Source organism: Amphiprion ocellaris, chromosome 11 (genome assembly GCF_022539595.1).
Source record: "Amphiprion ocellaris isolate individual 3 ecotype Okinawa chromosome 11, ASM2253959v1, whole genome shotgun sequence".
In the NCBI taxonomy this organism is placed as follows: Eukaryota; Metazoa; Chordata; class Actinopteri; family Pomacentridae; genus Amphiprion; species Amphiprion ocellaris.
In genome coordinates, this window is record NC_072776.1 from 36,004,761 (window position 1) to 36,065,708 (window position 60,948).

At 42.1% G+C, this 60,948-nt stretch overlaps 3 protein-coding genes across 4 annotated transcripts; all 3 read right to left on the minus strand.

The window, feature by feature from the left end:
* Nucleotides 1-3,458: 3,458 nt before the first annotated feature.
* Nucleotides 3,459-35,876, minus strand: lats2 (large tumor suppressor kinase 2). The gene is made up of 9 exons (XM_023268711.3): nucleotides 35,699-35,876; nucleotides 23,599-24,229; nucleotides 11,220-11,352; nucleotides 9,572-11,121; nucleotides 8,597-8,824; nucleotides 7,842-8,196; nucleotides 7,489-7,671; nucleotides 6,874-6,980; nucleotides 3,459-6,518 (listed from the first exon to the last, which is right to left on the minus strand). Exons 2-9 carry the CDS (start codon nucleotides 23,953-23,955, stop codon nucleotides 5,976-5,978), a joined length of 3,456 nt encoding a protein of 1,151 aa, XP_023124479.1. The 5' UTR covers nucleotides 23,956-24,229; nucleotides 35,699-35,876; the 3' UTR covers nucleotides 3,459-5,975.
* Nucleotides 35,877-36,145: 269 nt separating this feature from the next.
* Nucleotides 36,146-49,064, minus strand: LOC111567533 (uncharacterized). Its single transcript, XM_023268715.3, has 2 exons — nucleotides 48,811-49,064; nucleotides 36,146-41,711 (listed from the first exon to the last, which is right to left on the minus strand). The coding sequence occupies exons 1-2, from the start codon at nucleotides 48,986-48,988 to the stop codon at nucleotides 40,402-40,404; spliced, it is 1,488 nt and encodes a 495-aa protein (XP_023124483.1). The 5' UTR covers nucleotides 48,989-49,064; the 3' UTR covers nucleotides 36,146-40,401.
* A 742-nt stretch (nucleotides 49,065-49,806) lies between these two features.
* ska3 (spindle and kinetochore associated complex subunit 3) lies at nucleotides 49,807-60,601 on the minus strand. Of its 2 annotated transcripts, none has more exons than XM_023268716.3 (11): nucleotides 60,288-60,601; nucleotides 57,756-57,817; nucleotides 56,484-56,637; nucleotides 55,984-56,401; nucleotides 55,845-55,906; nucleotides 54,940-55,136; nucleotides 53,333-53,524; nucleotides 52,683-52,856; nucleotides 52,506-52,582; nucleotides 52,012-52,139; nucleotides 49,807-50,380 (listed from the first exon to the last, which is right to left on the minus strand). In XM_023268716.3, exons 1-11 carry the CDS (start codon nucleotides 60,400-60,402, stop codon nucleotides 50,223-50,225), a joined length of 1,737 nt encoding a protein of 578 aa, XP_023124484.1. In that variant the 5' UTR covers nucleotides 60,403-60,601; the 3' UTR covers nucleotides 49,807-50,222. The 2 variants fall into 2 exon arrangements, with proteins under 2 accessions (XP_023124484.1, XP_054871418.1); XM_055015443.1 differs by lacking the exon at nucleotides 60,288-60,601 and adding an exon at nucleotides 58,624-58,997.
* Nucleotides 60,602-60,948: the final 347 nt, after the last annotated feature.

Consider the following 60,948-nt stretch of genomic DNA (forward strand, 5'->3'; position numbering starts at 1 on the left):
CTGTCATGCTGATTATATGATCAGTAAATGTTACCATCAATTATAATGTCCACATTGATCAGGAAAAACAAACTATCAGTTCATTCAGAAACTGTGGGGTTAAACCTAAAAACACAGACCTCAACAGTAGTTTGTTCCAAAGCAGAACACCAGCTGGTTTTCACTAAAGAAGCTTTCAGAGCAACAATTAAATGACAGTTTTGTTCTCATTAAGTTCACAGAGTCAGAATCAGCCAAAATAATGTTTACACACATCAGGAAAAGAAAAACTTTTATAAATATTTCATTTGTATCAGTACTTCTATACATATAGATACCTCTTTCTAAGTTTGATCAAATCATGATAACTCTGTGTCCTGTTGTACGATGTTTTCCCAACAGATGGCGCTACCCTCATGAATGGAGCATCAAGAAGTGATGTCTACAACACAACAGAAATGTCTGGAAGCCAGTGGCCTCCACTTTGAGCACCTCTTGTAATTGTAGAGGCCAAAGATAACTTTTATTAATCTCATGACGTCTGAATAAATTTGGTATTGAAATATTTATGCAAGTTTTTCTTTTCCTGATGTGTGTAAACATTATTTTTGGCTGACTGTATGATGGGTTTCTGACAGGTCACCAGGCAACATCTTTTTATAATAATGACAAACATACCTGCATTCTACAGGAGTGATTTTCCTCATGTGCAGGTAAAGATGTGGGAGGAGCTTAGAGATGACAGGAGCAGGAGTCATCCTCACTAATTCAGCTTCCACCTAGAAACAGAAAGACCACAAACAAACACACTGATAGACTCTCAAACGTTCAACCTCACAGCCTCAAAATATCTGTTTAGGAAGTGTTGTGTTTCTAAATTCTGCTGAAAGCATTGACAGACATTCTCTTACAAGGTTGTGTAAAAAGCAGCCAGTCCTCTGAGCTACTGAGAAATCTTCCTGAACAAAGTTTCTACGTGTAAATCAGCTCAACAAAAACTAAAGCCTCAGTCAGAGATAACAGGTATCACAGATTATAAACAACTTTCTTTGTTAACTCAGACTTTCTGCTTCAACCTCACATAAAAAGGGGAGTTTAACTCGTCAGGTGACTGAAAATGAACAGCTTGTGCAGTTCTAGATCCAAAAGTAGGATGTTTCAACTCATGTTTTACTACAAATACATGCAATAATAAATAAATACAATGGCTGGTTGTTAGTTTATTCACTATTAATGTCACTTTATATACTAGATTGAACTTGAGCAGTGGAAGAGAAGGAATTTAATGAAATTATGGAGATTCAGGGAGGTGATGTACAATGTTAAGTGCTGTTTAATTCAAAGCAGCTGAATGTTAAACTTCAGTGCAGCTGAACAGGTTTCAGTTAACCTTAAAGTAAAATAACTTTTTCAAAAGCTAAAATACACAGTAGAGAAATACAGGTTGAGAAGTTCCTTCTAATAATGAGGACAGCTGCGGCAGCAACTAACACAGGTGTTCAGTGGTAAGTTAGCCACCTGTGTTAATTAGCCCGCTAGCTAACTTAGCCGCTTAGCTAGCTAACTTAGCCGCTTAGCTAGCTAACTTAGCCGCTTAGCTAGCTAACGTGTCCGGACCAACTGCTCAAACACGACAGAACACAACTCTTCACAAGTCGCTGACTTAACGTACTACAAAACAACGCTACAGGTTAGAAGTATTTATCTTCTTACCGTGTTTTACTCCAAAAACAAGGTCAACAGCAGCCAGAGATGCTACCAGACGAGCCGACCATAGATATACATAGACTAGATCTGCTAGCACGCTGTCTTCTATATTATCTATGGTCTGACCAATCACTGCTCTCTGGCTCCGCCCTCTGAGAATCTTCTTGCCGTTTGGCTCCACACTTACTGATGACCACTTCCGGTCTCAGAAAATGAAAAACTGACCTTTTTTCGTTTCTGTCTCTTACTGATTTTATTTTTTTTGTTATTCTAAATATAAAATGAAAATCAAAGCATTTCTAAAATTTCGTATATCCCTTTTTGATCATGAAAAGGAAAAATGCCTTGTATTTCAATTTTAATTTTTGTATTTTAAAATGAAAATCAAATAACCACTCGTTTTTTTGTTTTTCAATACCCGTTTCAGAACGGAAAATCCAATTGCCAAAATATACACGGACCTACGTAGTGCCAGTGCACATAATAAAGTCTTTCTCAAGCATTACCAACATTTGCTCCACTGTGTATCTTCTTGATGAAGACTTGTGCCTCATCAGGTGTATAGAACAACTTCTCCACTCCATCATATGTTATGCGCAGACGAGCCGGGTGTATCAGTCCATATCTCATGCCTTCCATCCCTCGTAGCTGACGTCATATATCGTTGAACATAGCTCATGCCCGCGCTTTCTTTACAGTATGGTCTGGGAAGATGGAGATAGCCATATTCCTGATGTTGATCTTACCGTGTTCTCTCGCTCGCTGCAGAATGTCAATACAATCAGAGTGATAATGAAGTCGTACTACGATAGCGCGAGGTCGGTCACTGGCTCTCAGTTTGGACTGGAGGGTCCTGTGGCACCTGTCCAGCAGTGGTTCCTTGTCTCGGCTGAGAGCTTCTTTAGGAAATGCCTCTACAAATACAGTAGAGATATTACCTCCTTCCTCAGGCACCCCCATAATCCTAATGTTGTTGCGGTGCGATCTAGCCTCCAGATCCTCGCATTTATTCTCTAATTTGGTCATGTCAGCAAATAGGGCTGCAATGTTATCTTGAATTACAACAATGTCGTCATTACAAGTCGATAAACTCAGCTCAATTTCCTCCACTGTACCTTTCAACTTCCCCAACTCAACGTCCGTTGCTGCTCAGTCGGAGGTTAACTGCGTCTTTACTGCTTGTAGCTCAGATGTGATTGTAGATAAATCCTCACGAGAGCAGCACGTAGTTCGGTTTTGAAGATATCCGCTATTTCCTTGCGCATCTCCCCAAGGAGCTCAAGTTCCAGGGCTGAGGTATCAGCAGGCGTATAAGGCCGGGCGGAGGTGAACTCTGAGGGAGGAGGAGCATCACATGGGGACGAGACCGCAGACTGGGGACAAGACCAGAGTAGAGTCTGAGTTGCCTGACGTCCACGTTTGTTTCTATTTGCTATACTTAAATTTAACCAGGAAATAAGATTGTAACTTTACATGTTTTCTGGTCCAAAACCAGTTTGACGCGCAAAAGATGCAAATAAAACAGTATTTAAGGCGAAATCTGTGGGAGCCTCCATACCGCCGTCCTACTCCATGCCTAGCTCAACCGCACCATAAACTGACTTACTCTGGAAACAACAGTTAACAGATATAAACTTCATTTATATATAAACCAGTTTTAGCTCATGAGCTCCGTGTTATTCAATACGTTAAATGCAGCTAAAAAGCTAAGCTAATTTAAAGCATCATTAATATGGACAGAGCTGCTGTTTGACACAATAAAAGCACCAGAATCAGGAGTTGGTTAATTTAATTTATACAAACATTTTACACTCGAGGACAGGAAAAGCATTTTTACAAATTCTCAGTTCATACATGAATGTAAAAAAAAGAAAATTCCAAAGACATCTATAATACTGCAGAGTTCTTAACATGAGCACGAGAAAACTGGAAAAAGAAAAGATACAAAAAATATGTAGATCTGTATAAATATAAATTCATTAACAGACATGAGGAGACAAGAAGCGAATCCTCCATAAAAATACAAAATTAGAGAAAATACACGTCAGGAAACATCAGTCAGATTGTCAGTCATCAGCCTGGAAACCTCTGGAAAACCTCCAGGAGACCTCCAGGAAACATTCAAGAAATTTCCAGGAAACTTCTAGAAAGCCTCCAAGAAATTTCAAAGAAATTTTCAGGAAACCTCCAGGGAACCTTCAAGAAATTTCCAGGAAACTTCTAGGAAACTTTCAGGAAACTTCCGGGAAATTTCTAGGAAACCTCCAGGAAACCTTCAAGAAACTTCCAGGAAACTTCTAGGAAACCTCCAGGAAGCTACCAGGAAACCTCCAAGAAACTACTATTAAACTTCCGAGAAAGTTACAGGAAACTTCCAAGAAACTTCCAGGAAACTTCTAAGAAATTTCTAGGAAACTTCTAGGAAAGTTCCAGGAAACTTCCAGGAAACCTCCAGAAAACTTTCAGGAAATGTCTAGGAAACTTCCAGGAAACCCTCTGAGCAGCTCTGAGTTTAAAGCTAATGTTCAGGTTCATCCTGTTGAGAACCTCAATGACTTTTGAAACATCTGAAAACACATGAAGTTGTTTCAGATCTGAGTTCATCTCCGACTGTGTTCACATGAAGGAACCTAAACTGGTTTCAGTCCAGTTTAACCATCAAACACCTTCAGAACAACATAAACAGCTTCTTTCACTTTGTGTCGACAAATTCAGTTTCTGACGTGAAACTTTAAATCTGAGAAATCTCTGATAGAATCAGCTTCATCAGTGAAACTGAACCTGAGCAGAACCAGATCTGTCCAGAAGAACCTGAGCAGAACCATCTCTGTCCAGAAGAACCTGAAACATCCCAGTACCACCAGAACAATCTGAGTTTAACAGAACATCGCTCTATTGTTCTGCTTTATCATTTGACCAAAACCAGGACCAGGACCAGAACCAGGACCAGGACCAGGACCAGAACCAGGACCAGGCTGACCACATGTGAACACAGTCAGGAGGTTCCAGAACATGGACAGACGTCTGTAGATCAAAGGTAAAATATGAATTCAAAGGCACATTTAGAGAAACGTGAAAACAAACTTGTGTCAGCTGTAGTTCTGACGTCTGAGTCGGTCAGAGGAACACTGCTGGACAGAACTTTACTGATTATCGAGGAGAAACTCTGTTCTGGATCCGAGAGCCCCAGAGCTGCAGAACCGAGTCAGAACACTTTGGATAAATACTAGAACATGTACCAAACAAACACGAGTCTTTAGGGTTGGAGAACAAAATGTTCTTCAGTCTTTATTTCATTCCTGAAGACGAACCGGATTCACTTTTCTTTCATCTCCGTCACTTCCTGGACCAGAACCTTCAGAACCTCCTGCAGCAGAACCAGCCTGACCACAGGAGGAGGAGGAGTTTCTGCTTCATCATCATCATTCTCACCACCACCATCATCATCATCCTCACCTCGTTCCTGTCAGACTGAAGCTTGTTCTCGTAATCAACCAGAATAATAAGAAGTAATAATGTGAACGTCCTTAATAAGCAGCATGTTGGACTGACAGGAAGTAGATTAAACTGACATATCTGAACACAACTAGAGCTATGAAGTGTTTAGAAGACTAGAAATGTCCACTTTATTTTATTGCACATAGTCCAAGTGTTCGGCTGCTTCAGCTCTGACTGGGTTCTTCTGTTTCTTTAGACGATTTATTAAAAGTTTTGATTCCTCTGAATTCTGTTTGTTGTTTTTTTCTCCTGTTGATCTAAAAATAAACAACCAGACGCTTTCACTCTTTAGTCTGATCAGTTCTGTTCTGGTGCTGAGAAGATCAACGCTGCAGAGGTTCCATCAGGAATCAGATCTTTAGAATTTTGTGGGATTATTTGGAGGCGACTTGAGGACATGAAGCAGCAGAAGATCTTTAGAACATGGACCTGTGGAGACAAAGCTGCAGGAGATAAACTCTGGTTCATTTGTCTTTTTGAAACTGAACACAGAAACAGAAAATGTGAAACTAAATTCTGCTGAACGGAGACAGACTGGAGGGGGGTTGTTGTCGCTGTTGTTGTTGATGAGCTGAAGCTGATAACTGAGTGGATGTTTGAAGCTTATGAAGCAGCAGCAGAGAGGAACCTGGATCCTGATCTAAGGAGACTAAAGCAGCTTCAGGTGGACCAGAACCTCTGAAGACCAGAAGAGGAACCAGGAGAACATCTGGAAGCTGCTCAGAGCTTCTGTTGTTGGTCCACCAGGTGGCGCCGTTCCTCCATCTGCAGCTTCAGCAGACCTGACTGATCTAAACATAAACCGGTTCACATCCCTCCCCCTGCTCTGCCTCCTCCTCCTCATCTTCATCTTCCTCCTCCTCCTCAGGGTCCACCCCGGTGGTTCCGGTGGTCCCGGTTTGGCCCGGCGGCCCGTCGTAGGCCTCGGGTGGTTTGGGGTATCTGAAGGGGCATCCGTTGTCGTCGAAGAAGCGTCTGAAAGTGAACTCGTAGAAGGCGTGCTCCGGATGCTTCCCGTGCGGTGAGCAGAGCAGGTCCAGGGCCCGGCTGCCATCGCCACTGTCGCTCCAGCCGGCGCCGCCCTCCTCCTCCACCGGGTCGAAGTTGGACGTGTCCATCGGGTGGGCGATCTTGGGCCGGTACGGCGCCGGCTGCTGCCGCAGGTTGCTGGAGAAGTCGGTCTGGGAGAAGAAGGGATGAGCCTTGATCTCTCCGGCGCCATTGGAGCCCAGACGGTCCTCAGCGGAGCAGCAGAGCCGGCCGATGATGTCGACGGCTTCCGGACTGAGCTTCACCTGAGCCGGGACCTGCAGGGTGCTCTCCCAGTTTATCACCTGAGGAACCACAGGAAGCATCAACCACATGACCTCAACAGCACAAAGGATCGTCTGATTTATGACTAAAAGGACAAATCGTCTTCAACAACCAAAAGTTCATCAGAATCACTTCATCGTACATCTCATTAAGAATCCAGAACATATTAAAGCAGATTCTGTCAAAACAAACATTCTGACCAACAGTCTAAACTCCAGGACCTTCAGCTGAACTGCAGACGAGGATGGAACTGATTTAAAACATTCAACATCTTCAGTATCTGCAGCCCAACAGTCTGTTCAGTGTTTCTACCACCTGGAGACTTTTTTACATTTTAATTAAATAAGAGATGTTGAAGGAAAGGTTCTCGCTGACCTTGATCTGAGTCTCTGTGGGCGTCGGAGCGAGGAAGGGAGGCTGACCGACCAGCATCTCAAACAGGATCACCCCAACGCTCCACCAGTCGCACAGCTGAGTGTAGCCTGCAGACACACAGGAAGTGACCCCACGTTACACTGAGACACACAGGAAGTCACGCTACACATAGACTTTCATATTAGTGGTTCTGATAGTTTCTGATCTTCTCTCTGGTCTCCAGAACATTCAGTCTGTGAAGTTAAACTTCATGTTTGATGAATGTGTTCATAAGTTCAACATCTCAGTTCAGCTTCACTTCCTGTTCAGAGTTGAGAAACGATGGCTAACAGACTTTGACTGATCTGATCTGATCTTAAGGACTCAGAGCTCACACTCATCTTGTTCTGGAGAACTAAAGGTATAGAATCATATTTCTGACTGAAGCTTCCACCTTGTTTTCTTTGATATTCCAAATCTGCTGAACAGTCTGAGACTCTGGTTCCTCATCCAGGGAACCTGTGAATAACCCCATGGATCCTTCTGGTCTGATCTAAACTTCTACTGATCTAATGAGGAATGTAACCAGGTGAAGGTCTGGGGTTCTGTCTATCTGGTTCTGGTTTTACTTCCCACCTTTACGCAGCAGCACCTCTGGAGCGATGTAGTTGGGCGTTCCCACCAGAGAGTGAGCGAGGCAGCGCTGATGCTGCCGATTGGCTCGTTGCTCCAGAGTCATCAGCCGGTCGCCACAGCGACAGTTAGAGACGTCGTCCCAGAAATCACTGGGCTCCATACTATCTTGTCTGATGTGGCTGCCTGCACACACAGTAACACAATAACACACAATGATACACAATAACACAACAGAGCCTGGATCAACTGAAACTCAACAGTTTCCTCATTGAATGTGTCATCCATCCATCCATCCATCCATCCATCCATCCATCCATCCATCACCCACTGAACCTGGTCCAGACCTGACCCACCTTTCTGGTAGTACTTGGAGTTGTGGGTCCAGCGGAAGCCAGTACAGAGACCGAAGTCCGTCAGCTTGATGTGTCCGTCCAGGTCAATGAGGATGTTGTCGGGTTTGATGTCACGGTGGATGAAGCCCATCTTGTGGACACTCTCGATGGCCAACGTCAGCTCGGCCACGTAGAACCGAGCCAGGGGTTCTGGGAAGACGCCCATCCGGATCAGCAGGCTCATCATGTCCCCTCCAGGGATGTAGTCCATGACGAAGTAGAGGCTGTCCCGGTCCTGGAACGAGTAGTAAAGACGGACCACCCACTCGTTGTCGGCCTCCGCCAGGATGTCCCGCTCTGCTTTGACATGGGCCACCTGAGGTCACATGACAGCATCTTCATCATCATCCTCACCACCATCATCATCATCATCGTCATCTTACACACAGAAACAATATTTATTTGAGTCTAACTTCATTATCACATCAGTCAGGTTGATCTCCATCAGTAAAACTCTGTCTCATTAACATTAACTATATAGTTGTACTAAGTAATATTTGATTTATTTATTTATCATTTAATCCCTAATAAGTCAGTTCTAATAATGAGCTTCATTACCACTGGAAAGTCTGACCTGCAGTGTTTAGTCTTGATTGGTTACTATGGTTCCAACCAGTCACAGTGCTGCTCACTGGACGGTGCAGCAGCTGTTGTCTCAGGTGTTCATAGATATAACAGTATATACTGCTGTTGAATGTTTCAAGCTACTATCTGACCTGGTTACGGTTGAGGACGTCTTTCTTTCGGAGCGTTTTCATGGCGTACAGAGCTCCGGTGTCGACTTTACGCGTCAGACAAACTTCACCGAAAGCTCCGATGCCCAGAGTCTTGATCTTAACGAACATCGATTTGTCCATTTTGGCTCGTCGGAGTCGGTTGTAGTTGGATTCCTTCTGGTTCAACATCTTCCTCATCTGCTCCTGCTCAGCCTCCGACAGGCCGGCCTGAAGATCAGGAGAAAAGGACAACACGACACTTTAAAAAACAGCTTAGAACACATTCAACCGCCGTCATAAACGGCCAGGAATCATCTGAACCCGTAGATCTGGCACCTACAAACACCTTCAGACACTTTAAAGGAAACGGTCAAAGTCAGGATTCAGGTTAGTTTGAACTCAGAGATTCTCTGAATAACGACCTTCAGGATCGTTCTGACCGAGAGAAACTAAACTTAAGCAGCAGATTTTCAGGAAATTTAAAAACTGTCTTCAAAAAAACGTCTTAATGAGAATCTTTAAAGACCCAAAGAACATTAGTTAGCATCTTCTTCACAGAGAATTATTTCCTCTTATTGTAGGTTTGTTTGTTCTGGTGAAAATACCACATAATCCTGTAAGTATGGATAATTTTATTAAAATTTAAAACGGTGCTGCTAGAACTAACAAATCACAACTACAATGAAACTCCAACACACCATGTGTCTTTATTAATCCTATAATAAGTTTATTATATAGCAGCTGTGTGAAACCTCTAAGACTAGAACACTAGAACACTAAAACTAAAACACTAGAACATGAAACATCACAGCTGAATTCTACTGAATCATGTTTAAAGACGTTCCCAGGCTGTTTTCAATTGTTTAACGTTACTTTAAACCTGTTCATGAGTTTGTTCTGGTTGTGTTTGTCTTTATATTCTGGAGGTCAACCCCCGTGGTCTGGTTGTGTCTGAACGGACTGAAGCTGTCTGACCTTGGACATCTCCTGCTCCAGCTGCAGCCGGCGGTTCAGTTTCTGCTGGTAGGTCTTCATCACGTTCTCGATGTGCTGCTCCATGTAGAACTTGAAGGCGAACGGTGAGTAGGTTTTGATCCGAGACTCCCTCTTTTCTTCGTCTCGTCCGTTCTTCCTCACAGGAACCGGAGACGTCTGGATCTGCTTCTTGTCCTTCACCGCTTTCTCTCCTTTTCCCATCTTCGTCTTCTCCTTCACCTGCTGGTTCTCCTTGTTCTTCCCGCCTCCAGGTGAGCTTCTGGCCGTGGAGCTGTTCAGGTCTGGAGCTCCACACATGGCTCCATCCAGGGCTCCTGGCTCGGCTGCCCCAGACAGCAGCAGGTTCTTGGGGTACGGAGGCGGAGGGCAGCGGGGCTCCTGAGCTGGTTCCAGAGAGAAGGTCTCCTCCGGCATGAAGCCCAGAGGTTCTGCTGCTTCCTGAGCCATCCAGCCTGGATGACACGGACCCACCGCGGTCTTTGGTTCTGGTCTCATCACCCGGATGCTCTTCACCGGCTGCTGGATGGGTGGAGATGTTACAGCCGTGATGGTGTTCGGGGGGCCCAGCGCCGGATCCTGTTTCCCGGCTGGAGGCTGCGCCGCCAGCGCAGGCCGGACGCCGTTTGGACCGGAAGACCGACTGTTGAAGGAGTTGGTTCTGCTGGGGACCCGGACCTCCCCCCTGAAGGGACCCTGGGGCTGGGGCTGCCGGGCCGGAGGGGCTCCTTCTGGGCCTGGAGGTCCGGCCCAGTGGTGCTCATACAGGTCCAGGTTCAGGCTGGCTCTGGATGGAGTCATCAGGCCCTGAGGCAGGTCCGAGAAGTCCGGTCCGATGGTCGCCACCCCGCCAGGGGACCGAGACATCAGGTGGACCTGGTGGGAGGTGGGGCTGGCCTGTCGGGGGTGGGAGTGGGGGGGCAGGTACAGGTTGGCGGGGTACCCTCCTCCTCCTGGTCCGGGTCCGTTCTGACCCAGACCGGCTTTACCCTGCAGGCTGACGTAGTTGTCTGGTGGCGCCATGGGGGGCGGCGCCATCTTGTTCTGGAAGGAGGGGGTCCGCTTCACTCCGTAACCCGCCGGCTCCATCAGGTGAGGCCTGGCGTGGCCGTAGTCGTAGTGCGAACTGGCACCACCTGGAGGCTGAGGCTGGAGCTGCAAAGGCTGACCCGGGACGTTGTAGCTCATCATGGGCCCGTGCTGTTCCATGGTGCCAGGGTAGGCCTTCTGTTGGGCCCCTGGGGGGAACAGGGTGCTGGCCGGGCTGCCCTGGGGCATCACTGGGGGGTAGGAGCCAATGCTGGGGGGGCGGCCCATCGGAGGACCCTGAGCAGCTCCAGACGGAGGCATCATGTAGTTCATCACAGGCGGAGCGCTCAAGTAGGTTCTGGACATCTCACCTTCAGGACCGTAACCTGCTGCCCCCTCATACAAGGGCGCCCCCATCTGGTGGTACGGAGCCAGAGCAGCCACCTCACCTGAAGCCTCCAACGGGGGCCGGTGGTCCAGAGAGTTCGGGAGACCAGATTTACCTACAAGAAAAAGACAGTTAGAGCAGACAAATCCAACATGCTGCCAGTAAAAGTATCTGCATCCAGAGAGGAAACCACAACGACAGGTGGAACTTCACCTGGTGAGGTCTGCTTGATGACACGGACGATGAGCTCATTGCGAGGATCCAGGTAACTCATCTTACTGATGTACTCTAGAGCTGCTTCGATGTTCCTACTTCCTGTCTGCTTCAGAGCTCGGACCGCCATCTCCTGCAACACAAAGAGGACAAACCAACTTTAGTCCTGGTTCAACAACAACAACAATGATGACGACGATGACAACGACAACAACAAAGACAATAACAACAATGACGACAGCGACAACAAGAACAACGACGACGAGTACGACAACAACGACGACGACAACAACAATGACAACGACGACAACAACAAAGACAACAACAACGACGACAGTGACAACAACGACGACAGCGACAACAAGGACAACAACGACGAGTACAACAACGACGACGACAATAACGACCTCCCAACACCCAACTACAACTGAAAGTCAGACATTTTTCTGTGTTTCTGTGTATTTTCTATTCTAATTAAAGTTCTCGTCTCTCGTGACCAAAACTTTTCCACCAAAGTTGCCTCCTTCATTTAGCTTCGCCCACAAGGACTGTGATTGGTTCTGACCAACACCATGAAAATGGTAGAATTATTCCGGATGCTGCAGAATGTTCTAACAGCACTGATCGGAGTATTTAAACCTCCGGCCTTTCATCTCATTTCTGTTTTTTCTGCACCGTGCTGAGATTCCAGCTGGAATATTACTTTTCACAATGACTCAAAATGTCCAAAATGACAGAAAATCATCCAAAACGTCTTCAAATTTGTCAAAAAAAGAACCAAAAGTGTACAAAATCAGTCTAGAATTAATATAAATGTGTCCAGAACAACAAAACCTTAACAGAAATTACTCAGAACCATCCAAAGTTGTTTAAATCAATCCAACTGGACTTTAAGAAAGTTCCTTGAAGACGTTTCACCTCTCATCCAAGAGGCTTCTTCAGTTCTGGTAGTGGTTGATGTTGCCTCAGCTTATAACCTCTGTGAGGTGTGGTCAGTGTTATTCACATTCCGATGACCATTGCCAAGGCCCATCTGGCTCCTCAACGATGGTCGTTGGGAGCCAGGGAGTGACAAAGGGGGTCGTTGAAATGCGAGTTTCACCGAGTCCTCGAATGGTGGTCATTAGCATGAGCCACTTCACAAGAGTCATTCTGCTGAGTAGTTCTTTTGGGGAGTTTTGAAAGGACCTGATTGTAAATTGGTGAAAGATGATGTCGCAGACCACCCCCCCATTCAGAGATGGCTTCTCCGCTTTGACATTGATGGCTTAGATGTCTGTGTAGTTTCTCATTCATCCAGGTCATGGTATGGAATGACATCTCTCATTTTGTTCTATACTGGTCTTTGTGTAGTTATCTATACAGTATTTAGTATTTTTATTTAACTGTTTGCTTCATTAAAAGCTGCTGCTGCTTTAAAAACACATTATCAGTAAAACAACAGAAATAAAAGTTACATCAGTTATCAGTCAGAAACTATAAAAACACAGAACAAATCGTCATGTTTTATGTTCCAACGGTCCTTGAACATATCACACAGAACACTGAGTTCTGTTTTCCTGCAGGCAGTGTAAATATCTGCAGAAAGAGGAGCTTTAATTCTAGATTTCAGTGAATAATCGTGAGGAAAAACTCCCAGAAGCTGCTGGTGATAAACACTTAATCATTTCTAAACTTTTATTTCCTGGTAGAAACTGTCCACAGAGGACATTAAAGGACTCAGAATAAAACAAAACACAACTAGAACAGTCCTCAGAGAGTAGAACTCCTCCAAGGCTGATAAGTCCTTGTATCGTTTACGACGGAATAAATCTTTAACAAATCCGTGGATCCAGACTATAAGCTGCATCACTGCCAAAATCTAATCACCTGGTCCTTGTGTCATTTCTGACCTTCCCTGGAAATTTCATCCAAATCCGTTAGTCTGTTTTTGAGTAAAGTTGATAACAGACGGACGGACAGATGGACAGACGAACGGACGGACGGACGGACAGATAACTCCGCCTCTCCTTAGCTTAGTAAAAATGTCTTCAAAGCAACAAAACGTGTTTGAAAAGTTCAAAGAATAAAAGAAGGAGAACGAAAAACTGATAATCTGGAACCAGGAAATACCAACAACACACTGGTACTGTGTGTTACTGTGTGTGTTACTGTGTGTATTACTGTGTGTGTGTTACTATGTGTGTTACTGTGTGTGTTCCTGTGTGTGCTACTGTGTGTTACTGTGTGTGTTACTGTGTGTATTACTGTGTGTGTTACTGTGTGTGTTACTGTGTGTATGTTACTGTGTGTTACTGTGTGTGTTACTGTGTGTGTGTTACTGTGTGTGTGTTATTGTGTGTGTTACTATATGTGTGTTACTGTGTGTGTGTGTGTTACTGTGTGTGTTACTGTGTGTGTTACTGTGTGTTACTGTGTGTTTGTGTGTGTGTTACTGTGTGTATGTTACTGTGTGTTACTGTGTGTGTTACTGTGTGTGTGTTATTGTGTGTGTTACTATATGTGTGTTACTGTGTGTGTGTTACTGTGTGTGTTACTGTGTGTGTGTGTTACTGTGTGTTTGTGTGTGTGTTACTGTGTGTGTTACTGTGTGTGTGTGTGTGTGTGTGTGTTACTGTGTGCATAAACATCTAAATACACATTTTCTCGTCTCCTCCCATCTGAATGTTCAAACACCTTTAACTTTGTTGCTGAAACACACAGTAACACACACACACACACACAGTAACACACACAGTAACACACGACTGTTTATACTGTGTTTCCTGTGTGCGTGTGCATGTGTATTCAGTGTGTGTTACATTCTTGTGGAGTCGTCCTCTAACATCACATTTAGTTCCTCTCTGTCCACATCAGTTCCTCTGGTTCCTGTCAGATGTCATGTTTAAATAAAGTTTAATCCAGTATGAGGAGGTAACAGGAAGTCAGAGAGTAAAGTTACTCTGAGTGGTCAGGACTGGATGCTAGCCTGCTAGAAAATCACAATAACCTCAGCTAACCTCTCAGAGTTAGCATTAGCTTAGTACCATTAGCAGCTGTTTCCACCTACAGAGTTAGGATTAGCTTAGCATCATTAGCAGCTGTTTCCACCTACAGAGTTAGCATTAGCCTAGCATAGTCAGCAGAACCAGTCCCAGCTGTTTCCACCTACAGAGTTAGCATTAGCTTAGCATCATTAGCAGCTGTTTCCACCTACAGAGCTGCAGGTCTTCCTGTGGTGTTTATTAAAGCTAATGTGCTCCTCTGTCTCTCTGTGTAAACAACAGCTGTAGCAGCCAGTCAGATCGATCTGTGGGCAGGGCTAAGACCACAGAGTGACAGTTGTCTGTGTGTGTGTGTGTGTGTGTGTGTGTGTGTGTGTGTGTGTATGTGTGTGTATGTGTGTGTGTGCGTATATGTGTGTGTGTGTGTGTGTGTGTGTGTGTGTGTGGAGGCAGTGACCCGGCTGTCATGGAGACAGATGTTCTCAAATTCCTCAGTTCAGGAAGCTGGAATTCAAGATATTTACTGTGTCTGTCTGTCTGTCTGTCATATTCATACCAGATTTTCTCTCGTCTTGATGTTTTTGGCCTCCAGCTCCAGAATTTCTCTCAAACACATAATCATCACAACAACAACAACACCAACACTATTACCTCTGGGCTAGATTCCTTTCTGTCGTCACCCAGAGCGTCTTTTATATTTTATCTTTCTGACCCACATCTGAGCCACATTCCAGAACAGAACCAGTAAATCTGAACCACATGGAGCTCCGAGTTCTCCTCCTCCGTCCTGCTGGAGGCCCCAGGACCAGAGGATGGGAACACAACATACAACACACAACATACAACATAACACACACAACACACAACACACAACATACAACCCGTCTAATGCTGTGACACATTCATCAGCAGCAGCTCTGATTGGCTGTCGGCTGAGTGGATAAATAAAAGCTTCCTTCCCTCCAGGAATGCAGCTCCCCCCTCCTCCCCCCCTCCTCCTCCCCTCCCCTCCTTCCTACCCCTTCCTCCTCCTCCCCTCCTCCTCCTTCCTCCCCCTTCCTCCTCCACACAAACATTTCCGCCTTAAAACACAATTATGTAACAGCAGCTCTGATCTGCAGCTGGAGGAACGACACGAGAAGAACAACTCTGAGAGGAAGAGAAGTTCAGCTCAGGCTGCTGGAGGGCCAGAAGATCAACCAGAAGATAAACCAGAAGATCAACCAGGCCAACCTGGAGTTAGTCTAGAAACAGCTACTGAGGATTCATGAGTCGACCTCTGATTCTACATGTTCACTACATGGAAATGTTCCTCTGTACCCCTATGGAGATATTCCATTAAAAATCAGCTGTTTCCAGCTACAATAGTCATTTACCACATTAAAAATGTCTATACTGGATTCATCATTCATTTAATGTTTACATTGAAAAATAAAGATTTTGTCTGTTCTTTTAGAATTCCTTGGTTTCCAGACTGTTTATGTGAAGAAATAAAAACTAAAACCCTTGAATCTGGATCAGCTGTGATGTAAATCAGCTGATCTTTGCTTGTTTCAGTTTCAGAGGAAATAAATCAAACCATGAGAAAAGACGAACCTCCTTAAACCTACAGAGTAATTCAACTTGGAGCTGGAACGTACATCCAGATCTGTGTGGAATCTGGCAGAAATCTGAGTAGAAAATCTGAGTAAAAATTTTATCCAAAGCTGAAAATATCCCATTTCTACAGCAGGATTAGCTTTAATGACTTCATCTTTTTTTTTTTTGAACTTGTTTTATTTATAATCTTTAGTGCAGGTCACATCATACAATTACAGAAACGTTTCCAGAAATGTAACAGGTACAATGTAGATATACTGACTATGGTACTCCTTGTGTTCATGAAATAAAAGACATACAGTAGCCAGGATCACAATAAAAAGAAAAGCTCAATCAGGTGTAAATGAACAAACCAAAAGTCTGTCTTGAAATATAGTCTTGAATTGAAGACCATTTGTCCATAAACAAGTCTGTTTTCATTTGCAGTCTTGCAGTTATTTGCTCCATAAGACACACCTCTTTCAGTTTGCTCTTCCATTGAGCAACAGTGGGGGGCTGAGGCCTAAGCTAGGAGACCATGATCATCTTCTTAGCGATTAACAGTAATATTTTTAATTGGGTGATATTACACTTTGATCTTAAGTTGTCAGGAAGAATTCCCAGGATTATGAATTTTGGTTCCAGTGGAATTTCCAGACCTAAACATTTTTTTTATTTCATCTTGTATATCTTTCCAATAGTTTGTTAATTTTGGACAATCCCAAAATACATGAGTGTGGTCTCCCACAAGACCACAGCCCCTCCAACATTGGTCCGAAGTTCTGCCAAACTTGGATGTAGCGAAGGGAGTTCTAAAAAATCTAATTTTAGTTTTCCATTCAAACTCTCTGAGTACCGGACTCTTTGTTATTTTGTGTCCATCCCGTAATGTCTGCTCCCAGTCTTCATTCTCGATTATTATATTCATTTCTAATTCCCATTTTCCCTTAATATCCTGTGTGTTCTCTGTACTTTCTTCTTGTAATATTTTGTAGAGATGGGATATGTATCTACTATTAATTGTTCTTTTATTTACTGAAATAAAGAAAAGCTCTATATTGGAGGGTGGGGCCTGTAAGGGAATCAAATAGTTATGTTTATGTAAATAATGTCTCAATTGTAAATATTTATAAAAGTCTTGGCTTGTAAGATCATATTTTTGTTGTAGTTGCTGAAAGGACAACAGATTCCCGTTTTCAACCATTTGACCCAACATAATAAGGCCATTTTCGGCCCAGTTTTTAAAACCAGGAGCAGGAAAAAACTCTGGATTATGATGGATTTTCATTAGTCTGCAGATAGAGCTAGGGAGATTTAGTAGCTTTCTGATATTTGACCATATAGACAGAGTAGTTATGACCCATTCATTTGTAATTTTTTTCTTTGTTTTCGACCATGCATCCAGACTTATAAATGGAACTGTATCAAGAAATATATCTGGACAATCACCTTGTTCCATCCTACACCACATTGTGTCTTCCTCTTGACAGACCCATGCCATCATTGACCTGAGTTGAGCAGCATAATAATAATTTCTTAAATTTGGTAGATTCAGTCCTCCAAGTTCTTTAGGACACATGAGGGTTTTAAGTTTAATCCTTGGACGTTTATTCTGCCAAATAAATTTTGAGAGCCATTTATTAAGTGTAGTGAATGTAGACATTGGGATTTTTATAGGCAATGATTGAAATAGAAAAAGCAGCCTTGGTAGTATGTTCATTCGAATTGTTTCCATCCTCCCCACAAGTGAGAGAGGTAAAATTTCCCACCTTGTAAGGTCTTTTTTAAGTTCATCCATTAATCTACCATAATTGGCTTTAAACAATTGTGATATTTGAGGGGTAATTATAATTCCAAGATATCTAAATCCTTGGTTAGATATTCGAAAATAAAATTTACTTGTTAGGTTTGTGGGCCATTGACCTTTCAACATCACTGCTTCTGATTTTGATTTATTTATTTGATAGCCAGAAAGCTTGCCATAGTCTTCTAAAGTTTTCATAAGTGGGGTTATAGATGTGGCTGGGTCACTGATATATGTTAAAATATCATCAGCAAGGAGGGAAATCTTATGTTCTTTCTTATTCCTGTCCTCAATGCCCTTAATATTTTCATTCATCCTGATTGATGCTGCAAGCGGCTCAATATTGATTGCAAATAACAGGGGACTAAGACAGTCTCCCTGACGAACTCCTCTTTCCAAGCTGAAAAAAATCAGAGCAGCATCCATTTACCCTGACTCGTGATTTAGGGTCTGTGTATATTATCTTTATCCATTCCACAAACTGTGGGTGAAAGCCCATAACTGACAAAGTTTTATAGAGAAACTGCCAATTAACCGTGTCGAATGCTTTTTGCGCATCAAAACTGATTAACATTGAGTTTTGATTATTGTTTTTGGCCTGTGTTATGACATTTAAAGTTCTTCTTATGTTATTGGCAATATGTCGACTTGGTATAAAACCCGTTTGATCCGGGTGGATAAGTTTTTTGATGTGTTTTTGTATCCTTTTAGCTAAAATACTAGTCAGCAACTTTAAATCATTGCATAGTAAACTAATTGGTCTATATCCATCACAATGTGCTGCATCTTTTCCTTCTTTATGAATGACTGAAATTATGGCCTCAGACCATGAGGTAGGCATATCACTGTTCTTAAGTGTGTAATTGAAGACCTTTGTCAGCAGTGGTAGTAGAACATCAATAAAACATTTGTAAAATTCTCCAGGAAGCCCATCAGTTCCTGGAGATTTATTGTTTTTTAACTTTTTAACTGCCTCTCGAATTTCACCCTCCGTTATGTCTGAGACCATGCCGAATGCTTCTTCTCTGGATAGTACGGGAAGATCTAAGCTGTTAAGAAAAATGTCACAGTCATCTCTTAATACATCGTTTCTTAGGTCTGGTTCTTCATAGAGCTTTTTATAATAGGATGCAAATGCGTTAGTTATTTCTTTCCGCCTATATACTTTTATTTTAAGTGTAGGATCAACTATATTATTTACCATTCTATCTGTTTGTGCTTTGCGAATTTGGAAACCTAGCAGGCGGCTAGCTCTGTTTCCCATCTCATAATATTTTTGTCTAGAGAATCTCAGAGCCCCCTCTGCTTTGTATGTGAGAATTTTATCTAATTCTTTCCTAGCTTCTTTTAGTTTTATCAATATGTTGTTAGCTCCTGAATTTTTGTGTTCAATTTCTAATAACTTTATTTTATTTTCAAGATTAGTTTGTTCCTCCAAACGCTGTTTCTTTAATCTAGAGGATATTTGGATCATTTTCCCTCTTATCACTGCTTTAGCTCCGCTCCACAGAGTAGGTGGACTGACCTCTCCATTGTCATTTATCTCCAAATAATCTATCAGACTTTGTTTTAGCTCTTGAACTACTGTTGTATTGGTGAGTAGTGAAACATTTAATCTCCAATATTTAAAGACATTCTCCTTACCCAGGTCAAGGTGCAAAGTCACAGGTGCATGGTCGCTCAACGTTATAGTTTCTATCTGGCAGTCAGTTACTTTGTACATATGTTGTTTGGAAATACAAAAAAAGTCTGTCCTTGAATAACTATTATGGACATTAGACGAGAGCCCTCCGTGTAGTAGCAACCATTCGACAGCAAAAGGCTGCACTCATGGTTACGCTCACATAAATCTAATAAAGAAATAAAAAATGAAAAACAAAAATGTATCCTACCACCCCTTCAGCGGGGGAAGGGCCCTTATAGTGATAAACATTTATGCTAACTAGCCTTATGTGTGTATAAAGTTAACAATTTTAATCATCTGCACATTTCTATTGTAGCTGTCTACTTTCAGTCTTTTATACCTTGGCGCCTTGTACAAACGCTTGCAGATCCACGGTGCTTAACGCTGCGTCTCCAGTGGTTTCTTTGGATACAGTGGCCCAGGTGTTATGCAACAGTTCGTCTCGGATGCCCTCTCGTTCATCCACCTTGATGCGTATTCCCATCTCTTTGAGGGCTGGCGCTGCCTCTGTAAGCGTAGAAAACGTCTTCGGTCCGTTGTCCAAATCCACCTTCAGTTGGGCAGGAAATGGGGACACAGCTTTTATCGTCTTCTCTTTAAGTTGTTTGATAACATCGCGCACTTGTTTACGTTTCTTCTGTATATCCGCAGTGTAGTCCTGGTCAAAAAATATTTTCTGGCCCTGGTACATAACTCCACGACTTTTCCATGCCATTTGGAGCACGTTATCCTTCACTCTGTAATCCAAAAATCTGATAATAACTGATCTAGGCGGTGCCGATTCTCTTGGTTTCGCCGTCAGGGACCGGTGCGCCCTCTCAATGCCAAGGTCCATGTCCTCCGGCAGTGTCAATGAAGTGCGAATCACTCCGGTTATGAAGGGAATCATGTTGTTTTTCTCCTCACCCTCTTTAATCCCATAAATGCGCAAATTGTTGCGCCTGGCTCTTGATTCAAGCTCCTCACATTTAGCAGATAATTTGGCATCTCGGTGTAGCAAATGCCGAATGGCTCTCTCGTGACGCTGTAGTTGATCCTCATTATCGCTCACTCTGCTTTGTGTCTGTCATTTGCTGTTCAAGCATGTCCATACGGTCGACCACATCTTTTAAGAGTTGTTTCGACCCTAGTCAAGGCAGCTTTGGTATCTTTAGAAGCATCCGTATGTTCTTTTCTAAAGTTTCTCAACTCCTCAAGCATGGGCGTCATGTTGTCTTCCGGCTCGCTCAAGTCCAAGGGCTCCTCATCGTTACGGTCGCGTCTGGCTTCTTTTTAGCGCTCTTAATTTTCTTTTCGGTGTCTCTTCTAGTTGTAGACATTTTTGGTGTTTTTTACCTCAATTTTGTAGCAAGAAAAGTGCGTTATTTTGGCTAGTTTTTGGGTCCTTCCCCGGAGCTGAAGAATCAGGCTGTTTCTTCACTCATGACGTCACCGGAAGTCTTTTTATCTTCATCTTTTTATTCTGAATGTGCATTTAAACAGACTGTAGCTGGTTTATGAGCAGACGCAGGTTAAACTGTTTTACTAACTACAAGTCTGTAGGTTCTGAGCATCAAATAAAATACAATAAAACAGCTCGAATCTTCAGAACAGTTCGTACTGTAAGGAACCTTTCACACTCTAATGTCTCCAGGGTGGTAAAACATAAATCTGACCTCACAGTGAATAATTTTTTTCAGGTAAATATTAAATCTGGAGAAGGAGCCAAAGAATCTGAAGAAATACAATCATTTAATGTGGAATGTAGATGAATATCATTTTAAAAACACATCAAATGGAAACGAGAAGCAGCAGCTCCAGCTGTAGTTGAGGAAAAAGATCCGAAATTAACGTTAGCATTCAGCTCACATTTAATCAGGATGTTTTCATGTTAGACCAGAGGTCAGTCAGCGATAAAGTCAGAATAAAAGACAACGGCTGCAGGAGATCAGCTTAGAAACATTCTGAAGTTTAACAGTCAGATCCATGATGTTCCTCATTAATGAACAATCAGAGAACCACCAGAAACATCAGCAGCGTTTCTAGATCTCAGAAGATCTAGAAGAACCAACCAGAACCCGAGCTGGTAGCCTACAGGCTGGTCTGGATTTCAGATCTTCCTCTGAGTCTGACTAAATAAAACTTGAAGATCAACAGGATTAGTTTATCATACATGATTTACTGTGTTCTGCTGTAACGCTGTCAGACAGTAGAAATATGAATCTATCACATCAACTAAAGTCTCCACTGACCAGCTGAAGAAAACTAGAAAAACACAGAACAAATAAACCTCAGTGAAGCAGAAACATCTAAAACCACAGCAGAGGTCAGGATCCAGTCGTTAACCCTCTGAAGCTGCAAACAGAACAGAAACTAAACCAGAGAAAAGATCCAACAAAGAGAAACTAAACCAGAGAAAAGATCCAACAAACAGAACAGAAACTAAACCAGAGAAAAGATCCAACAAACGGAACAGAAACTAAACCAGAGAAAAGATCCAACAAACAGAAACTAAACCAGAGAAAAGATCCAACAAACAGAACAGCTGCACAGACAACCTCTAAACTCTTCTTCTTCTTCCAGCTCTCCAACATTCTTCCCATACCAAACTCATCACAAGACTCAGAGTTTCACTAGTGCCGAATCCCAACCGGACCATATGGAAGTCTGAAAACTAAACCTGGGAACAAAGGAATTCACTTCACAGCTCGGAGACTAAAAAACTGAAAATAAAACTGATGACAGTGAACAGTGATGATGATGGCGGTGATGGCGATGATGATGGTGATGGTGGTGATGGTGGTGATGATGATGAAGATGCTGATGATGATGATGGTGGTGATGATGGTGATGATGATGGTGATGATGATCATGATGACAGTGGTGATGATGATGGTGATGATGATGAAGATGCTGATGATGGTGATGATGATAATGGTGATGGTGGTGATGATGGTGATGAAGATGCTGATGGTGATGATGATGATGGTGGTGGTGATGATGATGATGCTGATGATAGTGATGGTGGTGATGATCATGATAATGATGGTGATGATGATGACGATGATGGTGATGATGATGATGGTGGTGATGATGATGATGATGCTGATGATGATAGTGATGATGATCATGATGATGGTAGTGATGATGATGCTGATGATGGTGATGATGATAGTGATGGTGATGATGATGATGGTGATGATGATAGTGACAATGGTGATGATAGTGATGATGATGATGGTCATGATAGTGATGATAGTGATTATGATGATGCTGATGGTCGTGATAGTGATAGTGATGATGATGATGATGATGGTTGTGATAGTGACGATGGTAATAGTGATAATAATGTTTCCAGATGTTTAACTGATGCAGGCAACATTCATTATTATGATACTATCAATATTTCCACTGAACATTTTATTCTTTTAATTAATTGGTTGTAATTCTAAACTGAACTGAACCTGAAACATCAGAAGTTAGAATCTCTGGTCAACATCTTCACCATGAAGATTCCTGCACTTTAAATCTGATCTTATAGGAACTGTGATGAGAGCTGAACTAAACGTCCTGATATTCAGCGTTTCAACACTCTGGTTGCGTAACGGAGAATCTGGAGCATTATAAAGTAGTGATAAAACACTAATTATTCTGCTCTCAATCAAACAGACTTAAAAATATGGAGAATGTTTGTCCAACCACGACCTCCTCATCCTCCACATGTTGATTTACTATTTTCATCTGTTGGTTAAAGAAAGGCAGCTCTGTTTAGGTGTAGTATCTCCATCTATCAGCCAGGAACTGAAGAAACTGAAGGAATCTGAAGATGTTCAGCTTTTCAACAGTCTTTTATCTAATCAGGTCTGTTCTGGTTTCATCAGAGGAACTAATCAGAGTTTCAAGTAGAGACGTGGTCCAAATCTATTTATTCCACGTTTCATTTAAACATGTCTAAAATAAACCATTTAATTAACCAGATTCTGTAAAAAGTAAAACATTCTGAGCTCCTGATGACAACGGAGAAGCTTCATGACTGATCAACAGTCACATGACTAAAGCTTTTCAGTTGAACTGCAGGCAGTGTGGAGATAAATGAAGTCTGACTGAGTCTTCAGGATGTTTTATCTGTTTATAGTCATTTATTTAGGATTTTAGTGGAACTGAGTTCAAACATGTTTCACTAAATAAAAGCAGCTTCGTCTCTTCAGGACGGTTTTATTCCTGGTACTGGTTCTGGTCAGATAATGAGCCTGAAGTCCACTCAAAGAATCAAACAGAACCAGACAGAACCAGATAGCAGCTTCATCAGCATCAGCAGCTCCAGAACCAGAACCAGCAGGTAGAACTCACCTGGTCACAGCCGGCGTTCACCAGCTCCTGCAGCATCTGCCGGTTCACCTCTCCGGCTCCAGCCGGGTGTCCCGACCCGGAGGACGGACCCGACTCGTTGGCGAAGGGCATCAGGGACTTGCGGATCTCCCGCAGGGCGTTCTGGTAGTTGTTGAACTTCTGCGGCGGTCGGAGCTGCTGCTGTCGGCCGTTGGGGTCTTTGGTCTTACAGTCGGCTGCCCGGCCACCGTCGGCCCGAGACCCGTGCAGCGCCTGGCTCACAAGCTTGGCCGGCTGCTTCAGACCCTCCTTGATCTCCTGAAGGCGCTGCCGGGTGTTGCCCACATACGGGGCGGCCGGGAAAGTCTTGGGCCTCATGGCCTCAGCGCCAGAACCGGCACCGCCGGGAAGTCCGACCGGAACCAACGGAAGCTTTAAGTGTCGGAGCCGAACGGATGGAGGCCTCCAGCGGCAGGTTCAGAACCTAGTCGGTCTGTCTGGGTCGGTGGTGCTGGTGATGGAGGGAACAGAACGAACAGAACCTACAGAACCTCCATGGTGCCGCTCAGGGTTCTGGTTCCAGTTTATTCCAGGAAACACAGCCGCAGACGAGGAAACCGCCGAGAAGAACCACGACGACTCCGACCTGAGCCTGAAGACGAGATTCAGGATTTAATTATCTCAAACCACAGATCTGCATGTTTCTGCTGCTGCATGTTTCTTCTGCTGCATGTTTCTGCTGCTGCATGTATCTACTGTGTGTTTCTGCTGCATGTTTCTGTTGCATGTTTCTACTGCATGTTTCTGCTGTTGCATGTTTCTGCTGTGTGTTTCTGCTGCGTGTTTCTGCTGCATGTTTCTGCTGCATTTTCTGCTGCTCCATGTTTCTACTGCGTGTTTCTACTAAGTGTTTCTACTGCATGTTTCAGCTGCTACATGTTTCTGCTGCTGCAGGTTTATACTGAGTGTTTCTACTGCAAGTTTCTGCTGCTGCATGTTTTGGCTGCATGTTTCTACTGCGTGTTTCCACTGCATGTTTCTGCTGCATGTTTCTGCTGCATGATTCTGCTGCTGCATGTTTCTACTGAGTGTTTCTACTGCATGTTTCTGCTGCTGCATGTTTCTACTGCATGTTCTTGCTGCTGCGTGTTTCGGCTGCATGTTTCAGCTGCTGCATTTTTCTACTGCTGCATTTTTCTACTCCACATTTCTACTGCATGTTTCTGCTGCATGTTTCTGCTGCTGCATGTTTCTGGTGATGCATGTTTCTGGTACTGCATGTTTCTGCTGCATGTTTCTGCTGCGTGTTTTTACTGTGTATTTCTGCTGCTGCATGTTTCTGCTGCGTGTTTCTACTGCGGGTTTCTGCTGCATGTTTCTGCTGCTGCATGTTTCTGGTGATGCATGTTTCTGGTACTGCATGTTTCTGCTGCATGTTTCTGCTGCGTGTTTCTACTGTGTATTTCTGCTGCTGCGTGTTTCTGCTGCGTGTTTCTACTGCGGGTTTCTGCTGCATGTTTCTGCTGCTGCATGTTTCTGCTGCTGCATGTTTCTTCTGCATGTTTCTGCTGCATGTTTCTACTGCATGTTTCTATTGTTGCATGTTTCTACTGCATGTTTCTGCTGCGGCATGTTTCTGCTGCGTGTTTCTGCTGCTGCATGTTTCTGTTGCATGTTTCTGCTGCGTGTTTCTGCTGCGTGTTTCTACTGCATGTTTCTGCTACGTGTTTCTGCTGCGTGTTTCTGCTGCGTGTTTCTGCTGCATGTTTCTGCTGCGTGTTTCTGCTGCGTGTTTCTGCTGCATGTTTCTGCTGCTGCATGTTTCTACTGCGTGTTTCTACTGAGTGTTTCTACTGCATGTTTCTGCTGCATGTTTCAGCTGCTGCATGTTTCAGCTGCATGTTTCTGCTGCATGTTTCTGGTGCTGCATGTTTCTGGTGCTGCATGTTTCTGGTGCGTGTTTCTACTGTGTATTTCTGCTGCTGCATGTTTCTGCTGCATGATTCTACTGCGGGTTTCTGCTGCATGTGTCTGCTGCTGCATGTTTCTGCTGCATGTTTCTGCTGCTGCATGTTTCTTCTGCATGTTTCTGCTGCATGTTTCTACTGCATGTTTGTATTGCTGCATGTTTCTGCTGCATGTTTCTGCTGTTGCATGTTTCTGTTGCATGTTTCTGCTGCATGTTTCTGCTGCATGTTTCTGCTGCATGTTTCTGCTGCATGTTTCTGCTGCATGTTTCTACTGCGTGTTTCTACTGAGTGTTTCTGTTGCATGTTTCTGCTGCATGTTTCTGCTGCTGCATGTTTCTACTGCGTGTTTCTATTGAGTGTTTCTACTGCATGTTTCTGGTGCTGCATGTTTCTGGTGCTGCATGTTTCTGGTGCTGCATGTTTCTGGTGCTGCATGTTTCTGCTGCGTGTTTCTACTGTGTATTTCTGCTGCTGCATGTTTCTGCTGCATGTTTCTACTGCGGGTTTCTGCTGCATGTGTCTGCTGCTGCATGTTTCTACTGCGGGTTTCTGCTGCATGTTTCTGCTGCTGCATGTTTCTTCTGCATGTTTCTGCTGCATGTTTCTACTGCATGTTTGTATTGCTGCATGTTTCTGCTGCATGTTTCTGCTGCATGTTTCTGCTGTTGCATGTTTCTGTTGCATGTTTCTGCTGCATGTTTCTGCTGCATGTTTCTACTGCGTGTTTCTACTGCGTGTTTCTGTTGCATGTTTCTGCTGCATGTTTCTGCTGCTGCATGTTTCTACTAAGTGTTTCTACTAAGTGTTTCTACTGCATGTTTCAGCTGCTACATGTTTCTGCTGCTGCAGGTTTCTACTGAGTGTTTCTACTGCAAGTTTCTGCTGTATGTTTCTGCTGCATGTTTCTACTGCGTGTTTCTACTGAGTGTTTCTACTGCAGGTTTCTGCTGCATGTTTCTGGTGATGCATGTTTCTGCTGCTGCATGTTTCTACTGAGTGTTTCTACTGCATGTTTCTGCTGCTGCATGTTTCTACTGCATGTTCTTGCTGCTGCGTGTTTCGGCTGCATGTTTCAGCTGCATGTTTCTGCTGCTGCATTTTTCTACTCTGCGTTTCTACTGCATGTTTCTGCTGCTGCATGTTTCTGGGGCTGCATGTTTCTGCTGCGTGTTTCTATTGCGTGTTTCTACTGTGTATTTCTGCTGCTGCACGTTTCTGCTGCTGCACGTTTCTGCTGCGTGTTTCTACTGCGGGTTTCTGCTGCATGCTTCTGCTGCTGCATGTATCTACTGCATGTTTCTACTGCGTGTTTCTGCTGTTGCATGTTTCTGCTTCTGCATGTTTCTACTGCGTGTTGCTACTGCATGGTTCTGCTGCTGCATGTTTCTACTGCGTGTTTATGCTGCATGTTTCTACTGCGTGTTTATGCTGCATATTTCTGCTGCTGCATGTTTCTACTGCTGCATGTTTCTGCTGCTGCATGTTTCTGCTGCTGCACGTTTCTAATGCATGTTTCTGCTGCATGTTTCTGGTCACCATAAACTCATCCTGCACTTTTCAGTTCTATCTGCAGATTCTCCTCATGCAGCAGCAGCAGATGATGACGTGTGGATCAGATTCATGTTTCTGGAGATGAAACCTGAAGTCCAACATGAAGCTTCTACATCAACATAAAGAGGTTGGAGGGTTCAGTTAAGTTTCTGCTGAATCGAAGCGTTTACAGTTAAAGAAAAACAGAATCATCTCTAAAACTCCAGAATGAGCTGAAGCTGATTCCAGTTTTTACATTTAGAGTCTCTGAACTCTATAAAATGTAAATACTCAGTTTGTGTCGTTTTACAGGACGGAACGCCTCTGAAAAAGAATTCAAACCATAAACTCTGATGATAGGTTGCTGTCAGAGCCAACTGTAGCAGCAGGCTAACAGGCTAATAGGCTAACATGCTAACATCTGCTCATCATCTGCAGCTGATGGTGTTAGCTTCATGTTTTCACTGAAATGAAACATCTCCAGAGTTCATCTCCAGGAAACATGAAAGTTTTTAATGAAGCTCCAGATATGGACCAACATTACTGAGCTAACAGTAATGAGCTAATGTTAATGAGCTAACGTTAACGAGCTAACAGTAACGTCTGATTAATGAGCCGTTAACAGGTTCTAGAGAAAGTTTAAAGGAGAAGCGTTCTTTAATCCTCAGCTCTGATTGACTGATGGTGATGATGAGTAACCAATCCGACGAGTAGGCATTTTTAAATTATTTGATCAAGAATCCTTCAAAAACTAAATGAAAAGATGCATTCTGGATTCAGAGAAGATTCTTTCTGCTGCTGATTCATTAGATCTTCAGTTCAGCGTCACAGACAACTTTTGAAACAATAAAACAGTGTCAACTAAAGCGTCCAGATTGGTGCAAAATGTGTCCAAAATGACTGAAAAATGTCCAACAGGACTCAAACCTCGTCTTTCTCTTTATGTAGAAAATCAACATTACATTATTATCATGAAAAGAAAAAGAAAATAGGTTTTATAACAATAACAATAATAATAATAACCATTAAAGATTGAAGGTTTTATTAATAGATCCTCCACTAGAAGCTCCAATAGAACCTCTAATAGAACCTCCAACAGAACCACCAATAGAACCTCCAAAAGAACCTCCAATATAACCTCCAACAGAACCTCCAACAGAACCTCCAGTAGAACCTCCAATAGAACCTTCAACAGAACCTCCAATCGAACCTCCAATCGAACCTCCAACCGAACCTCTAATAGAACCTTCAACAGACCCCCAATAGAACCTCCAATAGAACCTTCAACAGAATGTCCGATAGAACCTCCAGTAGAACCTCCAACAGAACCTCCAGTAGAACCTCCAGTAGAACCTTCAATAGATCCTCCAATAGAAACACCAATAGAACCTCCTACAGAACCTCCAGTCGAACCTCTAATAGAACCTTCAATAGATCCTCCAATAGAACCTCCTACAGAACCTCCAACAGAACCTCCAGTAGAACCTCTAATAGAACCTTCAGTAGATCCTCCAATAGAAACTCCAGAAGAACCTCCAACAGAACCTCCTATAGAACCTCCTACAGAACGAGAACATAGTGACTCTAAATACGTCCACAATGACAGAAACCAACCAGTGACCAGGAGTTTGTCAAAAAGATTCAGAATTTGCTGAAATCCACCAGAGATCAGTGGAACATCAGTCAGACCTGTCAGAACCGATCCTCCCTAACGACCAAATCCCTCCTAAAGACTGCAGACAGAGTCCACAATGACCGGTCCTAAAGACTGCAGAGAGAGTCCACAATGACCGGTCCTAAAGACTGCAGAGAGTCCACAGTGATCAGTCCTAAAGCCTGCAGAGAGAGTCCACAATGGCCGGTCCTAAAGACTGCAGAGAGTCCACAGTGACCGGTCCTAAAGACTGCAGAGAGAGTCCACAGTGACCGGTCCTAAAGACTGCAGAGAGAGTCCACAGTGACTGGTCCTAAAGACTGCAGAGAGAGTCCACAATGACCGGTCCTAAAGACTGCAGAGAGAGTCCACAGTGACCGGTCCTAAAGACTGCAGAGAGAGTCCACAATGACCGGTCCTAAAGACTGCAGAGAGTCCACAGTGACCAGTCCTAAAGACTGCAGAGAGTCCACAATGACCGGTCCTAAAGACTGCAGAGTCGACAGTGACCGGTCCTAAAGACTGCAGAGAGAGTCCACAGTGACCGGTCCTAAAGACTGCAGAGAGAGTCCACAGTGACCGGTCCTAAAGACTGCAGAGAGAGTCCACAGTGACCGGTCCTAAAGACTGCAGAGAGAGTCCACAGTGACCGGTCCTAAAGACTGCAGAGAGAGTCCACAGTGACTGGTCCTAAAGACTGCAGAGAGAGTCCACAGTGACCGGTCCTAAAGACTGCAGAGAGAGTCCACAGTGACCGGTCCTAAAGACTGCAGAGAGAGTCCACAGTGATCGGTCCTAAAGACTGCAGAGAGTCCACAATGACCGGTCCTAAAGACTGCAGAGAGTCCACAATGACCGGTCCTAAAGACTGCAGAGAGAGTCCACAATGACCGGTCCTAAAGACTGCAGAGAGAGTCCACAGTGACCGGTCCTAAAGACTGCAGAGAGTCCACAGTGACCGGTCCTAAAGACTGCAGAGAGAGTCCACAATGACCGGTCCTAAAGACTGCAGAGAGTCCACAGTGACCGGTCCTAAAGACTGCAGAGAGTCCACAGTGACCGGTCCTAAAGACTGCAGAGAGAGTCCACAGTGACCGGTCCTAAAGACTGCAGAGAGAGTCCACAGTGACCGGTCCTAAAGACTGCAGAGAGAGTCCACAATGACCGGTCCTAAAGACTGCAGACAGAGTCCACAATGACCGGTCCTAAAGACTGCAGAGAGTCCACAATGACCGGTCCTAAAGACTGCAGAGAGAGTCCACAGTGACTGGTCCTAAAGACTGCAGAGAGAGTCCACAATGACCGGTCCTAAAGACTGCAGACAGAGTCCACAGTGATCGGTCCTAAAGACTGCAGAGAGAGTCCACAGTGATCAGTCCTAAAGACTGCAGAGAGTCCACAATGACCGGTCCTAAAGACTGCAGAGAGTCCACAATGACCGGTCCTAAAGACTGCAGAGAGTCCACAGTGACCGGTCCTAAAGACTGCAGAGAGAGTCCACAGTGACCAGTCCTAAAGACTGCAGAGTCCACAGTGACTGGTCCTAAAGACTGCAGAGAGAGTCCACAATGACTGGTCCTAAAGACTGCAGAGAGAGTCCACAGTGACTGGTCCTAAAGCCTGCAGAGAGAGTCGACAGTGACTGGTCCTAAAGACTGCAGAGAGAGTCCACAGTGACTGGTCCTAAAGACTGCAGAGAGAGTCCACAGTGACTGGTCCTAAAGACTGCAGAGAGAGTCCACAGTGACTGGTCCTAAAGACTGCAGAGAGAGTCCACAGTGACTGGTCCTAAAGACTGCAGAGAGAGTCCACAGTGACTGGTCCTAAAGACTGCAGAGAGAGTCCACAGTGATCAGTCCTAAAGACTGCAGAGAGAGTCCACAGTGACTGGTCCTAAAGACTGCAGAGAGAGTCCACAGTGACTGGTCCTAAAGACTGCAGAGAGAGTCCACAGTGATCAGTCCTAAAGACTGCAGAGAGAGTCCACAGTGATCAGTCCTAAAGACTGCAGAGAGAGTCCACAGTGACTGGTCCTAAAGACTGCAGAGAGAGTCCACAGTGACTGGTCCTAAAGACGGCAGAGAGAGTCCACAGTGACTGGTCCTAAAGACTGCAGAGAGAGTCCACAGTGACTGGTCCTAAAGACTGCAGAGAGAGTCCACAGTGATCAGTCCTAAAGACTGCAGAGAGAGTCCACAGTGACCGGTCCTAAAGACTGCAGAGTCCACAGTGACTGGTCCTAAAGACTGCAGAGAGAGTCCACAGTGACCGGTCCAGAAGACAAGAATACATCCAGAACAACTAGGTCCAGGCATTTGGTTCTGTAGCGCGTCTGGAGATGATCTGGAGTGGAAATGGAGCTACAGAAATAAAATTAAACTGAATTTAGAGGAAAATCTTCAGTGAAGAACCAGAAACCAGAGAAGTGAACCTACTGATGGGTTCATTTAAAGCTGAGAACTGATCAGTTAACTGGCCTGAAGGTGGACTTTAAGAATCCAAACATCAGATTCATGATTAAATTAAACCACTGCTGGTTTTCTGGGTTGATTTTAGCTGAATTCTGGAGATCTGACTGATTTATTTATTATTGTTCTTCTAAAGGACAAATCCAGCAGCAGAAACTCTGAGCAGAAACTGGACCTGTTCTGATCAAACATCTTCTACTGTCATGGTTGTGATGATGAGGAGCAGGAGAAGAAGAAGATCATCTGGAAGAAATCATCTGCTGATAAATACAATCTGAAGATCAGATCATTTAGTCCTAAGTCTGGATCTTCATCAGTGATCCAGCAGATTTTAGAGAACCTGGTTCAAGATGAACTGAAAATCACCTCTAAAAACTCACTCTATAGACTTCAGCTTTGTGTGAGGTTTACTTTCAGTTTGATGTAGTTTTAGTGTTTTATTCTGTTTTATGTCTGTTTATTTACATGTTCTCTGGTTTTATTTAGATGTTCTCTGGTTTTATTTACATGTTCTTCTGGTTTTATTTACATGTTCTCTGGTTTTATTTACATGTTCTCTGGTTTTATTTATATGTTCTTTTGGTTTTATTTACATGTTCTTTTGGTTTTATTTAGATGTTCTCTGGTTTGATTCAGATGTTCTTTTGGTTTTATTTACATGTTTTTCTGGTTTTATTTAGATGTTCTCTGGTTTTATTTACATGTTCTCTGGTTTTATTTAGATGTTCTTCTGGTTTTATTTATATGTTCTTTTGGTTTTATTTACATGTTCTTTTGGTTTTATGTAGATGTTCTCTGGTTTTATTCAGATGTTCTTTTGGTTTTATTTACATGTTTTTCTGGTTTTATTTAGATGTTCTCTGGTTTTATTTACATGTTCTTCTGGTTTTATTTAGATGTTCTTCTGGTTTTATTTAGATGTTCTTCTGGTTTTATTTACATGTTCTCTGGTTTTATTTACATGTTCTCTGGTTTTATTTAGATGTTCTTCTGGTTTTATTTACATGTTCTCTGGTTTTATTTAGATGTTCTTCTGGTTTTATTTAGATGTTCTCTGATTTTATTTACATGTTTTTTCTGGTTTTATTTAGATGTTCTCTGGTTTTATTTAGATATTCTTCTGGTTTTATTTACATGTTCTCTGGTTTTATGTAGATGTTCTCTGGTTTTATTTACGTTCTTCTGGTTTTATTTAGATGTTCTCTGGTTTTATGTAGATGTTCTCTGGTTTTATTTACGTTCTTCTGGTTTTATTTAGATGTTCTCTGGTTTTATTTAGATGTTCTTCTAGTTTTATTTATAGATGTTCTCTGGTTTTATTTACATGTTCTCTGGTTTTATTTAGATGTTCTCTGGTTTTATTTACATGTTCTCTGGTTTTATTTAGATGTTCTTCTGGTTTTATTTACATGTTCTCTGGTTTTATTTAGATGTTCTCTGGTTTTATTTACATGTTCTTCTAGTTTTATTTAGACGTTCTCTGGTTTCATTTACATGTTCTTCTAGTTTTATTTATAGATGTTCTCTGGTTTTATTTACATGTTCTCTGGTTTTATTTAGATGTTCTCTGGTTTTATTTACATGTTCTCTGGTTTTATTTAGATGTTCTTCTGGTTTTATTTACATGTTCTCTGGTTTTATTTAGATGTTCTCTGGTTTCGTTTACATGTTCTTCTAGTTTTATTTATAGATGTTCTCTGGTTTTATTTAGATGTTCTCTGGTTTTATTTGACTTTTAGCTGCCTGGTTCTTTGGTTTTTTTAACTTTAACCCTCCATCTATTCTTTAATGTTTAATTGCCTTGTTTGATATGAATCTATCAAATTATTCATTTAATTTACGATCATTTCACTATTTATTTTTAATTGACTGCTCTGACTTTTAACTGACATTTTGACTCTTTTCTGTCATTTTAAACTAGTTTTGGATAAAGTTTGGTCATTCTGGACGGATTTCACATCATTTCAGACACATTTTCTGAATGTTGGATCAGTTTTAGTCATTTGGGACATTTAGAAAAATGGTTTTGACCAGATTTAAGTCCTTTTAGATTCATTCTGAGTCATTCTGAGAAGGTTGTAGTCATTAAGGACACAATTTAATTTTATTTTGGACACATTTTAGTCATTTTAGATGCTTTTTCTGTCATTTTGGATCCATTTTGGATTAACTCGAATCATTTTAGACAGATTTCACCTCATTTCAGAAACAGTTTAGGCACATTTTAGGAGTTTTAGAAAGGTTCTGGGCATTTAGGACTATTTTAGGGTAACTGTTGACCAGATTTATGTTATTTTAGACACATTCTGAGTCTAGTTTTGTGTATTTGCAGTGAACAGTCACACATGGACATGATGTCGTCTCTAATTGTTTTATTCTAATTTCTAACTTTAACCCTCCATCTGATTTGTTCATTTTCAAACTGCCTACTTCCTTTGTTTGCCTTGTGTAGTAATCCAGCCAATTATTCATTAAATTTAGAAGCATTTTTAGTGAAACATGAATGTCTTAAACCTCCAACAGCTTCTAGATGTGACTTTAATTCTGATAAAGATGTTTTAAAGTTTATAAATGATTCATATTTTAGTCTTTATGTCTCTAAAATCATTGATTCTGAATCAAACTGCAGATTAAAACTGTTCTTCTGGCGTCTGAACACATTTATTGATGAATATTAATCATTTCTGAGCCGACAGGTTAATAACGCTGTTTTATTTTGAAAATCAGGTAGGAAACAGTCCGGCTTCCTGTCCAGAAGCTGCAGCAGCAAGAGAAAATAAATCAGGTTTTATCTCGGTTTATCTCCTGCTACTGCAGGACGGATTTACTCTGGAGCTTCAGATTCACAGAAAAACTTTAAAATCTGCAGAAATCCATTGTTCCAGACGGAGAACGGGACGATTTCTGACAGATATTCTAAGGATTTCAGGAGAAAAGTCGGTTTTTAATCTTTTTTGCTAAAAATAATAAAATAATGTGGTTTTGTTTAGTTCTGTCTGGAAACCTGCAGCAAAAATATTCATTTATGAAGGTATTATGTTTTCTCTTTATGTAGAAAATAAACAACAATAATTATTATCAAGAAATAAAATAATGAAAATAATAATAAATATAAAATAATAACAATAAATAATAAAATGTTTTAAACGTTGAACTAGTTCTATAGTTGTATATATTAAACCAGAACCGTCCAGTTTGTTGATCAAACGTCAGAAATTAGAAGAAAATTCAGATTTTAGTTGACTATTTAAAACCAACTGATGATGTTTATGTTGGTTAAACACCGAAAAACAACAAACAAACAAACCCAGACAGATCTGTTCTTGTTCTGTAGCAACCAGAACCTGGACGGATCTGTAGAATTCAACCAACAACCAGCCAACAGAACCTCCAATAGAACCTCCAACAGAACCACTAATAGAGCTTCTAATAGAACCTCCAATAGAACCTCCAATAGAACTTCTAATAGAACTTCCAATAGAACTTCTAATAGAACTTCCAATAGAACCACCAACAGAACCTCCAATAGAACTTCTAATAGAACTTCCAATAGAACCACCAACAGAACCGCCAATAGAACCTCCAATAGAACTTCTAATAGAACTTCTAATAGAACTTCCAATGGAACCACCAACAGAACCTCCAATAGAACCTCCAATAGAACTTCTAATAGAACTTCCAATAGAACCACCAACAGAACCTCCAATAGAACTTCTAATAGAACTTCCAATAGAACCACCAACAGAACCACCAACAGAACTTCTAATAGAACCTCCAACAGAACCAGAACATAGAGGAACGTTGGTTCCGTTGAACCACACATATGGCGTTCTACATCTGGAACATGTGTGAGTAGGTTCCGACTCAAACCCCGGACCGGTTCTGAATCTCTGCAGAGTCTAGAACCTTCAGAACCACTGGTGTTTGGTTCTGGTTTGATCTCAGGTCTTCCTCCAGAACCTTAGTTTAAACTCTGGATGTTTCAGGAGGTTCTGACCCAAACAGTACGTTTCAGGTCCTGGACCAAGTTCAGGTTCTGGTTCTGGTTCAAACGACAAACCAAGTTCCTCCACAGAAACATGAATCAGATGTTTTATTCTGATCCGGACCTGAAACCTCCATTTAACTCTGGAATGCTGCAGCTGGTTCCGACCCAAACAGGAAGTCCTGGACTAGGTTCAAGTCCTGGACCAGGTTCAGGTCTTGGACCAGGTTCTGGACCAGGACCAGGTTCAGGTCCTGGGCCAGGTTCTGGATTAGGACCAGGTTCAGGTCCTGGATCAGGACCAGGTTCAGGTCCAGCCACTTTGGGCCTTCAGTAGTTTTGGGTCTGGTTTATTAACTGAAGGTTTTGCTGGTTTCTCCTCCAGAACCGGGACTGCTGGTCTAAGCAGAACCGGACCCAGAACACGGAATTCAGTTTTCTGGTTCCGTCTCTTCAACTCGACCGAACTTTTCCTCAAAACAAGTTAAAAAGTAGAAGTTCCGGCAGGACTCACCATGTGGCGGAAGAACTCGGTTCGGACGTTAAATCCGGTAGAAGGTTCGGTTCCGAGGCTTCAGAGCAGAACTACGGAGCGGAAAGTGTCGAACTCAGCCTCCATTTTCCGTCCGGATCAGAAAATCTGCTCCGAGTTGGACCTCCGCTGCATAGCTCACATTCCTCACGTCACGTGACGCACCGACGCACGTCAGCACGGCGTCAGAGATCGTCTGTAGAGGGAGGGATCACTCCGCTGTAGTCCCGGTGGGGAAACTGCAATAATTACAGCCTTTAGAAGCTTATAGGGAAACAGACGCAGTAATAACTATAAAACAATGATTATCTGAAGTCAAATCACAAATAATTAGCTTCCAACAAACAGGAAACTGAATAGAACTCAAAAAATTAAATGAAAATACGTCACTTGTAAGAAACTAATTTTAAAATATATTTTAAAGTCAAGTCAAAGTCAAAATCAGTTTTATTGTCAATTCTTCAATATGTACATGACATACCAATAATCAAAATTTCGTTACTCTCTCTTCGTGCAACAGTAGACATTAAATAAACACTTAGAAAATAAGATATTAAAGGACAAAAAAGAACAAAGGAAGCAAAATTAGAGCCGAGCAACAACTAAGAACTAAGAAAAGCAGAACTGAGTGAAATGTAAACATGACTATGAGATAAAGTGACGGATTTTAGTGCAGAATACTCAGAACAGTGCAAATAAGTAACAGTCCAAGAAGTGCAAATATGCTTGATGGTTGAATGTACTATTACAGTGCAGGTCAGAGGTTATTGACCAGAGTTTGTGTATGTGGGGGAAGGGGGTGGTAGAGAGGGCAGAGAGGGGAGAGAGTTCAGCTTCCTGACAGCCTGGTGGATGAAGCTGTTGCTCAGTCGGCTGGTCCTGGTCCTCAGACTCTTCGGTCTCCTCCCTGATGGCAGCAGGCTGAACAGGTTGTGGGACGGGTGTGTGGGGTCTCCTGCAATGCTTAGTGCTTTGGGAGTGAGGCGGGTGCTGTAGATGTCCTGGAGGGAGGGGAGAGAGACACCCACAATCCTTTCTGCTGCTTTGACGATGCGCTGGAGGGTCCTGCAGCAGGAGGAGGTGCAGGAGTCGTACCACGCTGTGATGCTGCTGGACAGGATGCTCTCTATGGTGCCTCTATAGAAGGTGGACATGATGGGGGCGGGGCACTGGCTCTTCTCAGCTTACACAGGAAGTAGAGACGTTGTTGTGCCTTCCTGACCAGTGATGTTGTGTTTCTGGTCCAGGAGAGATTTTCTGAGACGTACACACCCAGGAACTTGGTGCTGCTCACCCTCTCCACAGCCGCACCGTTGATGTTGAGAAAAGTAAAAGAAAAAAGTAAAAGAGTAAAATATTGGACTAAAGTGATTCTGATCGTGACTTTAAAAACATCAGAATGAAAACTGTGATTAACGTTTAAAGCTCAAAACACAGCAGGAATTAAAACTAACAGAAAATATCAGAAAATAGATTTTAAATTCAGTTTATCTAAATATAAGCCTTTAATTTGATCAGAATCAATCTTATTTTTACTTCATCTAAAATCATTAAACTCAAAATGACTGAAAACCGACAAAGATTTAATAGAAGAGTTCTGAATAATATTAATAACAATAATAATAATCTGAACAAACCGAGGAAGCATCTGATCCATGTTTTGTCTATAAATAGTTTACCTGATCCAATAATCATAATTTTTCTGATTATTAATAAAGTTTTTCTTTAGTTTAAAACGTCTCTGCTCTCTGGCGCCAACCACCACTGTCTGATTGGTTGCACATTTCAGGTATAAACCATGAATTTCCTTTCAACTGCAAATATGAATCAGGTGTCTGTCTCCTTAATTACTAATAATGAAAGGATTATTGATTAATCTGTGATTAATATCCGTCCTCCACCAGCTGCTCTCTACTTGGTGCCTGGAAAAAGCGATAGAGTGAGAGCTCTGGTTCTCTCCTCTCTGACCGCAGGTATTTCGGGCGGAGCCTAAAAATATCAGAAATCACACAAAGCCCCGCCCTAAATACCAGAGGCAGCCAATCAGAGAGCCGAGCAGACAGCCAATCAGAGAGCCGATATTCACAATAACTACAGTACACAACCTAAATAAACAACATAAACAGACTAGAACCTGAGATCAAATCTCTCCTTTAAATCCTTTCTGCTGTTTTTTAAAATCCATCCACTGACTTTAGCAGAAACTAAAGCAGAAACTGAGTTTGTTTCAGATTCATCAACATTTATTCAGTTTGATGTGAACATCTTTTAATCCTCTAAACATCTAAAAGCTGCAACAAATCAAACCTGAAACATTGCTTAAAAACCTTCATCACATTTTAATGTTTCTGAGCAAAAAAAACAGCTTCATGATCAGTCAGTCTGAGTCTAAATTCTGTTTTCAGATTGTTTAATGTGAATATTTCCTGGTATAGATCTCTGGACTAAACGTGAACAAACCCACCAGTGAAGGTAGAACAGGTGAAGGAACGTTCCATTTAGACTGAACTGAGCAGCTTCAGATGAATTCAGACTTTAATGTTTGCAGAACCTTAAAACTCATGAGCTCGTTACTGAACCAGGTGAAGATCTGAAGTAACAACAAGCGTCTCAAAGTTCTACCGACTGGAGCAGAAGCAGATCAACGTCCATCAGAACCTGATCCATGATTTCAAGATTCATTCCACAAACTACTGAAAGCAGCTTCAGAGGGACTTTAATAAAAGGTTCTAAGAGGAACATTGTCAGAACAAACTGAACAGAACCAGGAGAACAACATCCTGTCATGCTGATCATAGGAGCTTCAGTAGAAACCAACTGGGCTTCTCTAGTAGGTTCTTGAAGACGTTTTCACCTCTCATCCAAGATGTGGTGGTGAAAACGTTTTCAAGAACCTGCCAGAGAAGTCCAGTTGGTTTCTACTGAAGCTCTTGTATGTTCTTGAAGATGCTTCACCTCCTCAAGAACATGAAACGTCTTCAAGAACCTACCAGGGAAGTCCAGTCTCTTGGAGGAGAAGTGAAACGTCTTCAAAAAACCTATAAAGCCTCAGTAGAAACCAACTGGACTTCTCTAGTAAGTTCTTCAAAACATCATCAAGAACCTACCAGAGAAGTCCAGCCTCTTGGAGGAGAGGTGAAACGTCTTCATGAACCTACAAGAGCTTCAGTAGAAACCAACTGGACTTCTCTTGAAGGTTCAGGAAGATGTTTTCACATTTCCTTGAAGATGAGACCGCTTACACCGCATCACTCCTGACTGGACAGATTCACATCCTTTGTTGTGTAAACTGGCAGCTCCACCATGATTGCTGTTGGACCTCCTGGTTTCTCAGCATCTACACCTGCAAACAAGTGAGTCCTGGTTGTGAACGGACCATCAGCCATGTTAGCTGGAGGGACTATAAACTCTGGAACTCCCCATTAGTCAGTTAGAACTGAGCATGCTTCTTGGATGAAGGTGAGATGTTTCAAGAACCTTCAAGAGAAGTCCAGATGGTTTCTACTGAAGCTCCAAGGATTCATAAGAATGAATCCACCACACAGCAAATGTACATCAGAACAAAAACAATCTGTTTACAGAACGTTTAGATCCACTGGGACCCAAACTTCAGCAGCAATGTGAAGGAAATTAATTTATTCATGGAACAAAAACACATCTTCATTCTTCACCAGCAGAGAACATCTGAGTGTTCAGGCAGAAGGTTCAAACATCTCCACTGAATGCTGGGACAGTTTGAAAAGTGTGAAGCTAAACACTGACATCACTGTTTAGTTGGAACCTTCAGGTCCAGTTTGGTTTCTGCAGAACGTTCTTCTATTCTGAGAGAAGCCCTGAAGACGATGTCTTCAAGGAGAAGATCCATTCAGGATTCATTCTAAATCTAAAACCACCAACCATGAATGCAGAAAGTGAACGTTGTTCCTGAAAGTCAACCTGCTCCATCTGAGGTGGTCATCAAACCTGGTTTACACCAAACAGAAGTTATATCAGTGAAAACTACAGCTAAAGATCTCATGTTGACAGATTAAAGTCTTCTCAGAAAGGGTTTAATTCTTCAGCTCATCTGTTGGTCACGCCCCCTTCAGGAAGGAAACTCCCTCTGCACCAGTGGTTAGTCACATGACAGTGGAGATGTTCGGACGATCAGCTGACAGGAAAATATTAATAAACTCAGAACAATCCTCGTTTCTAACTCATCAGAAAAGACTTTGGTTCTAAAATCAGAAGATCAGCAGCTTGAGATGTTTCTGGAGTCAGTCTGATCCAGATTCTTTCAGTTTTCACAAAATATTCAAACATCTCAATGAGCTTCTCTGGGGATTAGTAAGACCTGGAGTTAATAGGACCAGCAGCTGGATCACGTTCTCAGGTTCACCTTGGTCTAGTTGAGGGTTTCAGGAAGTAAACATCACTAAGTTTAAACCTCCAAGTTTAGAAGAACCACAAACACAACACCAGCATTTTCACCTCAGATTAATGTTCTCTTCATTCAAAGATTAAATACAACAGAATCAAACTCTTTCCTTTCGTCTCCAGCTGGATTGCATAACTTCATGACATCAAGTATAAAGTAGTGAAGAGGAGAACATGGAGAACATGAAGAACATGAAGAACATTGAGAACATGGAGAGCATGAAGACCATGGAGAACATGGAGAGCAGTAAAGAGATCTTCAGGAGGAATCACTCCAGTGGAGCAGCAGAGATGCACAGGTTGTTTAAGGCACAGGCGACCTGGACGATCTTGTCAAAGGTGCAGAGGTTGGAGGTCCGCTCTGAGGCCGAGGTGAAGGGACTCTCCACCGGGCCGGTCAGCATGGTGTAGCGCTTCTTCACCATGGAGATCACCTTCTCCACATGTCTCTGGATGCTGGCCTCAGAGGAGACATTGGCCGGCAAGTCAGACCCGACCATCATCTCCGTCTGTCGGTCGGCAGTTCTGCAGGAAGTGGTTCTGAAGGAAGCTCCTCGAGCAGCGACCGAGTCCCTGATGTCCAGATCTCTGCCGGCCAGGACCACGTCTCCAGGCAGCAGCTTGCAGAGCAGCCCGCAGCCCTCCGCCAGGCTCTTATCGCTCACGTTCCCCACCACTCCTCTGGAGACGAAGGTGACCACGCCCTGCGGAGCCACGCCGATCAGGTACTTGAGCTGGCTGCGGCCCCGCAGCGCCCACTGCTGCTGGTTGCCCCGGGAGACCGGCTCCTCGAAGGGCACTGTGAAGCAGTCTACGATGACGGCACAGTCGGGGTGGGACGACCGCAGCGCCGCCGGGAGGTTCTTCCGGAGCTCAGCTCTGGAGGGCCAGAAGACGGCCGTGGGCACCAGAGTGGAGGACATGATGTGGACCATCCGGTGCACCGTCCTGGTCACCGTGCCGACCTTCACACCGAAGCGGTAGGCCAGGTCCTGGTTCCGAAGGTCCAGACGGAGACGCATCAGCGTCAGCAGCAGCTGCTGGAACTTAGAGAGCTTCACGTTCTTCACGACGTCCATGTGAGGAGCCAGCAGCCACATGACCGTCTCCAGCACAAAGTAGTTTGGTAACCCGGTGTAGAACTTCACCTTCTCTGCATCATTCCTCAAAGAGTTCTCAGACAGAGACATCCTGTCCACAGACTCCCTCAGCGCCTGGTTCTCCTTCTTCAGGGCTTTCAGGATGTCCTCAAAGTTCACCGGAGGATCAGACGTCTGAGCAAACTTTTCTCTCTTACTGTCACTCACAGATTCATCATCATCTTCATCTTCATCAGTGCTGACTGTGGAGGAAACACTTTCCTCCACAGTGACCTCCTGCTCCTCAGGAAGCTCCTCCTGCTCCTCTGCAGACCTTCCCTGACCCTGCAGGAACAACAAGGCGTTGGCAGCCTCCACTCGAGCCTCCTGCTTGTCCAGGATCTCTAAGGCACCCGGTTCCTTCATCTCTGGAGACGATGGAGCAGCGGTGAACACAGAAGGAACATAATCTGGAGAACGTGGGTTCTTCACCTGTTTACCTGCATGAGCAAAGAGAAGAACACGAGAAGATCATTCCAATGACTGCCTACTTCAGATAATTCCTCCTGGAAACTTTGCTTTCAGTCAGGGCCAGTAATGGACCAGAGAAGCAGAACATCAGCGGTTCTACCTTCACAGTGGACCAGAACGCTCTAGAACATGCTAGAACCTACCAGGAACATCTGGAGGAACATAGAAGCTTTAAAACAAGTTCAATGAGTAGAAATATTTTTGGACTTCAGAAATAAAAAAAGGACAACACAGAAATAGTTAAAGTCCATCATCAGCGTCTCAAACATAAATTCTCAGAGTATTTTATGATCTCCACCCAGATGGAACCAGCTGCTCTCTGAATGTTAACTAATAAACCAACATTAACGCTGGGATTAATAATCTGCAGTAAACGGGATCAGATTAAATCAGAACTGCTGCAGTTCTTCCAGATGTTGGTTCAGGAAATCTCTAGAATCTGATCAATACTTTCAGTAAAACTCAACAGAAACTGTTTGTTATTCTACCAACACTGAAAATAATATCTGAAATATGTCAACTGAAATTCAAAGAGTGAATAAATTAAGAGAAAAACTACAAACTAACAGTAAACAGGATATTAATAAACAATGAGGTAGTAAATAAGTACTTCATGTTGACAGTACTACTGCAGTATTACCTGAGATGAAGTGAGTACTACAGTAGTATTACAGTGTTACCTGAGATGAAGTGAGTACTACTGTAGTACTACAGTAGTACTGGAGTATAACCTGAGATGAAGTACTACCTGAGACGAAGTGAGTACTACTGTAGTATTGAAGTAGTACTGCAGTATTACCTGAGATGAAGTACTACAGTAGTACTGCAGTATTACCTGAGATGAAGTACTACAGTAGTACTGCAGTATTACCAGAGATGAAGTGAGTACTACAGTAGTACCACAGTAGTACTGCAGTATTACCTGAAATAAAGTTAGTAATACAGTAGTACTGCAGTATTACCAGAGATGAAGTGAGTACTATAGTAGTACTACAGTATTACCTGAGATGAAGTGAGTACTACAGTAGTACTACAGTATTATCTGAGATGAAGTACTACAGTAGTACTGCAGTATTACCTGAGATGAAGTGAGTACTACAGTAGTACCGCGGTATTACCTGAGATGAAGTGAGTACTACAGTAGTACTGCAGTAGTACAGCAGTATTACCTGAGATGAAGTGAGTACTACAGTAGTACCGCGGTATTACCTGAGATGAAGTGAGTACTACAGTAGTGCTGCAGTAGTACTGCAGTATTACCTGAGATGAAGTGAGTACTACAGTAGTACTGCAGTATTACCTGAGATGAAGTGAGTACTACAGTAGTACCGCGGTATTACCTGAGATGAAGTGAGTACTACAGTAGTACTACAATAGTACTGCAGTATTACCTGAGATGAAGTACTACAGTAATACTGCAGTAAGACCTGAGATGAAGTGAGTACTACTGTACTACTACAGTATTACCTGAGATGAAATGAGTACTACAGTATTACTGCAGTATTACCTGAGATGAAGTGAGTACTACAGTAGTACTACAGTATTACCTCAGATGAAGTGAGTACTACAGTAGTACTGCAGTGTTACCTGAGATGAAGTGGGTACTACTGTAGTACTAAAGTACTGCAGTATTACTTGAGATGAAGGACTACAGTAGTACTGCAGTATTACCTGAGATGAAGTGAGTATTACAGTAGTACTACAGTAGTACTGCAGCATTACTTGAGATGAAGTACTACAGTAGTACTGCAGTATTACCTGAGATGAAGTACTACAGTAGTACTGCAATATTACATGAGATGAAGTGAGTACTACTGTAGTACTACAGTAGTACTGGAGTATAACCTGAGATGAAGTACTACCTGAGACGAAGTGAGTATTACTGTAGTACTGAAGTAGTACTGCAGTATTACCTGAGATGAAGTACTACTGTAGTACTGAAGTAGTACTGCAGTATTACCTGAGATGAAGTACTACAGTACTACTGCAGTATTACCAGAGATGAAGTGAGTACTACAGTAGTACTACAGTAGTACTACAGTATTACCTGAGATGAAGTGAGTACTACAGTAGTACTACAGTATTATCTGAGATGAAGTACTCCAGTAGTACTGCAGTATTACCTGAGATGAAGTACTACAGTAGTACTGCAGTATTACCTGAGATGAAGTACTACAGTAGTACTGCAGTATTACCAGAGATGAAGTGAGTACTACAGTAGTACCACAGTAGTACTGCAGTATTACCTGAAATAAAGTTAGTAATACAGTAGTACTGCAGTATTACCAGAGATGAAGTGAGTACTATAGTAGTACTACAGTATTACCTGAGATGAAGTGAGTACTACAGTAGTACTACAGTATTATCTGAGATGAAGTACTACAGTAGTACTGCAGTATTACCTGAGATGAAGTGAGTACTACAGTAGTACCGCGGTATTACCTGAGATGAAGTGAGTACTACAGTAGTACTGCAGTAGTACAGCAGTATTACCTGAGATGAAGTGAGTACTACAGTAGTACCGCGGTATTACCTGAGATGAAGTGAGTACTACAGTAGTGCTGCAGTAGTACTGCAGTATTACCTGAGATGAAGTGAGCACTACAGTAGTACTGCAGTATTACCTGAGATGAAGTGAGTACTACAGTAGTACCGCGGTATTACCTGAGATGAAGTGAGTACTACAGTAGTACTACAATAGTACTGCAGTATTACCTGAGATGAAGTACTACAGTAATACTGCAGTAAGACCTGAGATGAAGTGAGTACTACTGTACTACTACAGTATTACCTGAGATGAAATGAGTACTACAGTATTACTACAGTATTACCTGAGATGAAGTGAGTACTACAGTAGTACTACAGTATTACCTCAGATGAAGTGAGTACTACAGTAGTACTGCAGTGTTACCTGAGATGAAGTGGGTACTACTGTAGTACTAAAGTACTGCAGTATTACTTGAGATGAAGGACTACAGTAGTACTGCAGTATTACCTGAGATGAAGTGAGTATTACAGTAGTACTACAGTAGTACTGCAGCATTACTTGAGATGAAGTACTACAGTAGTACTGCAGTATTACCTGAGATGAAGTACTACCTGAGACGAAGTGAGTATTACTGTAGTACTGAAGTAGTACTGCAGTATTACCTGAGATGAAGTACTACTGTAGTACTGAAGTAGTACTGCAGTATTACCTGAGATGAAGTACTACAGTACTACTGCAGTATTACCAGAGATGAAGTGAGTACTACAGTAGTACTACAGTAGTACTACAGTATTACCTGAGATGAAGTGAGTACTACAGTAGTACTACAGTATTATCTGAGATGAAGTACTCCAGTAGTACTGCAGTATTACCTGAGATGAAGTGAGTACTACAGTAGTACCGCGGTATTACCTGAGATGAAGTGAGTACTACAGTAGTACTGCAGTATTACCTGAGATGAAGTGAGTACTACAGTAGTACCGCGGTATTACCTGAGATGAAGTGAGTACTACAGTAGTACTGCAGTAGTACTGCAGTATTACCTGAGATGAAGTGAGTACTACAGTAGTACTGCAGTAGTACTGCAGTATTACCTGAGATGAAGTGAGTACTACAGTAGTACCGCGGTATTACCTGAGATGAAGTGAGTACTACAGTAGTACTACAATAGTACTGCAGTATTACCTGAGATGAAGTACTACAGTAATACTGCAGTAAGACCTGAGATGAAGTGAGTACTACTGTACTACTACAGTATTACCTGAGATGAAATGAGTACTACAGTATTACTGCATTATTACCTGAGATGAAGTGAGTACTACAGTAGTACTACAGTATTACCTGAGATGAAGTACTACAGTAGTACTGCAGTATGACCTCAGATGAAGTGAGTACTACAGTAGTACTGCAGTAGTACTGCAGCATTACTTGAGATGAAGTACTACAGTAGTACTGCAGTATTACCTGAGATGAAGTACTACAGTAGTACTGCAATATTACATGAGATGAAGTGAGTACTACTGTAGTACTACAGTAGTACTGGAGTATAACCTGAGATGAAGTACTACCTGAGACGAAGTGAGTATTACTGTAGTACTGAAGTAGTACTGCAGTATTACCTGAGATGAAGTACTACTGTAGTACTGAAGTAGTACTGCAGTATTACCTGAGATGAAGTACTACAGTACTACTGCAGTATTACCAGAGATGAAGTGAGTACTACAGTAGTACTACAGTAGTACTACAGTATTACCTGAGATGAAGTGAGTACTACAGTAGTACTACAGTATTATCTGAGATGAAGTACTACAGTAGTACTGCAATATTACCTGAGATGAAGTGAGTACTACAGTAGTACCGCGGTATTACCTGAGATGAAGTGAGTACTACAGTAGTACTGCAGTATTACCTGAGATGAAGTGAGTACTACAGTAGTACCGCGGTATTACCTGAGATGAAGTGAGTACTACAGTAGTACTGCAGTAGTACTGCAGTATTACCTGAGATGAAGTGAGTACTACAGTAGTACTGCAGTAGTACTGCAGTATTACCTGAGATGAAGTGAGTACTACAGTAGTACCGCGGTATTACCTGAGATGAAGTGAGTACTACAGTAGTACTACAATAGTACTGCAGTATTACCTGAGATGAAGTACTACAGTAATACTGCAGTAAGATCTGAGATGAAGTGAGTACTACTGTACTACTACAGTATTACCTGAGATGAAATGAGTACTACAGTATTACTGCATTATTACCTGAGATGAAGTGAGTACTACAGTAGTACTACAGTATTACCTGAGATGAAGTACTACAGTAGTACTGCAGTATGACCTCAGATGAAGTGAGTACTACAGTAGTACTGCAGTATTACCTCAGATGAAGTGAGTACTACAGTAGTACTGCAGTGTTACCTAAGATGAAGTGAGTACTACTGTAGTACTACAGTACTGCAGTATTACTTGAGATGAAGGACTACAGTAGTACTGCAGTATTACCTGAGATGAAGTGAGTATTACTGTAGTACTACAGTACTGCAGTATTACCTGAGATGAAGTGAGTATTACTGTAGTACTACAGTACTGCAGTATTACCTGAGATGAAGTACTACAGTAGTACTGCAGTATTACCTGAGCTGACGTGAGTACTACAGTAGTACTACAGTAGTACTACAGTATTACCTGAGATGAAGTACTACAGTAGTACTGCAGTATTACCTGAGATAAAGTGAGTACTCCAGTAGTACTACAGTAGTACTGCAGTATTACCTGAGATGAAGTGAGTACTACAGTAGTATTACAGTATTACCTGAGATGAAGTACTACAGTAGTACTGCAGTATTACCTGATGAAGTGATGAGATGAAGTGAGTACTACAGTAATACTGCAGTAGTACTGCAGTATTACCTGAGATGAAGTACTACAGTAGTACTGCAGTATTACCTGAGATGAAGTGAGTCTGACAGTAGTACTGCAGTATTATCTGAGATGAAGTGAGTACTACAGTAATACTGCAGTAGTACTACAGTATTACCTGAGATGAAGTGAGTACTACAGTATTACCTGAGATGAAGTACTACAGTAGTACTGCAGTATTACCTGAGATGAAGTGAGTCCGACAGTAGTACTGCAGTATTACCTGAGATGAAGTGAGTACTACAGTAATGTTGCAGTAGTACTGCAGTATTATCTGAGATGAAGTGAGCACTACAGTAATACTGCAGTATTATCTGAGATGAAGTGAGTACTACAGTATTACCTGAGATGAAGTACTACAGTAGTACTGCAGTATTATCTGAGATGAAGTGAGTCCGACAGTAGCACTGCAGTATTATCTGAGATGAAGTGAGTACTACAGTAATATTGCAGTAGTACTACAGTATTATCTGAGATGAAGTGAGTACTACAGTAATACTGCAGTAGTACTACAGTACTACCTGAGATGAAGTGAGTACTACAGTAATATTGCAGTAGTACTACAGTATTACCTGAGATGAAGTGAGTACTACAGTAATATTGCAGTAGTACTACAGTATTATCTGAGATGAAGTGAGTAATACAGTAATACTGCAGTAGTACTACAGTACTACCTGAGATGAAGTACTGCAGTAGTACTGCAGTATTACCTGAGATAAAGTGAGTACTCCAGTAGTACTACAGTAATACTGCAGTATTACCTGAGATGAATTGAGTACTACAGTAGTACTGCAGTATTACCTGAGACGAAGTGAGTACTACAGTAGTATTACAGTATTACCTGAGATGAAGTACTACAGTAGTACTGCAGTATTACCTGAGATGAAGTAAGTACTACAGTATTATCTGAGACGAAGTACTACAGTAGTACTGCAGTATTACCTGAGATGAAGTGAGTACTACAGTAGTACTGCAGTAGTACTACAGTGTTACCTGAGATGAAGTGAGTACTACAGTAATACTGCAGTAGTACTACAGTATTACCTGAGATGAAGTGAGTACTACAGTAATACTGCAGTAGTACTACAGTATTACCTGAGATGAAGTGAGTACTACAGTATTACCTGAGAAGAAGTACTACAGCAGTACTGCAGTATTACCTGAGATGAAATGAGTACTACAGTAGTACTGCAGTATTACCTGAGATGAAGTGAGTACTACAGTAGTACTACAGTATTATGTGAGATGAAGTGAGTACTACAGTAATACTGCAGTAGTACTACAGTATTACCGGAGATGAAGTACTACAGTAGTACTGCAGTATTACCTGAGATGAAGTGAGTCCGACAGTAGTACTGCAGTATTATCTGAGATGAAGTGAGTACTACAGTATTACCTGAGATGAAGTACTACAGTAGTACTGCAGTATTACCTGAGATGAAGTGAGTCCGACAGTAGTACTGCAGTATTACCTGAGATGAAGTGAGTACTACAGTAATATTGCAGTAGTACTGCAGTATTATCTGAGATGAAGTGAGCACTACAGTAATACTGCAGTATTATCTGAGATGAAGTGAGTACTACAGTAATACTGCAGTAGTACTACAGTACTACCTGAAATGAAGTGAGTACTACAGTAATATTGCAGTAGTACTACAGTATTACCTGAGATGAAGTGAGTACTACACAGCCGGCTGCCGTCGTTAGGGATCCAGCCCTCCCGGTTCACGGCATTGATCCAGCGCTGCTTCCTGTCAGGGTCCCGGGGGAAGCGGTAGAAGGACAGGCTGGTCCCCGGAGTCCTCCTGTTCCTGCAGCCGGACACCACGCAGGTGTGGACCATGGTGGAGCCGCGTGGATCCTCCTTGTCTGCGGCTGCTTGACTCCCAAAATGGCGGCGAAGCAGAACAGGACAAAAAACAGCAGCTGCGTCACCAACCGTCGACTCGGTCCGCGCCTCTGATTGGACCGTCACACTGTGGCGTCATCGACACGCGACCCAACTCAGGCTACCGAAACACTAACGATCTGAAATTACACGAATTATAAAAACGATATAGATATATTATATAAATACGGCGGAGATTCAAAACTAATCCAAACTTGTGTCGTTTAATGATTTGAAATTAAAAACATTAAAAAAAGTAAAGAGGAGATGCTAGCTGCTAACCGCTTAGCTAGAGGCTAACCGGTTAGCTAGAGGCTAACGATTAGCTAGCTGCTAACCGGTTAGCTCCACATTAATCAGCAGGTGAACTCATTTAGATTTAATCCACAACTAAAACTCTGTCACTGGAAGTAAAACATCCTTTAGCTGCTGACAGTAAATCAGAAATGGTTCGTATCAGTCTGAACTGTCGTGTTTCTGCAGTAATCACCGGATATTCGTCAATTCTACAGAAATCTGCAGATTTTAACCTCATACTTGCTCTATTTTCAAGTAAAATTAGTATCTAAGGAGAGATAATCTGAAGAGTTAGATCATCTGTTACATCATTCTAACAGTAAATCAGCATCACCGAGCCTTTAAATAGTCCAGAAGAAAAAGTTCATAAAACAATAAAAGTCCAAATAAATAACTCACAACAATCAGATCTCTGTGCTGAATGTGATGCTGATAAAATAATAATTAAAGACAAGTTCCAATAAAATGATAAAATGTTCATCATGAGACCAAAGTGTGTCTTTATTCCTTTATGTGACAGATTTGGGACCACAGAGAACTGGTGCTGGAAATCTGATTCCTTTGTGAGTTCATAGTTGTGTCATTTCTGAGGTGAAATCTTTCTTCGTGTCTAAAACTGGCCTCTATACAGAAATATGGTGTTTTATTTTACAGTTTATATAACAAAGCCCAGAACTATTTACAGTCTAATTACAAACACATGTAGAACCTCCAGACCTGCTGCTCTGGTGGAAGCAGTGGCAGTGGATGGACCAGGTTCTGTTGCAGGACCTGACAGACGAACCAACACCAAGGTTCTCCTGATGAGATGGGAGCTGTTGATCGGTGTTTATTGATCAGTGTTTAATGATCAGTGTCTATTGATCAGTTTTTATTGATCAGTGTCTATTGATCAGTGTTTATTAATCAGTTTGTACACAGAGTTTTCTTTGACTCCTCCAACATGCTTCAGCCTCTTCAACTCCGTCAGACAGAGGACGTAAACAGGAGCCAAGGTTCCAACACTGATGATCCTCTTCAGCTGATCCATCTGAAACTCTGAGGTTCCTCCTGCAGGGGGCGCCACAGCACAGAGACAGACAGCAGATGACTTTAAAGACTTCACATGACGGAATAGAACCGTCTATAAAGACTTCACATGACGGAACAGAACCGTCTATAAAGACTTCACATGACAGAATAGAACCATCTATAAAGACTTCACATGACGGAACAGAACCGTCTATAAAGACTTCACATGACGGAACAGAACCGTCTTTAAAGACTTCACATGACAGAATAGAACCATCTATAAAGACTTCACATGACGGAACAGAACCGTCTATAAAGACTTCACATGACGGAACAGAACCGTCTATAAAGACTTCACATGACGGAATAGAACCGTCTATAAAGACTTCACATGACGGAATAGAACCGTCTATAAAGACTTCACATGACGGAATAGAACCGTCTATAAAGACTTCACATGACGGAATAGAACCGTCTCTATCTCAAACACATGAAGCTTATTGGCTCCATTCATTGAGACCTAATTTAAATGATCCACTCAGGGAGCTGAGCTGGATTCATGTTTAAATGATCAGAACATGAAATGAGGAGGAACATTCTATTGTCTTATTCTGGTTCCTTAAACATAGTAGTTGTAGAATCTGCAGAAAGAACATTTAATCAATCAGAAATTAACTACAGAAGCTGATTGTGCTGAAAATGTTTTTATCTCCAATGAAGACGTGAAAGAAAAGAGTCGTTCCAGAACTGGAGTTTTACATTGTTTACATCCAATAATCCATGCATAAAACCCTAAAACATGCAGTAGTGTGTAAATGTTCTTGTCCTGAGACCAGATCTATAAAAACTAGGAGAAAAGAATGTTTAAAATATTTTTAAAATACCAAATAAGTCTGGAGTTCCCCTAAAATGCCATTTTTCTCTTGTTCCCCTGATGACCAAACTGAACCTCTAATAAAACAGAATCTAATTTAAATCTACTTTTTCTGGTTTTATTTTTTCATTCATGTCTCTGTGGTTGTGGGAACATTTTTTAATCAACATAATATTTTAAATAATGATTATTATACATGGAACATTTCCCACAACATGTTAGCAGAACCTGTAGATCACGTTTCTGTTATTTTGTGTCTTGTTTTTGTCGTTTCCATCAGGTGTTCCTACAGAATAGGTAGAGCAAAGCTATGTCTTCTCTTCTATTTTCCATCTTTCTTGACTGAACGTCTCCCTCCAGCTCCTATTATCAGGATCAGACTAATTCTTTGGACTGTTTTCCATCAGTCAGTTTGTCCTCTTGGTCAGCAGTAACAGCAGCTAAATATCTAGCTTCTACTGCTGAGAAAAAGATCACATTAGCATGGATTAGAGTAGAGTTAGCAAACAGCACAGAAAACATGGAAGAAGAAGCTGATCAATCAGTACCTATTATTGATCAATATGGAGCAGAAATATTTTTCAAACATTGAGAAGCCCAAATGTTCTCCAGTTCTGGAATGATCCGTAGATTAAAGACTGGAAACGTGAGTGTTAACTGAGAGTGAACAGGAAGTTTTCTAACATCTATTATTTATGTCTGGGTGAGATTAAACTGCTTCCATCATTGTAAACTTGTGTTTGTGATCAGGTCTCTGTGTGATGAGTGAGGAAAGGTCTCCTATGAAGCTCCTGACCTGGACGCTGCTCTGTGAAGGCGTTGATGTTGTGGACAGCCTGGTTCAGGTTGTGTAGCGTCACATGCCTCAGGTAGTTGGGTAAACTCTGGAACTCTCCGTCTGACACCACAGACAGACCCTCAGATCTGAAGAAGATTCAGGTTAGAGTCAGAAAACTAGAGGATTCTACCAGGAAGAAACAGCAGCAGGAAGAGACAGATGGAGAAACACACTGCAGACACTAATAAGACATTAAGAATCCTTTCAGACGTTCAGCAGATCTGAGCTGCTGTTTCTGCTTCTATAATCTGAAACTGTGTACTTTTTTTGTTTATATTTTTGTTTATTTACCTGTATTTATGGTGGGAACTGGACACTTTCTGCTGGAGCAACTGAATTTACCTCAGTTATTCTATTCTATCTATTCTGGTCTGCAGCTTCCTGAGGAACATCCAATAACCGACAGAGACATGAAGAAGATTCTGTCTCTGGTTAGATTTCAGTCTGTTTACCTGCTTCTGAGTTTTTCTGCTCTGACTTGTGGCTCCACAGTTGTGATGGTTTTCTTCAGCTGAGCCTGAGACACCAGCTGCAGCAGAACAGGAGGTACAACTTCACATTTCACGGATAAAATGTCAAACTGGATCAAAGTGGAGATTCCTGAGAGGTTTGAAGCTCCAGAACCTGACCTTACAGATGTCCTGGGTCACTGAGCTCAGGTCGGGCTTCTCCGGCGTCCCGGGTTCCTGGTAGCTGCTTCTGATCCAAGGCGTCCCCAGACTGAACTCCTGAGTGGCTCCATCCAGCTCCAGATCACCGACCAGCTTCTCCTGGTCACTGAGCTTCAGGACTTTAGGGTTCCTCTGCAGGTAAACAGGTGCAAAGTTGGACCTTTAAATGTTCTAATCTTTACTTTTTATTAATCTAGTCACAGTGCAGGAGTCAGACAGACACAGGAACATCCTGGTTCTTTCTGGCTCTGTGGAATAAAAACTGCAGATTTAAAAACTTTTAATTAAAAGTTCTGATTGTTTTTGTTTTTCTTCCATCGTTTTATTTCAGTGGATTTTTCTGATCAACAAAAATTAAAAACATTTATTTCTGATCCTTTAAAGATTATGCTGTCATGTTCTATTTTTATCTAAATATTTTACTGTGAAGGTCCAAAGTCACCATTAGAGTAATTCTGAGTTTAATTTGAGGTAGTTTCAAACTGAGGAGTATAAAAACAGATGATCCATTAAAGGTAAACCCCGTCTAGAAACCAGAACCTCGGTCCAACGGGTTTCTGGAGGATTTAAATCCTGGAAGCTGCTGATAAACCTCCCTCCTTCCTCACCCTCTGTAAAGAGTTCCCCAGGACTGACTCCAGGTTTGGCATCTCCGGCATCCGCTCGTCTCCCAAACCCATCGCCCAAACCTCCAGAACCTCGTTTTCCCAGCAGCGTTTGGAGCCTGGAGCTCCTTTAGGAGGAGAAGCTGGAAGTTCTTCTTCAGTCTGGATGCTGATCGGCTCCGGCTGCCAGAAACTCTGGAACCAGAAGAAGACAAACGACCTCATATGACCTCATCTACTAAACATCTCAGAGCTGCTGGAGAACCAGGACTACCATCAGAACTCGGATGATCTGATTGTCTGGTGAAGGAGCTTCTTCTGGAGGACTGATTAGTTTAAATGTGTAGATGTGGGCTTTGTCCAGTACAATCATGTGTAGTAGAGTTAAAGGGACACGTGTAGTTTAATTCTGAGTGTAATGAAGACAGGAATATGTGCAATAGAGACAGAGGGGTTAGTGTAGTAGAACAATATCTAATACTGATAGATATCTGCAGTAGAATCATGTGTAAATGTTCTTTAATTACTGACTGGTAGCTGCCTTTGTCCTCCAGCTTTTGTTGGTTTGTGTGCACGATGTGTTGTTGTTTGTGTCTTTGTTCAATTCTGGTTTTATGCTAATTGTAATTTTTTAATTTTTTAACCTGCTAATAGCACAATCTCAGTATTTACGTGAAAATGTTCATTAATATGAACTGTCCCATTTTAAAAATGAATCAAACGTACACGACCAGTCAACAGTCTGGACACACCTTCTCACTCAGTGGTTTTACTTCATTATTTTATACATTTGTTATAAATTATCATAATGCTCTGATTAAATGCTCTTTATTATTTCAAACTACTGTAGAACTGTGTGACTGAACTCATATAACCCCATGTATGATTAACTTTGACCATGAAAATACAAGTTGGTTAATAATAAACTGATAATAAACTGATAATAAACGGGTAATAAACTGCTAATAAACTGGTAATAAACTGATAATAAACGTAATAAAGTGATAATAAATGTAATAAAATGACAATAAACAGGTAATAAACTGTAATAAACTGATAATAAACTGGTAACACCACTGTAACTTGTTTCTGTATAAAAGCTGTTTCTTTATCAGTCACTCGTTCAGAGTGGGTTCTCTGCAGGTTGATTCCTTGTTGAGTAAAACTTTGCTTTGACATCAAAACTATAAAAGAATACAGATGGAATTATGTTGTAAATAAAAGAAGTGTTAATATTCAGTTTTAATCTACAACGTAGAAAATAATACAAATAAATAAAAAGCACTGAATGAGAACGTGTGTACAGACTTTTGACTGATAGCACATATAGATATATATACCCCTCTGTAGCCCTATGGAGATATTCCATTAAAAACCAGCTGTTTCCAGCTACAATAGTCATTTACCACATTAACAATGTCTGCACTGGATTTATCATTCATTTAATGTGATCTTCATTGAAGAAAAATTGCTTTTCTTTCAAAAATAAGTGACTCCAGACCTTTAAATGGTGGTGTGAATAACTAAATAAATAAAATCTCTTATCTGAGTTTCTGTCTGGAAGCAGAACTTCATCTCTACATGAAGGTTCCTCTGGCTCCTCTCCATACCTCCTTGGTGCTGACCAGTCGGGTCATATATGGGGTTTGGAAGGCCGGGACCTGGGGGGTGCTGGGTAGGTTGGGTCCAGGGGGGGATTCTGGTTCTTCTGAGTCTGGTTCAGGTGAGGAGCTCCGACCGTTGGTCTTTCTGATCTTCAGTCCTGGAGTGCAGAGAACTGGTAGCTCTGGAGATGCCAGGATTTCAGCTGAAGATCAAAGAACAAAGTCAGGTTCAGTGTTTGAGGAGCGACGTGTTCCTGACATTTATCAGGAGTTTAACATCTGCAGGATAAGTCTGAGGAGACATTTTAATCATTCTGGTTTTTAGTCACTTTAAACCTGAACCTGGAACCACCTGGAGGGCCTGACAGAAATCTGAAATAAAAAGAAGCCAAAAATAAATGACTTATCGAAGCCATGAACTTCCCAGCTCCAGCTGACGTCTTCTGCTGGAAGGAGAACCTGAGCTGAACTCCATAAAACCACTTCATTCTAAACATCAATCAGCCCAAACTACTTCTGTGCTCAGTCAAGACTGTCAAGAACTAAGACACCAACAATCAGCCAACAGACGTTCAGTAAGTTCACAGAGAGGACAGATGTTAAAATACAGAATAAAACATCTGGATGGAGATCAGTGTTGGTTGTAAAATAAATAATCTGTTCTTTTGTTTGTTTTTGTGTCGTTCTGCTCAGAGAACATTGGTGAGTGGACTTTGTGTTGGAGTTTCTGGCACTAGAAGATCCCCTGGTGTTTAGAATAAAGTCCTCAGAGGAGCAGAAACCAGGTCCTTCATGACGTGGCTGAAGAAAAACAGAAGAACAGAAAACCTCCTGGCTTTTTTTATGCTTCAACAGGAGGAAATATCTGGTTCCAGGTTGTTCTAGACAGAAGAGCTCTGATGGTTTCATACCTCTGGTCTGGAAACGGTCCAACACCGAGTCCTCTGGTGGTCCAGGTTGGTCCTGCGCTGGTCTGTTGGAGAACAAACAGAAACAGTGAGAGGTCCATGCAGGTCAGAGATGTTTACATGCAGCAGCTGTGAATTCCACCTCTGGGGCTCCTTAGCGTTCTTCTGGAGCAGCTTCGTAGTGAAGTCGTTGTCCTCTGAGATGCCGAAGTCGTGCATCTGAGGTGTCTGGAGCTCCTCGTCTTCCATCCGGAGAGCTCGTTTTGGAGTTAAAGGCAGCAGAGGTGGAGCTGGCGTGGAGAGCGCTGGGTGAGGGAGGTTCATCTCAGGCATCGGAGGAACCTCAGAGCACCACTCAGCTCCAGCCAGATTTCTCTTCAGCTGCATCTCAGACAGACCGAAGTCAGACAGCTGAGGGGTTCTCATCACGTCGCTGAAGGTCGGTGCTGCTGGAGGAGATGAGCTGAGGTTCTCTCCATCCTCCTCCTGGCCTCCTGCTTCTCTCTCTGCTGACTCAACCCCATCTTCTTCAGGACATTCATCCTCGGCCTCCTGAGCTTCTGTAGAAGAGAAACCACAATCATAGACACCTTCAGATCACATCTACACAGGAAGGACCAGTGAGCTGTGACCAGTCCTTACTGGTTGGAGCCTGATAGCCATATTCCTCCCAGTGAGCCTTCAGGGTCTGGACGTCTCTGCTGACCTTCTGCTCCATCATTCTACAGGCCTGGATGAAGCTGTCCACCTCATTCTCGCAAGCTTTCTGCTGGACCAGCTGCTCCTGGATCTGAACCTGGAGGAGACCAGAGCAGATTCAAACATCTAGACCAGAAGAGTCCAACTCATCTTAGTTCAGGTTCCACATCCAGTCCAATCTAATCTCCAGTAAAACCAGTAAAACTACAGCAGAATAATCTAGAAATAACCACAACTCCTAATGGTTCCTTTGTTTTAGCGCAGAAATGTTCACATTTAAGGAATTATCTTTTTACTAAACATCATGAACATCCTGACATTTATGAAGAAAAATAAACTCAGTTTCATCAACATTCAGCTTCAGTTTATCATTTCCACATCACAACTTCCAGATCACAGTGTCGACAAAGGAACACAACATTTAGTCATCTGGAACTGAACCAGAGGATTTTACTTAAAAAAAAAAAAAAAAAAAAAGACAAAAAACAAGACTAAAAACAACAAAAACAAGACAAAATATTACAAAAATCAGACACAAAATAACAAAGACAAAACACAGAAGCGAGATAAAAAGGAAACACAAAATGACAAAAACAAGAAACAGTGACAAAAACATGACACAAAACAACAAAATATTACAAAATGAGACACAAAACAACAGACAAACACGAAACAAAACAAAAAAAATAGTCAAAAAAGCTACAAAGCGACAAAAAACCCCGCACAAAAGCAAGAAACAAAACAAAGATTAAAACAAACACAAAACGACAAAAAAAGACAAAAACACAAGCAAGACAAAAAGGAAACACAAAATGACAAGTTAGACAAAAAAAACAACAAAAACAAGACAAAATACTACAAAACCACAATGAACAATCTAAAGAATCTAATCTAAAGAACATTTACGCAACTACTGCATGTTTTAGGATTTTCTACATGGATTATTGGATGTAAAACGTTCTCCAGTTCTGGAATGATCCATGAAGAACAATAATATCAGCAACAATACCGAGAATATTTTTACTCAGATACTTGAAGTACATTTTATAGGACTTCTACATGGTTCTGAGAGTTGATTCCATCTCTGTTAGGAACCAGATGATTAAATAACTTCAAATCCCTGAACACTGCAGTCTGTTATGAGTGGGACGTGATCAATAAATTTTTAACGGTGCTGCTTCTTTAAAACATCTCATTAATCAGCAGATACTGCACCTTCAGGCTCCCCACGTTGAAGTTCAGCTCGTGGTACGTTCTCATCGCCTTCGCTGTGGTTTCTGGAAGAAGAAGGAGTTCAGATCAACAAACATGACGGAGTTCAGATCTTTGCGTCCAAAATGATTCATAGCAGAACCACAGATGGATCCTCAGGGAATCTTTATTAGACCTAAACATTTCATCAGGCTAAATGATGAAAACATTAATGACAGATATTTTTTCATTGTTTTTACTTCAAATATGATGTACAGAAGTATTTATACTCTTTCCTCAGTGATCAGCGGTGAAGCTTTAAAACAAGTTCAATGAGTAGAAATACTTTTGGACTTTGCAGCTTCAGTCAAAGAAATAAATGAAGATGAAAACATCTTGAAGAACCTACCAGAGAAGTTCAGTCTCTTGGAGGAGAGGTGGAACATCTTCAAGAACCTACAAGAGCTTCAGTAGAAACCAACTGGACTTCTTTTGAAGGTTCATGAAGATATTTCACCTTCTTCCAAGGTTCTTGTTCAGTTCTGACTGACTGGAGTTCCAGAGTTTCTACGTACACTACTTATCAAACACCTCTAACCCAGTGATGAAGTTTCTCCATCGATAACATCCCGAGTCACTCCTGACTAGACAGATTCACGTCCTTTGTTGTTTAAAACAGGTTGCGTCAGTGAGTTGCAGTGTGTTTCCTGTTTCTAGAGGCAATGAGGCAGAGGTTATGTTATTTCACTGAAACTATGTACATGCATTTTCACATAATTTTGGACTATTGTAGTATAAATACATATACTACATATTTAGGTCACGTATGTAGCAAACCCCAGCCAGAAAACGTTAAGTTCAGCCGTCAGCCTTATTTTGAACACAAATTCACCTTTCTGTCCTTCACTCCTTTCTTCAGGAAACACCATCAGAGCTTGTCTCCATCCCAGCTAGGAGCTTCTAAGTTCAGACACAACATCCTTTGCTAGACAGCAACAGCGTGGAACCGTTGTCTTTCATCTTTACGGGACTTTTCATACTTTTCGGCAGCGTCTTCATTATGTCAAGAAACCGTTTCTTAGATAATGGCCGGCTGTGGCTCAGGTGGTAGAGCGGGTCGTCCAATGATCGAAAGGTCGGCGTTTCGATTCCCTCTCTGTCCTAGTCATGTGCTGTTGTGTCCTTGGGCAAGACACTTTACCCACCTGGCCTCCAGTGCTGCTACTCACACTGGAGTATGAATGCGTGTGAATGTTGGTGGTGGTCGGAGGGGGCCGTAGGCGCAGATTGTCAGCCACGCTTCCGTCAGTCTGCCCCAGGGCAGCTGTGGCTACAAATGTAGTTTACCACCGCTGAGTGAGAATGTGTGAGTGAATGAATAATGGATTCATTGTGAAGCGCTTTGAGTGTCTAAATCTAATCCATTATTATTATTATTATAAACACTTGCTCTGCCGCTGGAATGGTGACAAAGTAAAAGCCTGTAACATTAAAAATACGCCTTCAAAATAAAAGAATGGAGGGAACGGTTATTTTAACAATAGGACAACAAAGCCTTGTCAAAAGTGATGAACTGATCAACAGACTTTTATAAGAGTAATTTACACACAATTCGTTATCCATACGTAACATGCACATGCATAACATATGCTTGTGCTTAGCACAAGGTCATTTTTATTAAAGATTTCATCCGTCGGAAATGATACGTCAACTGAACAGCCTTGGAGGAGTACTGCGCTCTCTGAGTGGTTTACTAGGTTTTTCTACTTTATTATTAGCACTACGAATAATAAAGGGCATATTATGAATCAGCACCATGGAGCAAATCCGTGGCTGTACAGTTTATGTCTGGAAAAGGTATGAAATTTAAAAGCAAGGACTCCAGGAAGAGTAACCACAGTTAAACAGTCCAGTGTCTAATGGTGATGTAAATTCAACTTAATATATATTATCTTCCTATGTCCTCAATTAATGCACAGCCTGAATTATGGCTTTGTGGATATCAGCTGTAACTCCACCCCTCCTTTATTCTGGTCCCCCATTAATGTTCCCATTTTAGTTTACGAATCAGCAACTAGTTCTGTTTAGTTCAGTCAGCCTGAGTTTCCTACAAACAATCAGTAGGATGGCAGGGCACAGTCAGACATTTTCAGTGTTAGTTATCTTTGCATCTTGTCATGATCACAGAACATTTGTTTAATCAGCTACTGTCTCTCCCGTGCTCTTTTTAGTGTCTACACTCTCAGATCAATACATCACACCTCCAGCGATGTCATCATCATCATCCTCACCAACCCCCTCAACAGAAAAGCTGTTAATGAACCCCATCAGGTCAAACACAGACTGTCCCCTAACAAAGATATGAAGTGTGAACAATGATCTGGTACGTTGTGACTCCATGTGACATTCTTCCTGAACATGGGTTGCTACAATTCAGCCAGTTATATTGTCAGGTATGTTTCTGTATGGAGTTTCAAATTCATGCTCCATGTGCCCCCTTTAACTTTGAGCCCCTCCACAGGTCTCTGCACGGCCCTGCAGGTGTGTCTCACTCACCGCTGTCTGGCTCGTTTTTACGGTTTTCAAACGCCTGTTGGAGTCTGGATGTCTCGGACCCCAGAGTCACCGCCAGCTTCCTCAGTCTGGAGAAGAACCGCGACGTCGGATCCATTTTAGAGCTCAAACTGGACAAACTGGTACGGACCGGTTCCCGACGAGGAGATAGTTAGTCCTTCTGTCCTTCAGCGGAAATAAAATACTAAACTAACTAGTTCAGACCGGTTCCTGTGGAGGAGATAGTCCGTTAGTCCTTCTGTCTTCCAGCGGAAAAGAATAACAACTTTTGGATTTTGGCGCCACTTCCGGCTTTGAGCGGAAGCGTTTCTTCTTCGTGGATTGTAGTCCTGCAGCGGTTAAATCGTGTCAGTGGTGCCCCCGGAGTTCACAGCGGTGACTGGGCAGTTTAGAAGGTAGGTGGATAGATAGATAGACAGATAGACAGATAGACAGATAGACAGATAGATAGGCAGATAGACAGATAGACAGATAGACAGATAGACAGATAGACAGATAGATAGATAGATAGATAGATAGATAGATGATGGATGGACGGACGGACGGACGGACGGACGGACGGACGGACGGAGGGACGGACAGACAGACAGATAGATAGATAGATAGATAGATAGTATCAAACAGTTTACATGTTTGAATAAAT

Bases quoted from the DNA above. Each gene is read 5' to 3' on its own strand.
- lats2 (XM_023268711.3), bottom strand. From the start codon at position 23,955: ATGAGGCCCAAGACTTTCCCGGCCGCCCCGTATGTGGGCAACACCCGG. The intron at 11,122-11,219 runs GTGAAGTTCCAC...TTTTTCTTGTAG, and splicing joins CATCAAGCAGACCTCACCAG to GTAAATCTGGTCTCCCGAAC. The intron at 8,825-9,571 runs GTCAGACAGCTT...CCTGATCTTCAG, and splicing joins TGGAGCAGGAGATGTCCAAG to GCCGGCCTGTCGGAGGCTGA.
- LOC111567533 (XM_023268715.3), bottom strand. From the start codon at position 48,988: ATGGTCCACACCTGCGTGGTGTCCGGCTGCAGGAACAGGAGGACTCCG. The intron at 41,712-48,810 runs GTAATACTGTAG...TTGCTCATGCAG, and splicing joins TAGTACTCACTTCATCTCAG to GTAAACAGGTGAAGAACCCA.
- ska3 (XM_023268716.3), bottom strand. From the start codon at position 60,402: ATGGATCCGACGTCGCGGTTCTTCTCCAGACTGAGGAAGCTGGCGGTG. The intron at 56,402-56,483 runs GTAAGGACTGGT...TCTCTTCTACAG, and splicing joins TGGCTATCAGGCTCCAACCA to AAGCTCAGGAGGCCGAGGAT. The intron at 50,381-52,011 runs GTCAGGAGCTTC...CGCCCCCTGCAG, and splicing joins CTTCACAGAGCAGCGTCCAG to GAGGAACCTCAGAGTTTCAG.